We start from the raw sequence: 55,096 nt of genomic DNA on the forward strand, positions 1-55,096 counted from the left end.
ATTTATTTATTTATTTATTGTGAGGAAGATCAGCCCTGAGCTAACATCCATGCCAATCCTCCTCTTTCTGCTGAGGAAGACTGGCCCTGAGCTAACATCCATGCTGATCTTCCTCCACTTTATGTGGGACGCCACCACACCATGGCCTGACAAGTGGTGCATCAGTGTGCACCTGGGATCCGAACCCAGGCTGCCAGCAGTGGAGCATGTGCACTTAACCGCTATGCCACAGGGCCGGCCCCAGTTCTTTTTGGTATGGTCCAATTCTTTGTTGATGTTCTCACTGAGTTCATCCATTCTTTTCCTGAGATCAGTGATCATCTTATGACTTTTTGTTTGAACTCTTTGTCAGGTAGATTGCTCATTTCTGTTTCATTTAGTTCTTTTTCTGGGGTTTTGTCCTGTTTCCTTACTTGGAACATATTCCTTTGCCTCCTCATTTTGCCTCTTTCTCTGTGCTTATATCTATGTACTAGATAGGTCAGCTACATCTCCTGATCTTGGAGAGGTGGCCTTATGTAAGAAATGCCTTATGAGGCCCAACAGTGTGCTTCCCTCTCATCACCAGTTCCAAATGTTCCAGGAGTGACCTCTGTGTGGGCTACATATGTCCTTCTCTTGTGGCAGGGTTGCTCTTGCTGCAGGTGCCCGGGGAGGCTGGGCTGTCCCTCTGGCCAGCTGATTGTATTGCTCAGCTGCATGTGGCTACTATGGACCCTCAGTCACTTTATCTGGTGTAAGGGGCCCCAGCACAGTTAGCTGCAAGGTCTAATAGCACATTCTTCTTGCAGTTTTTCTGTTAAGTGAGTAGGTCCCCAGCGTGGCTGGTTGCTAGGCTCAGGGGCTTACAATTGCTGTAGGACTCTGGCCTACAAGGCTCTTGTTAGCTCTCTCAGGATTGCAGCTGAGTGGGGCTGGCCCCAGGCATGGGAGCACCCAATTTCTTCAGGCTTTGGAAGGTGGGGCTGATCCCCTATGTGGCTATTTGAGAAGCACAAGTCTTCTGCAGCTGACAAGCCCCATTGCCTGTAGAGCCACACACCCCGTCAACACAGTCCTGCCCTGTGTGCGCACCCCAACCCCCTGAAGCAGATCCAGTCACCCCACTGCAGAAGCCCCACGCACTCCACCCCCTCCTTGTGCACACCCTGCCCCACAGAGGTGGACCCACTCACTTGGCTATAGAGGATCCAGGCACTTAGCCTATGCAGGCCCACCAGTTGCCCAAGGGCTTGCTGTCGGGTGGAGCCAGTCCCGAGGGCAGGCTGCCTGCCCTCACTGAGCTAGATTAAATCAGTGCTCTAGTGGGTGGGGCAGACCCTGGGTTAGCAGGCCAGGGGAAGAACCCCAATGGCATCTGCCAGCATCTGTGTCAGCACACTGGTACTAGCTCACAATAATGGCTGCCACCAATGTCTCAGTCCCTGGAGAGGTCTCACCTCTCACCGAGATGCACCCAGAGCCTATCTGGTGAGTCTCTTTTCACCAAAGGACTGTGCACATTTCTTTCTGGTGATTTTAGGTTGCTTTCCGAAATGGGTGAATTTGTGTGTGGGCCCTTTAAGAGCAGGCTTTTTTTCCCCTTATGTCTGATAGCTTTTCTGAGGGTATTCTCCATTGTTGTTAGTAGCCAGCAAAGCCAGATATTATGACACTTGTCTTGGTTGTGCTGGGACCAAAAGATACTTATAGCGGTAACACTCCCCTGCTCAGGTACTCTACTCCTCCAGGGAAGGCTGCATAACTTTGGATTGCTCCTGGGTGTCTGTGAAGCACTGCGGCTTGTTATGGTGGCTTTTTTTCTCTCCAGAAAGGAATTTCTGCCTCTTCCACCTCAGTCAGGACTGTCCTTTGTTGCAGGGGTTCTTTCTACCCAGTTTTCAGTTCTCTCTCAAGGGTAATTGTCCCAAGAGTAACTGTAAATTTGTTGTCTCCATGGGAGGAGGTGAGTTCAGAATCTGCCTACGCCACCATCTTGACACCAATCTCCCTGTTTTTTTTTTAAACTTAATATTCTGTAACATCTTTCCACGTTTTTGAATATTCTTAGTATTCTTATACAGCATCATTTTTAATGGTCATCTCATCTTTGGTTGGTGTGGATTTGCTCTGCTTGATTTAACCAATTGCCAGTTAGAAGACACCAAAATTTTTCTAATTTTTTGCCATTTTTAACAATATAAATACTAGGTAAATTTTTGTGTGTATCCATGATGATCTCCTCAGAAAAAATTCCTAAAAGAAGAATGGCAAGTGTGGAGGTCCTAAGTTTTTGGATTTGAATTGCCCATTCCCTATCTTGGAAGGCTGTAACAGTGTATACTCTTCCACTAGTGTCCATTTTCCCAAGCCCTCACCAGTTCTGGATTATATTAAACACACAAACAAACAAACATCCACCACAACCAAGATACCCAACAACTTTGTAAACTGATTGGTGAAAAAAATGGCATCTCATTTTTAAAAATAGTGTTTCTTTGGTACAGATGTTGAACATTTTTTATTTGACCATATATTTGTGTGTGTTTGTTTGACCTGCCTATTTTTGTTATTGTCCATTTTCTACAAGGTATTTTCTTGTAGAGTTTTGTAAGTGCTGTCTACATAGTAAGGATATTAACCCTTTAATGTATAAGCTGCAAATATTTCCCACCATACATTGTTTGCCTTGTTACTGTTTTTGCATGTGGCTCCCCAGAAGGTTTTATTTTTTAAATAAACTTTTTATTTTGGAGTGACTTTTGGAATAATTTTGATTTACAGAAAAGTTGCCAAGATAGCATGGAGAGTTCTGCATACCTGTTACCCAGCTTGCCCTAATGTTACCATCTTACATAACCACGGTATATTTGTCAAAACAAAGTAATCCCATAAGGTTTTGAAGCTGCCTTGTTCACGTGTGGCAGAGAATCAAGCAACTCTGATAAAATCTTCATCTTCCTGTCATGGGAAATTTGATTTAAAGTTTGGTTGATTGAAATTTGGAGCATATTTTTTTTCACAGACACTATGACTTTGTATATTTTCCAGTCAGAGCACAGAAGTCTATTTAATCCATAATGTTCTGAAATATATCATTAATGGTTTACTAACAGAGCTGTAAAACTCATTTTACTATGAATAATAATGTTTCTACATGTGAAGGCATTCAGAGTTTTGATTGTGAAGTGCTTTGGGGTCTGGTAACTCTACCGAAGGATTTAATTTGAAGTCGTGTCTCCTACAGTTCCCTTTAGTGGCTTACTCTCCCTGCAATTAGGCTACTCACTTTCTGGGGTTAAAGGGCAAAAGTGGGACGTGTGCCTAACATCATCCTTAATAGGAAGTAACATGCCATTCGAGCAATACCTAAAGAGAGCTATCATCTTTCTCTTTCTGAATTACAGCTTCCCTAGGGATAGGTTGATATGGAAGTATTTAGTTTGAAACAGTCTTTTCCTGGAGCTGAGTAGAATTCCCTTGGATAACTGGACAGTGCAGAACGTCAGAGCAGTGCCTGCTCCATCCCTGATCAGCCCTGGAGATTTGTGGGAGTCCCTTCTCCTCTTGGGGCCTCATTTCCTCATCTGGAAAGTAAGGGGGCTTTAATGATCTCTTTCTGGCTGGAGATTTTTGCAGTGATTCTCAAAAACAAGTTTTATTGGGAGTGATGGATATGTTCACGATGTTGATTGTGGTGATAGTTTCACGGGTGTACACATAGGTGAAAATGTATCAAATGGCATATTTTAAATATATACAGTTTATTGTATGTCATGTATACCTCAATACTGCTATCTAAAAAAACAGATTTTATCCAGCCTCTAGAATGATGAAGAGATAGAAGGATGAAGCTCTATTCTAATAAGGATCTGTTTATACAGCAGTCCCCCCTCATCCACAGGTTCGCTTTCTGTGGTTTCGGTTACCCACGGTCAACTGAGGTCCAAAAATATTAAATCAAAAATTCCAGAAGTAAACAATTCATAAATTTTAAGTTGTGCGCCACCATTCTGAGTAGCTTGATGAAATCTCTGAGCCATCCTGGTCTCTCCTGCCTGGGACATAAATCATCCCTTTATCCAGTGTATCTGTGCTGTATACGCTACCCACCTGTTAGTCACTTAGCAGCCACCTTGGTTATCAGATGGACTGTGGTGGTATCACAGTGTTTGTGTTCAAGTAACCATTATTTTACTTAATAATGGCTCAAAGTGCAAGAGTAGCAATGCTGGCAATTCGGATATGCCACAGAGAAGCCATAAAGTGCTTCTTTTATGTGAAAAGGTGAAAGCTTTTGACTTAATACGAAAAGAAAAAAGTCGTATGTTGAGATTGCTAAGATCTACTGTAACTTTTATTACAGTATAGTGTTATAATTGTTCTATTTTGTTATTTGTTATTGTTGTTAATCTCTTACTGTGCCTAATTTATAAATTAAACTTTATCATAGGTATATATGTATAGGAAAACACATAGTATATATAGGGTTAGGTATTATCCGCGGTTTCAGGCATCCACTGGGGGTCTTGGAACACATCACCTGAGGACAAGGGGGGACTACTGTATTGTCAGTGACAGAGAGAAACAACAGTGCTTTCTGGAATTTTCCCTGCAACCTTCTACTAAGGCTTGTGCTTTCTCCTCCTTCAACTTCTTCTATTTATTTTTTTTAATTACTATTTTTATCCATTCCAGGGAATGTCCTTTTCCCTCATCTCAGGGATCATCCTCGAGTTCTCTCTCTTTGGATTGCCCTAGGCTCAGGAGTGAGGGGGTCCAAGCTTCTCTTGGATCCCCGTTGGGGCTCTAGGCTTGGCCTCACAATCCTTTTCAGGAAGAAAAAAAAGCCATCACGTCCCTAACACTTACAGTGAATTTAACTCATTCGGTAGTATTTCTCAGCAAAAATTCCTTTTTGAAAGCATTTTTTAGGGAAGATGAAACAAATTCTTATAGTGGAACTTCACACAGTGTGACAATTGAGTGAGGAAATGTTGGGAGGCTGCTGTAGAGGTAACTGTCTGCCCTCCTTTAACACCCACTGGAAAGTACCCTTTCCCTGGCTCCTCCTCCTACACCTACTCAGGCACCAGTCACTCACCACAGACTTGTGATTCTTCCACTGAAATACCTCTTTGAGCCCATCTCTTGCATTCCCTCTGCCATCACCTAGTCCAGATGCATCATTTTAAATCTGGATTTCTTCAGGAAGCTCCTTACTTGGCTCCCTGCTTAGAGTATCTCTGCCCTGCAACCCATTCTGCAAGATCCATCATTCTCAATGCTGCCTTCATCAACCACTTACCAGCTCAGAAACTTCTGAGGCTCTCCATTTCCCCCTTTCATCAGGTGGAAACTCCTCTGCTTGGACTGAGGGGACCTCTACCATCTCACCCCACCTTCTGACATTTTATCTTTCCTACCATGTCCAGGGTCAAGTCTGCCCGAGTAGGGCATGTTTCCTCCCCAATCCAACCATGCGTTTTCCCAGTTCTCTACCTTTCTCATGTTTCCCTACCACCAGAAATGCAAGCTCTCCTCAGCAACTCCTCTCTGCTCTAAGATTCAGCTTGGGCCCCATCTTTTCCAAGAAGCTTTTACTGATTCTCTGAGAAAATTCATTTCAATTAATATGATGACTGTTTACTCGATAGGTGCTGGGGACATGAAGATGAATTGCGGCCTCTGGCTCTTGGTTTCTCTCTTCTCCCCGACGCCCAAGAGAATGAAACACCAAGTAAATCCAGGAGTTTCTTACACCAGAAACAACATATATATATATATATATATATATATATATATACACACACACACACATATTTCCCCTTCAAGCAGGTACTTGAGAATTCTAACCCAGGGATTTAAAGTGTATGCAGATGAAGAATTTGACACACGGGATAGATGAAATTTCCTTGTGTCTGTTTGTGGTTGATTCTTGCTAGGCTGAGTATAATGTGTGTGAATGACTAAAATGCAATAAAGTATGATTCCTGAAAACAGGTAGGTGTATTTTCTTTTTATGCAAATGAAGAAAAAAGTCAAATTAATGTAGATCTATGTCGATAGACAAGGAAAGATCACCTTTGTTTAAAAAAAAACCTTTGTTTAAAACACAGAATATAGGATATGGTCTAATCTTTGTTTAAGAAAAAGCTCTAAAACATAGAAGTTTGGAAAGATATACACCAAATGGTTTTCTTTGGGTGGAGGAATTATTGGTGATTAAATAAAACACTTCCTTTTTGTCTGAACTTTCTATAACAAGCAATTTCATTGTCATGATCAGAAAGACATTTTCATTTTGGGAAAAAGCACAGAAACAGGGACATCAATGTGGTACAAATTCAGATGGATTACTTTAGAGACAGTCCAAAATTGACTATTAAAAGGCCTTCTGTTTTTTTTTAATATAGGGTGAGGACTGGAAGGGGCCACATCTACAGGGAGGTTCAGCAGATGTGGACAGAGTGATTGCAGTGTTTCAGGGTAAACATTATAAAAATAAACAAATGGGCAAACTAATGGAATGTGATAGACAGGATGCCTGAGTAATTACTATAAATGCTGTGCCCTTTTTTTTGTCAGAGACCCAGAACGGACTTTAACCTCTAGGTCTATTAATTTGGCTTCTATTATTGATCACAGTTAGTGGCACTTTAGGTTGCAAATCATAAATACATGATTTGCCCTTGGTATGCTCTAACCATTTTGTTTTCTTTCCATCAAAGTTTGTTATCTCATCGTAGGAATGGAAAATGTACAGATTGGTGATATCACACAGGTGGGTGTCTACCACCTTGAGAATATGACATGCAGGTGGGATTTTAACCATGTGGGAATTCACTTGAGTTCTTAAATGGATCAGCCTCAGCCATGGTCCCTACAAATAAAGTTCAGGAGTGACACTGAATTCTGGACTCTGGGAAGATCCTTGACCATGAGGTTGATCCTGTTTTTTGGTACCCTTTTTGGGTATATCTACTGTCAACAAACATTTGTGGGGTAAGTTACGCTCTCTGGTACCTGTCTGAATTTTGCTTACGTGATTTACAGAGTCTCTCACTGGACTGTTGCAGAATAAGGGATGTAAACCTTCAGCATTTTCAGAGAAGTTCTCTTAGATTTGGAGAGGGGACAGTGGGAATAACAGGAATGAGTGATCAAAAAAAAGAGATGAATGACACAAAGGAAAAAATAAAAGTGAAAACTGAACACACATACCCTATGTCTCTCTGTCCTTACTCATTTTCCCCTCTGATGGTCAGAATGTATGGATGATAGACATCAACGAAAATAAAGCTGTGTGGCTGTTTGTCTCAGTTCATCTCAGTAAGTGTCTCAGTTACTCTCCCACCACCTCCTGCCTACCTTTCTGGGCTCCATCCTTCCTGTCAGCCCTTGTCCTCCCCATCTTCAGATCTAGCGCCAGGCAGTGGAACCTCATGAAGTGGAGGACCTGGGCTGCTGATTTTAGCTGGACTCCAGCTCTCATGGTTTTGTAAGATTCATCCTTGCTCCAAAGCACTTTGGCTCCAAGATTCTATGAAGGGCTTTAGGCAGCGTTTCTTGAAGACTGTTCCAGGGAACTATAAAGTGCCAAATAAATTCGTCCCCCCAAAATGGGTGGTCAAGTTTATTTACTGGTGTCAAATAAATTTGGGAATCAGAGGGCTAAACAAACTATAGGATTTCTAGGTGGTTTTACTAAATTAGTGTGCATTGTAAATCTATAAGAGGGGATCTAAGTTGCTGCACCTACCCAAATTTTTGATCATCAAACTCCTCCCCACCTTCATTTTTTTTTTTTGCTAAGCAACCCTATTCCCTGGAATGCACACTAGGAAATATTAGCATAATGTATTCTTTTTCTCCATGCCTTCCTGTTTTGTTTTTTTTTTTAAAGGTTTTATTTATTTATTTTTCCCCCAAAGCCCCAGTAGATAGTTGTCTGTCATAGCTGCACATCCTTCTAGTTGCTGTATGTGGGACGCGGCCTCAGCATGGCCGGAGGAGCGGTGCGTCAGTGCGCGCCCAGGATCTGAACCCGGGCCGCCAGCAGCGGAGTGCACGCACTTAACCGCTAAGCCACAGGGCCGGCCCTCCATGCCTTCATGTTTTAAAGGAGGACTCCTGGGAGTCCATGCATTAACCAAAAGGAATGAGACTCAAATTTTTAGACCCTCTGTGGCAGGTAGATACTTGGAGGCAGGAGAGCCTTGAAGATCTCACATTCTTTCACTTATGTATTCCACTAGAGTTCACTGGAAATTGCATAGCGTTTGGTTTCAGAAGACCCGGGTTTGGATCCCTGTATATGGCTCTTTATACCAATCCCTTCCTCACTGCACAAACGGGCAGGGCAGTGACTTGGGAAGTCAACCTACTTGGAGAAAAGTGATAGAGGAGGATCCTCTGTCATCAAGGAAGGGCTGTAAGAATCTAGCTCTACTACCCAACTTTTTGCTAAAGATATGTTTGCTTGTTTTTCAACTTATCTTTCCTGCCAAGGTGTCCTTGATATCCTTTATTTCTCACTCTGTGTGTGTGTGTGTGTGTGTGTGTGTGTAGAGAGAGAGAGAGCGAGAGAGGCACCTCATGACTTTTCTGGGCCCCAATTCTCTAGCCATACCCCAAGTTTGGGCCATATGAATGGGGTTTGGAGATGGAACTCTGATACATTTCAGTTAACAAGAATAAAAAAACACCCTAGGTCTACCCAGACATGGATTCAATTCCTCTTATAAAGACTTACAAGCACCAAACTAATTATTCCTTTTTTTTTTTTTTACTTATTTCTGAAAAACAGGAACAGACAAGTTTTAAAAGCCAACACTTTATGAGCAGCAGATGTTATTTGATAATCATTAACTAAAGGAAAGTTAACTTTAATGTCAAGCTTCCTGCTAGGAGCAGGTACACCTCTTAATTATGTAGATAACATTGCCTTGGGGGAAGTAAAGCCATTCTATCAACTGCTCTTTCTGGGGATGTGGGTCACTATACTATTTATTAGCTTCTCCATTGTCAAAGAGATTATTGACTGCTGCATTAACCTCTTAAATGCAGAGACTAATGAGCAGAAAGCAATGGGAAATGGTGTCCAGGTTTTGCTTTTATGGTCATGTGTGTGGTTAATATTCTTTAGAGACCAAGTTCTTGAGATCATACCAAGGAATAAAAAATAAATAAAACATCTGGTGGAATTGGAGGCTGAAGAACATTTTTAGGTATCTGTCCTAGAGGGGGTTCTGTTTCCAAGAGTGAATACTCCACAGTTAGACACGATTGAGATCTCTTATTTTGGACTGTATCTTGTCTTCCCTGACATAGTGTGGAATGCTAAGTCATGGAGCTGGGATGCAGAAAACCTGTGCTCTAGTGTCAACTATGTGACATTGGGCAAGTCACCTACCTTCCCTGTGTCTCATTTTCCCATTCAGTATAATAAGGATAAATATACCATTCTTCTACCTCACAGGTTTATTGTAAGAATGAAAAGAGAGATCCAATGTGAAAGTTACTTTGAAAAATTGTTGAACACCTTTAATGCATTATTTCCCTCCTAAAATAATCTATAATGTTAATATTCTGTTATGAAATGAATTGGATCACTTGAATGTCAACTGTTAAAAAAACTTCCATAGTTTTAAATAATCTTTACCATTGGCCAGTTTTGTTTTTTTTTTTTTTGTGAGGATGATCAGCCCTGAGCGAACATCCATGCTAATCCTCCTCTTTTTGCTGAGGAAGACCAGCCCTGAGCTAACATCTATCGCCAATCCTCCTCCCTTTTTTTTCCCCCTTTTCTCCCCAAAGCCCCAGGAGATAGCTGTATGTCATAGTTGCACATCCTTCTAGTTGCTGTATGTGGGACACTGCCTCAGCATGGCTGGACAAGCAGTGCGTGGGTATGCGCCCAGGATCCGAACCCCGGGCCACCAGCAGCGAAGCACGCGCACTTAACTGCTAAGCCACAGGGCCGGCCCCTCTGCCAGTTTTAATATCTAGCCATAAGGGGGAAAAACAAATAAGACATACGCCAATGCTCAGATGTTTAAAAAACCCTTCTTGCAATATCGTAGTGATTCCACAATGATTCCAGTCTGGTGGGCTTGAGATACAATAGATATGAATTGATTTCTTGAAATCTATCTGTGCTGAGCTGTCCATTTTCCTGGAATGACCCACTCATTGCTTTGGCCTTTTATCTCTTTCAGCTTGATTTCTGGAAATCACCCACCAACCTAAGGCAGACAGCCCATGTCCGAGTTCCCTTTGTCAGCATCCAGGCAGTCAAAGTTCTCCTGGAGTCCCAGGGAATTGCTTATTCCATCACGATTGAAGACGTTCAGGTAATTATCCCACAGACCATCCTTCTAGAGGCTTGCTGGTCTACATGAACTGAAGGTCCATCCTCTTTTATCTTTGGGAACCCTCTTCCAGGGAGGGACCTGTGGGTGCCATTAGGGTCTTCCTGCTACCTCTGCAGAGTGAGTAGGAAGGCGCTGTCCCTATCCCTTTTGCGTTTGGCACAAGTTGGATGTGGTAATAAAAAATTTAAGGAAAACGGCGAAAAGAGAGTCTCCGGCATGAAATATAAAGTACAAACTGAAGGGTGTTAGTCAAAGTAGGTAAAAGTAAGATGCTATTCATTTAGTTTTCTATTAGAGGTTACCTCAGGCCCTGGGTTCCCAGAAAAAAAGGATAAGCCATAAGACAACCACAGGGCTGACTGTCATCCTCTTTTTGCAGCATCTGGCTGGCTGGAAGTCCCATTAATGCCCCATCCACTTTCAGGGTGCTGCCAGAATCAGGGAAAGGCATGACCCCAAAGCCTATGGGACAGGAAGAGGACGACTGGGGACTGGGGACCTACCATTTCCTTCACAATTGTAGATTCAAATGCATTGGAAGCTAATCATAGGTATAATTGGTTTATCTTAGGTTCTGTCGGACAAAGAGAATGAAGAAATGTTATTTAATCAGAGAAGAGAATGGAATGGTAACTTCAACTCTGAGGCTTATCATACCTTGGAAGAGGTAGGTGTTTCAAAATGACCATCAGGGAAATGGGCCATTCTCTTCTCTGATGACAAGGCCTATACTTCCACCTGGCAATTTAATGGAAATTATTCTCATATTATTTCCTAACTTCTCCGTTTCCCTAGGATTGCACAGCCAGTATCAGTGTCACTGCCTTAAGGCAGGACCTGAAGCCCACCTGCTCATCCCAGCAGTCATCCCATTATTTTGGAGGTGTCCAGGGGCGTCTTAAGTGAGCACACAAACAGCCTCCCATGCTCATACTCTCTACTCAAGGCGCCCTTGCTGATTTCTGACCTGTGCTGCCCATAGAGCCATTTATGAGATATGCTTCATGGCTGCCACTGATGAAGAAATCAGGGAACACCTTGACACCTCTGACTTCCAGCCAAGGGTGGGGTCTCCCAACCTGCCCAGTGCTCTCAGACCTCATGGTAGCAAAGTCTTGTGCAGTCTGCTGTCTTTCCTCCCTTTTGTTGGTGTGAAGAATGCCCCCTTCCTCCACCTGGGTCACACACTGCCATCTGGGCACCTGAGCAGTGCTGCATTTGCCTATCTGTGACAGATTTTCTTGGGGCCCACAGGGGTCTATCTGCATTAACTGATTGGGGGGTGGAGGGCAGTCAGGAGGGAAAAGGGATGGGGTGTTAAGGGGGAGAGGTGGGAGAGTAGGAAAGAGCCAGAGAGGAGGTATCTGGTAGATACTGATTCCCCATACCAGGAATTCTAAAATGCAAAGAACTCGGAAAACAATTCTTCCCCCCTAATGTATTTGGTGGCAAAACCTGACCTGACCTAAACTCATTTTGGGGCAAAATCTGACCTGAACTGAGTTGCTACTCATTTGTTTCACTGCCAGAATTATTAATGTATTTGAATATGGAGCAATGCCACATGTGTAATATACAATATATGCTTCCTACCTTTCTAAAATTACAAGGAAAAAAAAATCTTAATTTTAAATATGTATGGCCCCCTAAGAGTTTCAGATAAGAGATTGTGGACCAGTACAAGGGTGAGGGAGAAAAGGGAGTAAAGAAAATAAGATGCACGCGCCCTCTCTTTCTCCTTTGCCGGGCCTCACAAATTGGTGTCTGCGTCCCACGGAGAGCAAATGCTAGCAACAGCTGGAGAAGCTGTTTTCATGCCGTTGACTCTCCAGGCCACGCCCAGACATGTCTCAATCCCAGCAATGGACACAGCTTGGGTGTCCCAGCCGCGCAGAATTTCAATCAGCCTTGCACATAGGCGCCCGACTAACTGGTGATGGAGGTGCATCTGAGGCATGCCCCCGGTTGCCGGGCCTGAACTAGCCCTGCTGCGTTTTGCAGCGTCTATCTCTAAATCCGCCTTTTTTTTGGTGTCATCACCACCTGTGTTCCTTCCGCTAGTCAGGGAGAGAATCTTCCTGGCTGGGAAGTTCCACCTGAGAGCTGGGCTGAGGACAGCCACAGGCAAGCCGGAGAAGTGCCATTTTGTTTTAAGCATAAAACTGGAAAGAGCCGGCTCCGCTGCTGCAAAATGGCTTCCCCCTTTCCAGCCCCTGCAGATGCCCAGTGACTCATCACGTTTCAGCTTTGATTCAAACGTCCCCAATCCTGCAGCATCTGCCACGCGGCCCTCTCCACTTTGTCCTGAGGGAATGGAAATGGAGGAGAAAGAAAGTGACTAATGGATGCATCAGATTATTCATTTGCAGATGTCTATTTGTTCTTTGTAAACATTTAAGATTTCCCAAGAATTGGATCACCTCGTTGCTGAGCACCCTGGTCTAGTGAGCAAAGTGAATATTGGCCATTCTTTCGAAAACTGGCCCCTGAACGTGCTCAAGGTACACAGGTGCAGCTGTTGTTTTTCCTCCCGATGCTTCTAGAATCCCGCTCTTCCCAGGCCGACTGTCAGTCCCGGCTCTGCCGGAAGAGCGCTTCATTTTTTTCCCATTCCTAACCGGTCTTTGCTGGTTTTCAGTATCCACCTCCCCACTGCGCCCACCCCCCCTTTCTTTTTCTTTCTCCTGCGCAATCTGACGCAGGTCTGCAGGAGTGAATTAATGCTCTCATCTTGATAGATTCGCTCTCAGGGTACCGGCTGCGAAGGCGCCAATAGGAGCAAAGGAAGGGGGAGGTGGTGCTGGCCCCGGTGAGGAGGGGGATGGGAGAAGTAGGGGGCGATGCGGGAGGTGGTGCAGGCCGCAGGGTGAGGAGGGTGGGGGAGGTGGCGTGGGCCCCAGAGTTGGGGGGGGCCGATGCGGGAGGTGGTGCGGGCCCCAAGATTGGGGGGGGGTTGGGGGAGGTGTTCTGTAGTTAATCAAGGTAGGAGTTCTCTTTTTTTCATCTTTTCTTTCTTCTTTTTTTCTTTTAACCAAGAGATTAAAAAAAGAAAAAAAGCTCCAAGTACTTGCCTGAGCCGCGCTTAAAAAAAAGAAGAGTTCTTGCAGTGTGCAGAAGGAAGCCGGACAGCTAAACCAAACCGCAAAGGCAAATGCCCAGAAAGGAAGGTAGTTTTTAGGTGCTAGCTGAAAAAGGGTAGGGTTTTATTCCAACCTGTAACGTCTAACAGTCTTAGTGCTGATAATTTCAAGCTTTTTCACCTTGCCCTGAAAAAAGACGAGTGAAAATTATTTCCCCGGATTTCCTAGAAAGAGTTTGTTAAGAAAAAAAAAAAGGAGCGATAATGTCACAACTCCCTGCTAAATTTGGAAGCGTTATGGCTGAGAACCAGCAGACTCATTGGGACAGATGGATTTCTCCAGAGCGTTTTTCCCAAAGCAGGCCTGGGAGGAGTGGTTTGCCTACTTTATGACACTGGGGTACATTTGCTAATATTTACTACTTTGTCCTTGGGTTTTTTTTTTTTTTTAATTTCCTCTTTCCTGTTTCTCCTACAACTGGGTCAGGAAACCCCAGATTCTTCTCCCCCTTGGATTTTCCTGGTCTTCCCTTCTCCAGGGTGGTTTGGTGGTTGAGAATGTTATGTTTTTTTGCAAGTTCCCTGCTTTTTACATTTGAGCTCTGTGAAGGAAAAGGCACAAAACACTTTCAACTAAAACTTTCAAAACCCTGTGAAATGTAATTTTTTGCAAGGATTTGCATTTCTCATTTACCTTATCTGCTATGTTTAGAATGCTACACAGAGGTAGAAGCTGATAGTGCAAAAATAATCTTTTCCTCCCCATTTACTGATCCAAGTGGCAAAGCCACTGTTCCAAATAAAACTGAGTCACTTAGATCATAAAATTTAAACTCTGGAAAGCACCTCCAGAGCCTACCATCCTTTTTTATGGACTCAAAAGGTTATCACAAGCATTTTTACTACAAAAATAACACAATCATTGCATAAAATTAGAAAATAGAGAAACAAACTGAAAAAAGAAGAAAAAGGAAAAAATCCATATAATTCTAATTCCACAACTATGGGATAATGTATATTAACATTTTGTTGTATATCTTTCTCTTTCTTTCTCTCTTTTCTTTTCCTCCCGTTCTCCCTTTTTGTCATATGTTTGTGTGTACATATATATACATACACATGAACTAGCCTTTTTAAAAAATAAAAATGGCATCATACTATTCTGTAACCTGTTTTTTAAAATTTACAGCATATGATAAACATATTTTCATGTCATTACATTATCTGCAACAAGCTTTTACAAACTTCAAAGGAGAAAAAGTCTGTCCCCCTCTTGTTAGCCTGCATTTAAGCTTACATCAAAAGGAAGGGATGAAAAAATCACTTTAGATGAGAAGAGTTAATCGGCAGCATCACTGTCTACACCTCCTCCTTCTCTCTCAGTCACATGAAGTACATCTAAAGAGGGACAGATGAGACCCCAGGGAAAAGATAGGGGTGGAGGGTCCTGCAGCAGTGGAGCCGTTCCCATTTCCATGCTTGTTTTGCAGCTCAGCACTGGAGGAGACAAGCCAGCCATCTGGCTAGACACCGGAATGCATGCTCGAGAGTGGGTTACACAAGCTGTTGCACTGTGGACAGCAAATAAGGTCATTTTGGCTGAAATTCCTTGTCTTTCTGGTGTGAGGCCGCACCTAACCACACACAGTTCCTGTGATCCTAACGGCTGATGCTAGCAGCCCAAGCCCTTCTTTTGGCACACAGGCAGGAAAAAGACCCATTCCACCTTTTTTTGGTATTGCCCCATCCAGCATCCTGGCACTCTTCTCGGGGGCCGGCCACTGTGTGCTCTCTTAAAAGACAGCGAGGTAGAAGAAATTCAGAAGGTGGTGAGTTTGGACCCTGGGAGTCAAGTTTCAACATAAGAACAGACTAGAGAAAAATTGCTTTGGTGCCTGGTACTCTGAGGGCTAGAAATCTACAAAATCTATAAAAATCTATGAAATCTATAAAATTTTGAAAGAGGCTCACCTGGAAAATATAAACAGGTGATGGAAGAGTTTACTTTGACCTACAGATCCAAAGTGGAAGTAGTTAAGGGTTTGGGGTTATTCTGAAAATTTTCCAAATATGATTTTGAAGTCAGGGTGTAGCAATACGTCTCTTCCACATGTTTGTTGGAATTAGAGTCAGGACACTGGGCTGGGTGTGACCTAGTCTAGTAGTTCTTAAGTAATTCAAAAATGACATGCTATAAATCAGAATGTTAATTCATGAGCAAAGGAAATCAATCCACATCAGATCATTCAAGCATGTGCAACCACGTGCATATCGACTGATACATTTTTCCGTTCAATTAAAATGCGGTTACCTTTAGGGTATTATGAAATGGATATTTAACAGTTGAATAATAATGCCTTAGGATGGCTGAGCACAGGAAATGAATAAATTTTAATCCACCAGAAACTTCAACTCTACTGCAATTGATCACAAGTAGAAATTTAATTCACCAAATGGAGTTTAACTTCTCTGTCTCTTTAGAAAAGTCTCTGAATATTTAAGTAATCGGATGTTGGTCATGACTACTTTTGGAAAGCTAGCCTGTGTGGTGATTAAGGAAAACTGAAAAAAATTTCTTTGGTCCATAGATCCCTATAAGCCACATAGACTATTGCCCACCATTGCAAAATGCCCCACCAGAATTAATAAGAATTCTGCTTTTGAGAGAGAATGGATAAATGATAGCTGTGGTTTTTTTTTTTTTTTTAAATATAAGTAAATTATTCTGACTGGAAATAAAAGTATAGACTCTGGCATATTAAACACATTAATATTGCAGGAGATCGGACAGGAGTCCTAAGAGACTATCAATGACCAGCACTGATATCTAGTTCATGTTTAGAAAAAACACATTGCCTTAATATTCTATCCTGTGGTCCCTGACGAAAAAGGAGTATGAACTTGACGTACATGTTGTTGTCTCTGCTCAGATTGCTTCTGATTATGGAAATGGTCCATCCATCACTTCCATTTTGGACATGGTGGATATCTTCCTGCTGCCAGTCACAAACCCTGATGGATATGTGTTCTCTCAAACTAAAGGAACCCGGGACTTGTTCTCTTCTTCAACAAGGATCTAAGGAGATGTGTAGGAACTTCAAAAACAAAATAAAAGTAATCTTTCTGTTCTTGATTTACTCTAAACAGAATGCCTGATTTCTCAGTAGTGGCCCTGTATTGAGGCATATGGTGGAGTTTATAATCACTTCTTGTTCTAGCACACGATGTCTGTACCTATTGCCTCGGTCAGAGCCCATTTCAGCTGTTAGGCTGGGCTATTAGAGCTCAGTGTTCACTGTGAGTTACCTAGGAGATTTGTTCCAATTATCTCTGTTTTTGTGGTAGGACTGATAGAAAAGAGGAGGTGGATGTTACCTGCTGGCAGTTAGATTGCAGTAGGATTTAGGTACGCAGTACAATGCCTCTAGCATTTTACTTACAACCTGTAGAAGAAATCCTCTGTAATATCACTAAAAGGAGTGATGTTGTCTTTTTTTTCTTTAAAATCTCACTACAAAACACTGTTATGGCGACAGTGACCCCATGTATAGTCAGAATGAATCAAAGCTTTGAGTTTGTTTTTGGAGAGAGCTGACTACGATAGTGTTTTTCAACGTGTGTTCAAAAGGGACTCGTACAAATACTAGTACTCATCTTGTGAGATACCCTATGAATAAAGGGTTCCACGATCAAGTTTGGGAAATACCGCCCACAGTATTGCTTTCTTGGAGGTTCATAAAAAACATTAAGGCATTAAAAGACTCTTGGAAGTTCTGAAGTAAATTAGCCAATTTAGTCCTATATTTTCCCAAAACATTCTATCACAGAACCTTTGCTCCCCACTTTTTGTTTTGTTTTTTGTTGTTGTTGTCAACATTTAACAGAACTAGTGTTCTGGGGCCGGCCCGGTGGCGCAAGCGGTTAAGCGCATGTGCTCCGCTGCGGCCCAGGTTCGCAGGTTCGGATCCCGGGCGCGCACAGACGCACCGCTTGTCAAGCCATGCTGTGGTGGCATCCTGTATAAAGTGGAGGAAGATGGGCACGGATGTTAGCCCAGGGCCAATCTTCCTCAAGAAGAAAGGGGAGGATTGGCATCAGATGTTAGCTCAGGGCTAGTCCTCCTCACAAAAACAAAACAAAACAAAACTAGTGTTCTAAGGAATGTGGTTTGGCAGGTATTTGTTTGAGGAGGCAGGAGACTATCTACCTCTTGCCTCGGTGAGACAACCAAGAAGCTCCAAGCAGAACCCCTTATGAGGACTATTCGACACCTCCTCGGGCAAGGGAAATTAGTGCAATTCCAAAGGGGCCTTCCTGGGAGAGAGCAAGGGAGATTAACAGCATTCTAAAGAGACTTTCTCATCAGGCTGAATGACTGTCTTTCTCTTTTCTGTATTCTCTCTTGGTTGAATTTTAAAGAATCGTGTGTGGCACAAGACCCGGTCCAAGGTATCTGGCAGCCCCTGTGTCGGTGTTGATCTGAACCGGAACTGGGACGCAGGTTTTAGAGGTGAGCGCAGGGACTTGCCCCCAGAGATGCTCAGATGTTGTCTGGCCAGCTAGCTATTTTGCATGGCTCTGCTGCAGTACTATCAGCCTGCTAAGCCCGTTCAGGATTGAAGCCATTGAAAAACCCGTTTGAAAAACACTTAACTAAATTCCCTTCACAGGCGCGCAGTGCTGTCACAGAGCTCTGAACAGCATTTAATATATTTTGTCTCACATCTTGGTTTTCCCACAAGCCGTAGCCCCAGCTCGGCTGCTGAGCTTCCAGAGCAAGACTGCACACAATGGCGGGAGGCCTCAGGAAGCCCTGAACTAACCACTAGAGGGGGTAAGGATCTATTCAGAGAAGAAGCATTACATCATCTATGGATGCTTCGAGAAAGAAAACTAAAAAGAAGTACAAATAGGATTAAAAAATTGCTTTTCAAAATAGAGTCAAAGAGAAAATATTAGCTTGCTGCTCTGGCTTTGCTGATTTGCGGCTCTGATTTTTCAGAGTTCAGTGGTAGGCTGGTTGGGGGCTCCTTTCTGCTTTCAGGCACCAGTTAAAACCTCTTGTGTTTCTCTAATCACAGGATTGGAATTTGTTTGGTTTTTCCTCATTAGGTGTGGTAACAGTGAGGTTAGAAACTGTCTTTATCACTCTAGTATTCCTAACACCTAGCACGGTGTCTGGAACACAGAAGGCAATCGTTAATATTTGTAAGACAAATGAATTAATGAGAGTCATTGAGCCAAGAAAGGACATACTTGGGAATTTTGACAAGATATGGATGAGTGGCAACTTCATTCATTGCTTTTACAATGGGTTTTATTTTTTTAGTGTAGGAAAAAAAATCAAAGCATCAGATCTTAAATATTGAACAATGCCCAGCAATTCAATGTCAGTTTTTTCCTGAAATATTGTTCTTATTAAATAATCTTAAAATAAGGTGACAGGTTGTATTTATACTTTGTCCATATCATTTAGAGACCCTGGGCAGTCCCAGCCCCCAACTGTCCCCTCAGAGTTTCTCTAGCATTCAGAGCCCTGGTCAGGCCACAGTAGACCTACCTTAGTGGTCAAGAGTAACTCTAGTTGCTGAGAAAATCAAAGCCAAAGGTGGCCTTGTTGTCAAATGTAGTTGTGATTTCCTCACCGCAGAAAGGGTGTTAGAGGTTCCTTTCATTTGTAGGTTTATGGCTTAAAAGTACAGATGCATAGACTCTTCCACTCTTGGGCTCTAAGAATTGGAAGAGATCCCAGAAAATGAGCTTGCTCAACTCCCACCCAGTGCAGGAATTCCATCTATAATATTAAATCTAGCTTTTCTTCCAACATCTCCCACAGAGAAGAGATGATCTAATTTGATAGCTCTTTCTGCCATATAGAGGAGCCATATTTTTAAAGAAGAGATATGTGTGCAGAATCACTTCAGTTAGGCTTCCCCAACTATGCCCTTAAGTATTGACTCCATCTAACACCGTGACAATCTTGCTCTGATTTCCAGAGGAGGAACTTAGTGATGCGTGGTAACCGCCCCCATACAGTGTCTCCTTAAAGCTCTCTGTTCTCACTGGGCTTCTTCTGCATCCCATCAGGACCTGGAGTCAGCAACAACCCCTGCTCCGATTCATACCACAGACCCAGTGCCAACTCTGAAGTTGAAGTGAAATCCATAGTGGACTTTATCAAGAGGCAAGGAAACTTCAAGGCCTTCATTACCTTTCATAGCTATTCCCAGCTGCTAATATTCCCGTATGGGTATGCATGTACCAAGTCAGATAACTTTAATGAGCTGGTAAATTTCTGAAACTTCATTTCAGCTCAGCCACAGCATCCATTGGGTGGACAAGAAAGTTTCGTCATAAAGCTAGGTACTGAGATGGGAGTGTACTAGTGACAGGTTACAAAGATATACATATACATAACATGTCCAGCCACTGAGAAGATTGTGATGCAGGCAAAAGTTTGAAAGACTGGTTATGGACTTCCTGAAATTAAGTTTTCTTGGGAAATAGAATTCATGAAATTATTATTGCCCTAATCTATATGAGCAGGAACCTGATTTGACCATAAATTCCCAGGATGTGCTTTATGTTGCTTAGGAAATAACCACTTGGATTTGGACCTGAGGCTCTTGGTTCTGTAGTCAGATGCTCTATGCTAAGCAATGCGGTCTCCCAGCTCCTTAATACCTTCCTGGTGCCTTCAGCTCTGTGACCTGCTGTCATGATGCACTGGTATGATATTTGGTGTAAGACACTCACTTTCCTAACTTGATACCTTCCATCATCTTTCCTATTTCAGGAATGAGCAAACTGGTGGCAGCCTTAAGTCGGATAGTGACATCTCAGGGGGCTGCTTACAATTGAGCAAGACCTATCCCAGCTGAAGAGAATGTCCATTTATTTCCAATTTGGCTTTTAGGCTTGGTTTTTGAAACCCATATATTAGAGATAAGTCCTGAGATGGAACCTTTCAGTCACTTTACTTTCAAATAGATGATTGTCGGTAGCCCCCAGCAGAAATGGAATAGATTATTCCAATTCAGGTGTATCTTTCATCTCATCAGTTGTATTTTAGGCCTGTAGGGCAATTTTCAGGGTTTTGATGGTGGATATTACCACTCAAGGTCGAATGGGGGGAACAAGAATATCAGGGTTGGAAGAACCTAACTTTTAGTAGACCTAGATAACCTTAAATTATCCAACCTGGTGCTCAGATCTCTGCCAGATAGTCATCCGGCCTATGATTGGACAGATTCTTGCCTCCAAAAGAGCCTATTGCATGTTGGGGCAGGTTTGACTTGTTTGAGTTCTTCCTTATAGAGAGCCAAAACTTACTCCTATGGTTTTTACCTACCAGTCCTGGTGTATCGTCTTACTCCAAAGAGCAAATTTATTTCCCCTTGAGAGGGAAAATCCATTAATTACTTGAAGACCAGTAGCCTGCTTCTCTTAGGTTTTTCCTTATCCCCACTGAACACCCCCAGTTCCTTCAAGCACGCATAATATGGTCCCAAGTTCCCTCACCATTCTGGTTGCTATTTTCCAAGGCATGCTTTAGTTTGTCTGTGTTCTTCAAGGGGTGCTCCCAGAAGTGAATGTAAAACTTGTATTGTGGGTTAACCAGCACAGAGCAGAGCGTGACCATGACTGCCCTCATCCAGACTGTGCACTTCTGCTTATGCAGTTGAGGGTCACATTAGTTTTTTGGCAGTTGTTCTGGGCCGTTGACTCATATTGGGCTCATTGACAACTGAAACCCCCAGGCTCTCTGAGGATTCTACCGAGCCAGGTTTCCCCCCATCTGGTAATTGTACAGTTGTTTTCCTGGACCCAAGTTCAAGATCTTACATTTATCCCTAGCAAGGACAGTAAAGCCTCAATCAGTCAAAATTGGAACCCTCAAATAATGGAAAATATTTTGCTGAGCTCTGCTTCTTGGAAAAAGAGACAATCATAAGGAAATAAGCCAATGTAGGGATCTAGTAAAAAAAAAAAATGAATTTCCCGGGTACATCCTGGGGTCAGTACACACTCTCTTTAGCCCCTTACTCCTACCTTATTTCCAGCCACATCCCTGAACAAGGAGAGCTGGGAGCAAAATAATGACCCTGGGGTATTTATTGCAAATACCTGGGTGATCAAATAAGCACTGAGGGTCTTCATGTTATATTTTCAAAGCCAACAGAAGTGAACTTGTGCTTATTTCTCAGTGAAAATGGTTGAAATAAGGAGGGTGTTGTGCTTAAGTCTCAACTAACCAGAGAGTCCAATTAATCAGACTATCTCATTCTGCATCTATTCTCCCAAGAGACGAATATTATCCATCCACCTTTCCTTGGTTTTCTCATTCTAGAATGAAGTGGCCCAAAAGGCTGCTCAACCTGTGAGAAGCCTGCATGGCACCAAGTATCAAGTGGGACCTATCTGCTCAGTCATCTGTAAGTATCTAATGTGTTTTACAAATGACCCACTAACATGGCAGGCACTATGTGACTTTGGGCCAAAGCCTTTAAGTGCCCCGATGTGAAAGGCATGGAACCTTCACGCAGGGAACCCAGCCTTACCCAATTTCCCTCAGTAAGGCTAGATCTCCTCCATGAGATACCTACTATGTGATACCTAGAACAAAGAATTTCCTAAATATTTGAGTTGTGTGCTCTCCCCTCTGCTTGTCCCGATCCTTACAGTTCACTCTCATTAAGTGCAATCTCTTTGCCTGAAAATGGGCCTTTAACAAGACCTGGTCCTAAGTCATACACTTTTATTAATTTTTCCTTTCCCAGCTAAGAAAGGCTTATACTCTGAGTAATCCCATGGACTGTGCGTGGGGACAGAATAGATGCGACTCTTTTTTTTTTTTTTTAAAGATTTTATTTATTTATTTTTTCCCCCCAAAGCCCCAGTAGATAGTTGTGTGTCATAGCTGCACATCCTTCTAGTTGCTGTATGTGGGACGCGGCCTCAGCATGGCCGGAGAAGCAGTGCGTCGGTGTGAGCCCGGGATCCGAACGCGGGTCGCCAGCAGTGGAGCGCGCTCACTTAACCACTAAGCCACGGGGCTGGCCCTAGATGCGACTCTTTAAGAGGACCCAGATGATTCAGTGGATAGACTCTTTTGCAGCCGTTTGTCCATGCAGAGTTTGGGGAGACAAAGAGGAAGACAAGTCGGGGACACTGGCAGTGTCAGGAATAAGTCTGGGGAGTCTGCTGTCAGACTTTCTGAGACTCCCCTCTCCCACAGTGGATCGGGATGAAAACAAGAGATGACTTCAGTGCTGTGGGAAATCCTAGTGCACCCTCATGCAGATTCTGAGTCCCTTAGAGGAATCCCCCCACTTCTTTATGGACAGAGACAGAAACTCAGGACCCCATAGTTGAATGCCCAGGAGTTCCGTAGTGCTTCCATGCCTGAGGATCCTTTGGAAACAAATGCCTCTTATAGGCACCCACTCTGTTCAGCACACTTTTATTAAGCATCTACAATGTGCTGATCATTATGCCAAGTACTGGAGATGTAATGAACGCACTGTTCAAACACAGAGAACTCACTGTTTAATATGGGAGATGAACAGAAAGACAAATGAACTTTAGTATGATATGTGCAATAGTAGGCTATACATAGTACAAAAGTATTCAAAAGTTGGGGGGACTTGGCAGTGGCACAGTCAGGAAAAGCTTCATATAGGAAGAGGGCAGGATTTTGAAGATTGGTCACCAGAAAGCTAGAGAAAGGGAAAATGGGGCATTCTGGTTAGTTAACAGTACATGCAAAGATGTAGGAGCATGAAACTGCATGATGGGCTCTGGGAACTACAGGAGGTTTTGGACTACTGGAATGAAAGTGGTAAGAAGGGGAGTGGGGGAGTTCGGGTTTTTGTGTGCCATGTTAAGGAGTTTAGGTTTTAACCCAAAGGATTCTGGAAGCCATTGGAGAGTTTTCAGCAGGGCAGTGAATACGTTAAGGCACTGTATTTAGACAAAATGCATCAGCAGGATGGAGTGATGGTGGACTGGAAGTACGAACATCCCACAGGGAGAGTAGGAAGGGTTCAAGTGAGAGATGATGGCCTAAACTGGAACATTGCCAGGGAGGACGGAAGGGAGGTAAAAGCAAAGCCTTTTGTCATTTATTGCATGTGGAGTGTTTCTCACTGAAGGTCATTGAATGGTGCCATTAATTGAGGGAGTGATCCAGGAAGGTGAAAGAGGGGTGGGGTTGAAAAAATAATGAGTTCAGTTCTGGTCATATTGAAGTTGAGATAATTGGAACGTATGCAAGTAGAGATGTCCTGTAGGCTTTGGGATACGTGGCCCTTTGAACTCATCCTCCCTTGATTTCTTCATCTATGAAATGGGTTGTCCAGAGGCTCAAAAGATAAAATGTAGAATAAAAGTGTTCACTAACTCTAAGGCACAAGTAAATGTTGCTTGTTAGTTTCCTGGTGAACTACTCTCCTCCAGATACCTCTGATCCTTAATGTGGTCCAACTTTTTTCATAGGATCCTCGTCATTTATTGATAATGATAGTTATAATCACAACCGACATGTTTCGAATGCCTACTCTACATTCATTATCCCAGCTCCTTCATTTAATCTCTCAGAACTTCAGTTTCTTCATCTGTAAAGTGGGAATAATACTAGTATCTACCTCATTACCCAGGTGGGGATTAAAATGAAGCAATTTAGCATAGAGCCTAATACATTTAGTAAGCACTCAACAAATGTTGGAATCATAAACATTATATTATCCCATTTAATTCTCAGTACTCTGTGAAATAAGTAGTAGTATTATCCCTATTTGATGGATGAAACATTTGGGACTTGGAGAGGTAAGCAACCTGCCTTCGGTCACCTAACTAATGATTTGCAGAATCAGGATTCAATCTGAAGTATTCTGTCTACTATGGACCTCCTAGTGGGATCAGCTGTGTTGTGTAGCCACACCAAAGGTGTAAGTTAGTAATTTTGGTCCCTAGGAAGATTCAGTTTAAGTCAGCAAACCATTTGGTGTTTGTTATTTACCAGGCACTACCGTAGCTGCTGTGGGTGAAGGCAAAAACACAAGCCACAGGAGTTCATAGTGTTAATTCACAATATTAACCACTAGTCCTACTCCTTCCTGGTACAACTTCCCTAGTCTTCCCCTTTGCCCAGCTCCGTTCTTAGGAACTAGGTGACTTCTCCATCTCTGCCCCAGCGATCTCCTCCATTTGACCACTACCTGCCCTCCCTGGGAGGGGCCTCAGAGCTGGTCCATTGCTCAGCTCTTCTGAGTCATGATTGCCTACAAGTCTTTGTAGGCTAATGCTACCCTCCTTCATCATCTGTCACGTCAGTGGCCACGTGTTATACAGGTGCACGTTACTCTATTGGTTTAACCCAACACTTATAGGTGCTGGGCATGTTATTTGACATCAGAACAAAGCCTGCTTCACCCTTATACTGAAAGTCCCCTGAGGGCAGGGACCAAATCTCTTACTCTATTTGTAATCCCTCCTCTCCCACCAGAGAAAACAATATCTACACCTGGCACTTGTCTAAAGAAGGAAGTGATGTGGCCTCCCTAAGGTGCAGAAGATGCCGATTAGGAGAGCAGGCAGGATTCCAAATGGGTGAGTGAAGCCAGAGGATCCTAAGGACACCAAAGGAAGGCTAAGTATAGTGTCCATTTGAATAACACGTTTTGCTTTTCAAATTAATCTTGTATTTTTTCATCAGCACGACCCCCTACTAACCCATCCCTGCTCTCAAGGTCCATGCAGATAGGGGCCTAACTTATCCTTGATAATGGTGGAACTTAATCTAGAGGTTATATAGCTGTGAGAGGCCAGTGGGAATAGCACAACCAGACTTTTTTCACATTTACCCTTCAGACCAAGCCGGTGGAGGAAGCATTGACTAGTCTTATGACTTTGGCATCAAATACTCATTTGCCTTTGAACTAAGAGGCACAGGTCGATATGGCTTCCTCTTGCTGGCCAATTAGATCTTGCCTACAGCTGAAGAAACCTGGCTTGGCTTGAAGACAATCTTGGAGCATGTGTGAGACCACTCCTATTAGGGCTCTGAGCAACAAATACCATTAAAAGTTCTTTGGGTTGAAGCAAAGTTAGGTTGTGATTATTTCTTTTTCTAATTTTGATCTAGGAGCATTATGTTTTCAATTTTTGTTGCCCTAAAACACAGCAAGCCACTGAGTTGTACCCCTTCATCATTTTTTTTTACTCCATCCTTAGCAAAATGCTCCCAACATCCTTTAAAATTTTTTTTAAAAACTGTGATAAAATATACGTATCATAAAATTTACCATTTTAACTATTTTTAAGTGTATAATTCAGTGGCATTAAGTAAATTCACAGTGTTGTGCACTCATCACCACCATCCATCTCCAGAACTTTTTCATCATCCCAAACTGAAACTGTACCCATTAAACACTAACTCCCCATTCTCCCTCCCTCCAGCCCCTGGTAACCCCTGTGCTACTTTCTGTCTCTATGCATTTGCCTATTCTAGGTGCCACATATAAATGGAATCATATAGTACTTGTATTTTTGTGACTGGCTTATTTTCCTTAGCATAATGTTTTCAGTATTCTTCCATGTTGTGGCATGTGTCAGCTCCTTCACCTTAATAGAGTAGCATTTAAGAGCTAGAAGGGGACTTTTGAGTTCATTTATTCAATAAATCCTAATTAAGCAACTACATTGTGCCAAGCATTGTGCTAGGTGCTGTATCCTCTGGTTCCATTGTTGCCTTTTGCTTCTCCATTTCTGGTATGCTGCATTAGAAAAACTGGTGGGGACCCAAACCAGTGACACTGCTTCCTCCTAGGTGTCCCATCAAGGCTGGGTCTCAGATTCCATATAATTTCTCTGTAGACATTCACTTCTATTAGGGATTTAGATTTTGTTGATGGTTTTCCCTGGGAGAAAAGGGTGGGAAGTGAATTTTAGCTTGCCTAGAATTCCAGGTACTTGATTCTTTAGTTTACATTTCTTGCAGATTCAGATCTCAGCTTTTCTTGTTACTAATTTCAAAGCTGAATTCTATCTTGGTGAAGTAGAGCCCAACCTTTGTGATGGACCAGAGTGGGCATAGGAGTTCAGTTTCAGCGTTGGAAGCGCAAAAGAGCTCTGATAGAGGCCCCCACCTCCACAACTCCTGACAAAGACTCTCCTTGACCAAACCTTAGACAGGTTTCTCTGAGCCCTCTTTTTGACTAGGCCTTGTCTTTGGGCCCTGTCTAAATCAGGCTTGGCAAAGAATCCTGCTAAGTCATCCCCTAATTCTTGATATCTGATCAAGTTCGTCATCCTCCACTTTTTATGTCTATATCCTTGGCCTGACTTTAGCAAGAATCCAGTTAGGCCAGTTAAGCAAGAAACTTCCCTATCCTTGATGCCTCCTCTTGGCAGTTTTCTATCTGCTGACCCCTCACTGTGCTGTCTTTACTGTATTCAGAGTTGAACACAATTATGTACTCTCTCTTGTTGCATGACTCCTATTGTGATAATCCTGAATGAAGTCTTCCTTACAGTTTAATGTGTCTGAATAATTTTTCTTTAACACTCCCACCTATGACTCTTGGTTGTATCCACTCCCCTTGAGCAAGTGCAGAAAGAATGTAGACCATAAGGACAGTGGAATGGGGGAGGCTTGTAGGATTTGGGGCTCCCAGGACAGACTCAAGGCCTCAGAGTCCCTGAAGAAGTCGTGGAGATCATGAGTGTCTTCCATTTATTCTGTTGTGGCTTGGTGGACAGGACAGCAGATTCAGAGTCTAGCAAATGTAAGAAAGTATTATTATTAATAATATCATTAAGCCTTACCTTTAGCTCAGACACCAAGGAAAACAGATAATTTATTCAGACTAACGTATTCTTCTTATACCATTTACCTCATGTATTTCTACTTTCTTAGTGGAGTCATGGGAATTAGGTGTCAGATTCAAAACAGAGGCCACAAACTCTCATCATTATGACCTGCCCTGGTGAAATTCTCTGAGAGGGCTTGTGAAGTGTGTGGCCTTAGAGTTGGCTTGTGGTTTCTTTGATAGTCTTCACTTTTTTTAACTCTAGAGGTAACTCCATCCCATGTTTACAGTCTGGCCTCTCCTATCCTGGGACTTTCCTATTTACTCAAAAAACGCTATTTAAATACCAAGTGATGAGCAATATGGCACCCTTGGCACAGACTTTTCCAGCATGAAGAGCAAGTTCCTGACCTTGTAAGTCAAGAGGCTTGGGCTTTATCACTCAAAAGGAATGGAAGAGGCATAGGCAGGCACCCACCTGACGTACCGTCAGAATTGCAAGGGTGCTTGGGAATCACATTAGCATTTTTGAGGACGTGAGTCTACCTCAGACTCTTTATAAATACAGCTTGACTCAGCCACTCTATGACTGACAACCTTGGGACATGAAGTGGATACTGTTCTTTGGCGCCTTTATTGGGCCCAGCGTCTGCGGCCGAGAAAAGTTTTTTGGGTAAGTTCCTTTTGGACTTACTATTATTATCACTTGGTTAGTTCAGAGGTATGGGAGCCAAATGGATTTGGAATATGAATGGCTGATTATACCTCAAGCAGTACGGCACTGGGAAAGAAGACCCAGGCTCCTGTGCCGGCTCTGCTCCTGTGTCATCCTGGACCAGTTACTTCTTTCTCAGGCTCAATTTTATCTGTGGAATCAGGACTAGATGGCCTCCACAGTCCTGCCCCAGCTCCCTAATCTCCTGCCAATTCTATTTATTCCTAGTTCTTATTTGTATGGTCAGTTCCATGTATCTCCTACTTTCTTACTCCCGTATTGTGAATTACCAAGAATTACCAGAAATTGTTTTTAATTTCTGCCATGCTTAAGGGAGAACCTGGGTCTTAGGCTTTTTGGTTTCACTTCTCTGTTACCAGTGAAAGCTTAGTAGAGCTGGTGCTTTCTTGTCAGCATCTAGGACATGGCGATGTGATGGGTCTTGTGTAGCTGCAGCATTGTATTGACATGCAAGGACACACGTGTACACTGTGTGTGTGTGTGTGTGTGTGTGTGCACGCGCACACATGCTCAACCCACTCCACACTGAATGCTTTGAGGTTTGCAAAGGAGAGGACATTTGGGAGGTAGGAGAGATGAAAGGATGCCGTGGTACCCTGCTAGAAGATTGAATTCTAATAACTCATTATTACATAATACTTTGCTATTTGCAAAGTGCTTTTATGTGCATTATCTTTTGGATCACACAACAACCCTGACAGGCAGGGGTGTTATTTTCCTCAATTTAAACATGAAAAATTCAGCCTTAGAAAGGTTAAGGAACCTGCCCAAGGCCACTTAGCTGGTAAGCAGGGGAGCTGGAAGTCTGAATACAAAACCCATGCCCTTTTGCTGTAACACAAGTTAATCTCCAGATAGAATCCTATATCTCACTGATCCATCTATATCTGTTAGTTTACTCTCTATTATACTATCTGGCTAAAGGGACTTTGGGGTTGTTTATTGAGGTAATTACTTATATGAGATTGAGTAATTTTTATGGTGATGAGTTGTGTTCACACCTGGTCTCTACTGCCAAATAGCTCAGAGGGGTTAGGTGTAGCAGGTGGCCTGGGAAGGAGATTTTTCCACAGGCAGCTCAGCAGTAGGTGTGTAATAACTACACTTGCTGCCGTGTGCGCTGACGCATGGAGCCATCAGGCTCCCACTGCAGCTATTCACGTGGCTGAAAAATCTTTATTTCTCAGAGTACAGACTTCTACAATACAGTGGACACCTGAGTCGAGACAGCTGGGCTGGACCCTGAAGTGCTCATCACAGGGGCTTGTGCCTAAAGGGCTGTGTGCCTGAGTTAATTGCAGATGGTTTTAACTAAGTGTCATCCTCATCTCCAAATCAGTTCTTTCTTTTTTTTTTTTTTTAATTTTTTATTTATTTATTTGTCCCCCAAAGCCCCAGTAGATAGTTGTATGTCATAGCTGCACATCCTTCTAGTTGCTGTATGTGGGACATGGCCTCAGCATGGCCGGAGAAGCAGTGCGTCTGTGCTCGCCCGGCATCCGAACCTGGGCCGCCAGTAGCGGAGCACGCGCACTTAACCACTAAGCCACGGGGCCGGCCCTCCAAATCAGTTCTTAACCCCATAGTAGGGAACCCAGCGAAGGTGATGGAATCCTCCCTGGGGTACATAGACATGTCCCAAACACCCAGCTTGGTGAACATTTAGAGCAAGGGGAAGCTGGCCTCTGGTCATTCAAGTGGGTGGGAAATCAGGACACAGGTTGGATTGGAGTGGGTATGGAGCTGATGGGGATGAAGATCATGGTTGTCCCCCACAGTCTCCATTCCTCCCACCCAACTCACCTACCTCCCCAGGCTCTCTCACTCTGCTGGTGTCTTCTGCCCTGGTCTTCAGTGATATTAAGGATGGGATGGTGGCCAGGATGCCTAGAGGTGCGGGGCAGGCAGAGAACAGGAAGTAGTTGCAGAACAGGTTGTAGCATCGGCAGTAGCTGGCAGGCATTTAAGAGTTCTGAGAAACCATCTCTCAGTACTCATGGTAGCTGCTAAGCCTGGTTGGGGAGGCAGGTGAAAAAGGCACAAAGAACAGGCCACCTGGCTGCCTGCATGGCAAAAGGGGGAGGAATAGAAGCTCAGCACCAAGGTGACTGTTGACTGTCCAGAGGTGGGACAAGTGTGGGAGTGAGTGAGAGGGGATCACAACCATTGCATTCGCAGCAGCTGAACAGCCCTGGGTATTGGAGGGGGCCAGAATTAAGAAGAGCTGCAAGAACAGCTGTGCTGAGTGGGAGGGGTGAACGTGGCAGCCTGCAAATCTCACCATATCTCCCCTCCCAGGCCAGTCTTCCATCTTCAGAAAGAGCTTAAGGTCTTTGAATGAATTTCCAGATGGTGGAGATAGGTCGTGTTCAGCCACCCAGACTCTCAGGGCCTGGAGAAGGCATTTTCCAAATAGAGACAAGGACAATGAGGGCAAGAAGAAGGTTGCCCTTCACCTGGCACCCACTTATGTTCTTTCTGCTTCCAGGTATTGGTGGACTTAACGTTCATTAGAATAATGTTAGACAGCCTCCTCACCCCTAATTTTTAGCACCATCTGAAGACTGTTTCTAACTTTGCCTCCTCTGGTTAGGGAAAACCTCATGGGTGATGGGAGTTGGTCCTAAAGCCTAGGTGGGAGATTGTTAGGCAGATAAGGAAAAGGGCTGGTTGTCCAGGCAGAGGGAATAGCACGTGCAAAGGCATAGAAGAGCAAAGTATACGGTGGATTTGGGATTTCACCGAGGCTGGAGCCAAGAGGGTATAAGAGAGGTAGATGGAGAAGGGCCCTGCTCTGTACCAGCCCTTCTACCCTGTCTCTGCACACTACAGATATGTCTTGAACCTCTGTAGCTGGGCTAGTTAAGGCATGATGAAGTGGGCTGTGGATTTTTTTTTTTTTAAGATTTTATTTCCCCCCAAAGCCCCAGTACATAGTTGTATGTCACAGCTGCACATCCTTCTAGTTGCTGTATGTGGGACGCGGCCTCAGCATGGCCGGAGAAGTGGTGCGTCGGTGCGCGCCCAGGATCCGAACCCGGGCCGCCAGCAGTAGAGCGCGCGCACTTAACCGCTAAGCCACGGGGCCGGCCCTGGGCTGTGGATTTAATCACCATCAGGGCCAGTTAGATCCACTGTGTTCCATTGTCGTGGACTGTGCCCAGGAGTATGGAAGTTCTGTTGTGAAGTTATCACCTCGGGAAAAGTAAAACACATGCTCTGGGTGAATGTGTAACATGATTTTCATACTCCTAAGAGCTCCGTCTTCTTATGTTCTGCTTTTTTTTCTCTTCCCGTTCCTTTTTCCTCCCCTCCTTTTTTGTGATTGCTCTAATCAGTGCTATATTTTACAAATACCTAATTTTGCCAGTAGAGATGTCAGTGCTTTCTAGAACATCCATTTTTAAGACATCCCTTTTTCTGGAGTGTTATGGGGGGATGGGTTGTGACAGAGCATGAGTTTGGTAGCTGGGCCCTGGTACTCAGCCAGGAGTGAGGATTTCCCTTCTGTATTAAACCTGTCCCTTTTTTGCGAGGCTGCCTGCCCAGTGTCAGGGAAGTGGTGGTTTGACTCCCCATCTTCCCAGGGCTGCAGTCTGACTCCTAGCAAGCCTGTTGGGTTCAGGCTGAGACCTGCCCAGTCAGCGGCTTCTCCTTTACAGCCTCAGCGGCTCCCCTGAGATGCAGTAAGCAGCCCACCTTCCACAACCCTGTGGGGACCGGTGAGTCGGGAGAAAGTGAGCCTTGGTCACTGGCATTTCCTCCAGACCTGCCATTTGCAATGGAAGCAACTCTACAGTGCACCTTGCCTCCTTGGGGCTGGACTAGACCCCCCAGAGATCCTCTAGAACCTCCCAGAACAAAGTTAAACCCTGAGAGTCCATCCGGATTGAGCCGGTTTTCTGATGGGGAGATGCTGATCTGCCATGTGAGGCTGCACGTTTAGCTCCCTGTGACAGGACCATTTTCTCTGTCAACAGGTCCTTCAGCCCACAGCCCTCTCCAGCAGCTCTTCTCGTATTCATTGTGTCAAAAGGATGACGCATGTGACAGCGTCGAGTGCAGATTCATTCGGGCTGTCACCTAGCAACGGCCTAATGGCTCCCCTGGCTCCCTGAGCCGGCTGAGAACACAAAGGCAGCTTTTCAGGCTCGGCCTTCTCCCACCCACACACAGGACTTCAGGGGGCCTCTACCCCTGCTGCTGCGGCTTCCAGCTAAATGGCGTATATGAAACAAGTGCAGAACAAACAACAAAGGGGGCTCGGGACTGGCCGGCTCCCTTCTGGGCCCTCTCAGGGCCCCCTTGGGAGGATTGAATCCCAAGTTCAGCCCCAACACCCTGGTCCAGGTTGTAATTCACATTTGTACAGGGTTCTGGAACTGGAAAGGAATGAGAAGGCACCCAGACTCTCTCATCTTTGCTAAGAGGAAAATAGCTAACCCTCCAAGGATGGAAGGTCTGTTCTGTTTTCCAGCTCTTTCCAACATGGACGTTCAGCCAGAGTTTCAGTCCTAGCCCCTGACAGTGAAGAAGTGCTTCTTTATGTCTTGAGTTAGCTTTGCATGTAACTCAGGAACATTCCTTTCTGCAAAATATATATGTTTTTCATTATAAAGTAATATGACCACATTACAGAAAACAGATACAAGGGGAAAAAAAAGTAAGTCATCTATAATCCCACGACCCGAACATAAGCATTGTCAGCATTTGCTATATTTCCGTTGTCTGTTTTTCTTCCAATGCATCTGTTTTTTCCATACTTGTAATCATGGCATACATACAATTTTGTGTCCTGCTCTTTCACTTAATATTTCCCTTAAAGTTATACCATAAGCACTTTTTCATATTTGCCATGTAGCCTTATTTTTAATGGCTATACATTGTAACCAAAGACTAGACCATTTCCTCTCCTTCAGTCCAGTGATGTCTGGGATAGAAGGCTTGGGGTTTATTTGCCAGCTGAAAGCTCACCATTATCTTTTGCATTTTTTTTTCTTTAGGGACTAAGTTTTTAGGATTAATGTCAGAAATGGAGACGAGAGCAGCAAACTAAGTCAGCTGTTGAATTCAGACAACTTTAAGGTACCTGGTTCTTCTTAGTCCTCTTGAGTATCTCTGACTTTGGTGGGAGAAGACTCTTGCACCACCAGCATTATTATTCCTGAAGCGTTTCTGTGTCTAATCTGTGTTAGTCAACATGCCTTTACACAACTGAGAGGGTTGATGGGGGAGAGGTGCTGTAGATCGTAGCAGTGCTGTCTTGGGAGATCGCAGGCCTCAGCAGTGGGGTCCATCCTTCTATCTGCCATTGACTAATTACTTCTTGGTCTTTGCCAGGTGTTGCCTGCTGGGCTGGCCTCACCAGACACAGTTGTTAAATGGGCAGAGTTTGCCCTTGGACAGAGCCTGGCCCCTCAGGGAGCACCCTGGCTTTTGGCAGTGGTTCCGAAGAATGAGCTCCTTGTGCCTTTTACCTGAACTGTCCTTTAACCTGGTTTTATTTCTGTTCTCTTCAGCTCAACGTCTGGAAATCTCCCTCCACCTTCAGTCATCCTGTGGATGTCCTGGTCCCATCTGTCAGTCTGCAGCCAGTCAAATCCTTCCTGAAGTCCCAGGGCTTAGAGTACTCAGTGACAATTGAAGACCTGCAGGTGGGTAGGCCAAGGTCCCTCACTGGTCTTGCATAGGACCAAGCAGCCAGAGTGGATGTGAGACATTTTCAAGTTCTGGTCTTATCCTTCTCCATTTTTACAGATGAAGACATTGAGGTATATAGAAGTAAAGTGCAGTGAGTTGTTAGAAGAACATGTTGTAGTAGAGAGGGCATACATGGATTAGGGAACCAGACAGATCTGGATCCAAATCTTGATTTTGCTAACTACTAGCTGTGTGACTTTGGACCAGCTATTAACCTCTTGAACCTCTGTTTCTTCACTAGTAAAATGGTAATAGTGATACCTATTTCATATGATTTATTGAGAAGATTAAGTCATTAAATATATGTAAAATGTCTAACTGCTTGGTACATCATAGATGCCCCATAAATATTAAGTCTCTTTTCCTTATTTGAAGTCAGGAGGGAAGAACAGAGTGGGCAGGGAGGTGGAGGGTGTTGGAGATCAGTCATAAAAAGCATCCTTTGAAAAAGGGGGATTGTCACCAACAGACCCCAGCAGAGGGAACATCATCACCCAAGCCAAACACCAGCCTCACGACCTGTATTTGAACAGCAGGACAGTGTCTGGCTCGTGTTCTCTCCTTTACCGAGGTGGGTTGTGGACTAATTGGTGATTTGGCCCGGGAGTTTCCTGATGGCGTGAGCAGCTGTGCGCTTATTAATCATCCTCGCATGTCACAGACATCTGCCAGGAACCTTTAAAGTATGAGTGGTTATAAGAATTTCTTTGTTTCTGAATGGTTTCCCAAGTTGTGTATTTCAGAGGCACTGGATACCAGATGTGGGCTGATGTATAGAGAATTCATAGTATAGAATAACCAAATAGCACATATGTTGTTTCCAGGGAGTCAGTGGGCTTTGAATGGGGTGATGTATGTTGGGTGCCAAGAAATAAGATTTTATAGATATGAAGAAGAAATCTGACCCCCTTTTACACCTTGACATTTGTGCTGTTTGATATGTGTGCCCAGGGTGCTGCCATCTTGGCCAGCCCATGTGCCACGATATGGCAGAAACAACATGAACCTCCATCTCCAATGGATCACTTCACAGTGTTGCCATGTCTGTTTTAGGCCCTTTTAGATAACGAAGATGAAGAAATGCGACACAATGAAGGGCAAGAACGGAGCAATAATAACTTCAACTATGGAGCCTACCATTCCCTGGAAGCTGTAGGTGTTTCAAAGCACGTTAAGGTCAAGGTCATGGGCCTCCTGGGTTTGGTAACCTGTTTCCTTACTTTCAGGAGGTATTAGTCCTTGGCACAATATCCCTTTACTGAGGGGTAAAATGTGTACACTTCAGTTCCTTTCTAATTCTTGAGTTGTTTAACTTCCGTCAGCCCCTAGAGCATAGTGGAATGCAAACTGAACGTTATCTCCCATGTGCATCCTTCTTTTCTTCAGCAACCCCTTAAAGGAAACCGTGAAATAATTGCAATCATTTCCAGTCCTTGTAATTCAACTGTGTTATACCCCACCATAATCCCTGTATTTTATTCAGCCAGGTTAAAATGTTTTGTATTCCAGGTAAGTAGACAAGTGGTTATTTCCAAGGTTAACGAAGTATTTCCACTCATTTATCATGACTACTTATAATGTGTATTTGTCCATAATGAATTTTGGTGCTGTGTTTAGTTAGAAACCACTTTATACAGATGATTAACTTTCAAGGTAAGCCAACCCTTCAAATGAAAAACTTGGAGCAGAATAATTTAATATGATATTGGAACCTGAGAAATCAAGAGGAACTATAGAATGGAACCACATCACATACTATGCAATTCTCATATGTCCCTCAATGTCTTCTTCATTAGTCTGGAAACTCTCTGCTAGCTCGGGAACACATGCTGAATCTAAATTGATATTCTTTTTCCTATACCTGAATACATGTTGTTCTTTATATCCAAAGATGGTATTCCTGGCATGCTTTTCATGAGGCGTATACTTTGAGTTGTTTTTCTTCTAGATGAGGGATTATTTCAAAGGTTGACCAACTATTTCTACTTCTTTCCCACGATTGTCAGTAGCTTTGTTTATTGTGTACACTTCCAACCACAATGCCCCTTGATCCCTCTTGTGACCAATGACATACATCTGCAAAACAGCTGGATAAAGTTAGGAGTTCAGTCCAGGGCGACGGATGAAAGCAGAGCTCAGGGCCCACACAGGGATCAAACCCATGACGTTAGCCTCACTAACATGGGGCACTCCCTAGCTGTGCTAACCAGTTGCAAATGTCACCCAAGACCCCAGAAACTCCATCCCGTCACCTGCCTGTTGTGGGAGCCTCACTTTCTCTTCCACTTGCTTTTGTTCTCTTGACTCTAGGTGCAATTTTCATGTGGTTTACAGCTCCCTCTTGTTCCCTGAGAGGGCTTCGCTGTGAATTAGTGTACTGTCTCCCTCCTGGCTTGATCATATTCAGTTCTTTCTAAAAACAGCTTTTAAGAGCTCGTATCCTACAACCACTGAGGCCTTCTTAGGTCTCTAGCGGGAATTTCGTGTGTCTCTTCAGTGGGAGTTTCAGACCCTTTGTGTGTGTTGTTGTGGTTGCTGTTATTTTTGTTAGTTTCTCCAATGAGTGTTCCCCTGATGTTAGCAGTGTGAATTTGGACCCCCCCATCTGGACACAGCTTGGGGTTTTAACTTTTCCTGGGTGACTCTCTTTTCCCTCATAGCTTAGGGCAGGCTTCTGGCTTTTGCTCCACTTTCTAGGTCAGAGGGTAGAGTTTCTAGGCCCTTTTCGTGGCTGAAATTGCTGATTCCCAGCTCTCAAGTTCCAGCTCCTTGCCCCCATCTGGGTCCTGTGCTCTCTACTCCCACTCCTGGTTTGCTGTAAACCCTCAGCACCTCAGGCAGCAGATATCTGGTCCCGGGGCTATATCTTCTGCCCTCCCCTCTGCCAGCTAGTTCCCTCTTTATTTCTGACACCTGCAATTTCTCCTTTTTTGGCCTTTAAACTTGATCGTGAATCATCTTCATTGTATTTTATCTGGCTTGCCTATATATCTGGGGGTGGTTTCTTGCTTCCGCTCAATCTGCCGTATTGACTGCAAGTCTGATAAACCCTGCAAGCTTGATTTTATTCTATATTGATTGCACATTTTCTTCCTCTGTAAGGCTCCGCCTTTCAATTTTAAGGTCTAAATATAAATTTATTTCCTTCTTTTGACCCTCGTAAAGTTTGAGCAACTAAGATGGATAAAATCTATTTAATTCTTTTTTTTTTTTTTTATCGAAAGCAAATGGAAGCGTTGGTAGCCATGATTTACATCTCTTCACTTGTTCTCTAAAAGCCTTTAGAGGAATTATCTCCCAGGTGGGGTGCCTGTAGTGCAGGGTATAAACAAGATGGTCCACCAGGATGGAGGAAGAAACTATTACACCTTCTATTTATATTTCTACATATGTTTATGTTTTTTATTAGCGTAACCATTTTTATTTCTATATTTTGTTTTATAATGTACATAATAGATTTACATAGTAGTATATATATGCATAGTGCATGCTTTTTTCTTTTTTTTTTTTTTTTTACTGATGGAGAAAGTAATCAAAAGAGTTTGGAGAGCAATGCTTTTAAGAACCATGGCTGAATGGGGCCATCGCTGATTAGCCAGTCTAGTATAGTGCACAGGGCCACATTGTTGGAACAATGTCTGCCCAAGTCTCTCTACTCCAGTCTAATGGACTCTAATTTTGTGGACAAATAAAATGTGAAATTAGTAGAAATGGACTCTTAGACAGTTCCTCAAGCATAAGCATTCCTCTGATAATATTGTCAACCCTAAGGTTAGGGAGCTGGAAGAAATCATTAAGATCAACAAGATAAAGTTCACAGATACCCACCCAGAGGTGAAAAATTTAAAAAATGCCCCCAAGTTTACTTTTTTATGTTTCAGATTTACCATGAGATGGACAACATTGCCGGAGAGTTTCCTGACTTGGCGTGCAGGGTGAAGATTGGGCATTCGTTTGAAAACCAGTCATGTATGTACGGAAGGTGAGGCCCCATGCTCTTTGAAGGGCCTGCCTGGACTGAGGCACCTGGTTCCTTGTGTCCCGGACCCCACCCTCACACCTCTGAAGGAGGCAGCTTTTTAGGACCTTCTTGACTTCAGGGAGGAGAGTGAGGTGGGGGAGACATCTACCTGGGTTTGAATTTGGTCTGACAGAGAGTCCCCAGCTTTTGCCTAAAATGGAGGGAGTTAGAAGGAGCATGTTCCGTTCCAAGTTTTGACTGAAAGGCAGGATCAAGAGGAAGTGGGGAGGTGGTTAGTATTCCAGAAAACTCTCAGATGGGCCACAGTCTTTTGTCTTCATTCCCACCTTCTGTAAAAATCAAGACAAATTGGGATAGGCCTACGAATTCTATTCTGCTTTTAGGGGTACTTATTGGAAAAGCAATCTAGGAAGCTAATTTTAGGGTTGATGTAATTTTAAGCCCAGCCTATGATCCTTGGCTGCACAAAGCCTAATTTCCAGATATTTCTAACAGATTCAGGTCTATATTGGCAAAGGAGGTAGAGAATTTATGGCAGTGACATAAATTACATAAATAATCCAGCTGAATGAATAAAAAAGAATTTGGAGATATGAACCATGGAACAACTGATGGTGCTAAGAACTTGTCAAACCTTCAACCTCATCTAAGCCCTGAAGAGCCCAGGCTTACAGCAGTGGTTAAATTACCAGCAGGAGGAGACCTGCACTGAGCTGGCTGCTCTAAAATAATCTACATAAATTTAGATTATTTGCCAATCTGATGGAGACCCTGGCTTTATTAGCACCAAGCTCTGACCCAAGGGGGCCCCACACTAAAAGGCAGGAGCCAGAATTCATTTAATGCCATTTACAAAGAGCTCTAGTGAACCCCTCTACCTCATTTTAAAACTGAATTCCTTTATTGCATCAACTAGAACAGGCTGGTTTATGCACTCTTGTGTCTCTCTCTGTTGGGATACCATTTGAGGTCCTTCAAGAGACATAATATTATCTCTAATCACACTGGCACTATAATTCACAATAGCAATTGTTTCCCCTTCCCATTTACTTCCAACCCTGGAGCAGCTCTAGCTGCCCGGGCTGTGGCTGGGCCCCACCAGCCAACCAGTTAAGCTCCCTGGTCACGGATAAACCAGATAAATAGATGGTGCCCTCAGGAACATTTGGTCTCTGAATTATCTTAAATGGATTAAATGAATAGGGGCGTGTTGGGGAGAAGAGAGGTGAGTGGAGACTCGGGCAGTAGGGTCATATTCTGGTCTCTTTTTCCTTCCACAGTTCAGCACTGTAGAAGGCAGGCGGCGGCTGGCCATTTGGCTGAACGCAGGCATCCATTCCCGGGAGTGGATCTCACCGGCTACGGCCATCTGGACTGCAAGGAAGGTCATGTCACCTGGTATTAGCTGAGAATTCTAGTGTGCTCAGGGTGCCCCTGCTGTGTCCCATGAGACTGGGCCTGGGGGATGAGGTGGGAAGGCGCTCTGCATAGATACAGTGGTCTGGGGGCCTTTTCAGATCAGAGGAGCAAAAGGTCAGAGCCCCTTGATCAAGCCACTGTGGCTAAATGACAAAGTGCATTCACGGCGGTAAGCAAACTAATGAGCCGCAGAGGCAGCCCTGAAACACTGACCCATAGTCAGCCCTGCAGAAAGGGAGCAGAGCCTTCTCAGCAGGAAAACTCAGATGAGCTTGCCTTCAGTCCCTTCCAAGTCCCCCAGGCCCTCAGGGACCTCATGATGTCTCCATGTCCCTTTGGAAAGCCTGCTTTAAGCCAGTGCTGGGAGAGGAGGGGTGGTGCATGTGGAGGATCCATCTTCCCTACCCCTAGCATGGGGGCGCAGATTCCTAATAACTGTTATGATGTGTGGCTCTCCCTTCCCTGTCCCGTGCCCTGGAAGGAATGAATAAGCCAGGCAGCCCAGGACTCATTGCAGTTGCTGTCATCATGCAGCCCTGTTTCCAGGTTTTGAAGTGCTCTGAGGGCTTTGCAGAGAGCTTTGTTTGTGAGGGTGGCAGGGAGGCTGCAGAGGGTGGATGCTATTCTAGGAGCTGGGCATCTGGGGAAGATACACAGGCTTAGACCTAGCAACCCAGCCTGCGATGGCCGAGCTGAGAAGCTCGTTGTTGTCTCTGCTTAGGTTGTATCTGATTATGGGAAAGATCCAGCCATCACCTCCATCTTGGAGAAGATGGATATTTTCTTGTTGCCTGTGGCCAATCCTGATGGATATTTATACATGCAAATTGAAGTGAGTAATATCAAGTGGGCGGGGCTTGATGTTAAGACTTGTTTGTTGAATTCCTTGCTTTGTCACTAAATAGTTGTATGACCTTGGAGAAAACTTCCACAAATGTGCATGCTGTGAGCTTCCTTGGGGTCTCATTTTCCAATCATTCCCTGAGCTGAGAATCACCAGGGAATATTTTTTCCTAGAGAGAATAGTCTAATGAACTCCCTATGTTGGATCTTCAACAATTATCAATACTCCACCAATCTTCTTTTTATTTCTTTTCCTCCCACACATTTTTTTCCTGATGTATTTTAAAGCAAATCCCAGACATCAGGTTATTTCACCCAAAACTTCTTTAGTATGCATCTCTAGCTGATGATAATTAAAACAAACAAACAAACAATACACTGTTAAAAAATTAATGGAAGTTCTTTTTTTTTTTTTTAAAGATTTTATTTATTTTATTTTTCCCAAAGCCCCAGTGGATAGTTGTGTGTCGTAGCTGCACATCCTTCTAGTTGTTGTATGTGGGACTCGGCCTCAGGATGAACGGAGAAGTGGTGCCTCGACGCGCACCCGGGATCCGAACCCGGGCCACCAGCATCGCAGCGCGCGCACTTAACCACCAAGCCACAGGGCCGGCCCTGGAAGTTCTTTAATATCATCTAATACCCTCAATTATCTTTAAAATGTCTTTTGCGTCAATTTGTCGAAATCAGGATCCACATAAGGTCTACCCCTGCATTTGGTTATTCTGGCTCTGCGGGCTTTTTCATTCTACAACATTTACCCCACCCCGCTCCCCCCACCACCACACACATATCTTTTGAAAATGTCCTACACTTGTTGGAGAAACCAAGTAAATTGTCCTGCAGAACTTCTCACATTCTGAATTTGGCTAATGGCTTCTTGGTTGTGCGCCATTTAATTTGTTCCCTTATCCTTCGTGTTTCCTATTCACTGATGGTCAGATCTAGAGGCTTGATTGGATTCAGGTTAACTTTTTAGGCAAGAATAAAATCGTTGCTGTGCGCTTCCTATCGCATCAGCGATCATTCGGGCACGTGATGGTCATTTGTCCCACTTTAACCGAAGCCAGAAATTACTCAGTGGGTTCAGGTGATATCAGCCTGGTTCTTGCATCATAAAGTTCTCATCAGGGCGTTTTGGAGGAGTCCCTCTCTCAGAGCCAGGAGGGCTGAGCCTCGTCCCTCTGGGGCATGAGAGGAGACTGCTCAGTCAGTGAGGCCTGGAGCCCCGATGATCCACCAGGCAGAACGGCAAGCAGCTTGCCCCGTCCATGGTGCCCATCTCCATCATAGGCCCCCAAAGAAAACCTTCACCTCTCCTGTGCTCTAACCCGTGTCTGGATGCTTGTTCGTTCCTTGGTGGATTTTTCAGAACCAATTTTGGAGGAAGACACGATCCCTAAATTCTGGAAGCTCCTGCATTGGCGCTGATCCAAATAGAAATTGGAACTCTAGTTTTGCAGGTAGGTTGGGGAAGACAGTTTTCAAATCCTGCTACCCCTGGGTAGCCTGGTCCACAGGGCTCTGAGCTGGCGGTGAGGGAGCCTCTTTCCAGGCTGGCTCCATTGCTGATTCACTGAGAGACTTGGGTGAATCCTTTACGCTCTCCATGTCTCATTTAAAAAAAAAATTTTTTTTTGTAATTTTGAAAGAGAATGACTCTGCAATTCCTGTCTTCCTGAGAGAATGCTAATATTTTAAAAACCATTCTGGTCTTAGATATACAAATCCACAGCTTTTCTTTATACCCTGGCCACCCCAGCTTCTCCTGGGTGAGTGACTGTGTGGGTGGAAGGGCTCCTGGTGGCAACTTAGAAGAGAGCTATCAGCACTGTTACCCTGACAGGCAAGATAGTGGTGTGAGGATTAAACTCCAGCAGTTTACCCTGAGATGTATAAATAGGAACCTCAGCCCTTTGATATGATGGAAAGAGAATGAGAATTAGGAGCCCTGGGTTCTGAGTTCCAGCTGTTTAAAAATCATCCCCACAATAGTGCCAACCATGTGCCGGGTACTTACCCATGTATTATCTTATTCTTGTTATCTTATTCTTCTTACCTAGTGAGTGAATTTTATTATCTGAAATGAGACAATTGAAGCTCAGAGACAATCTCAAAAGCGTATGGTTAAGAGTTAGGATCTAAACTCACCTTGCCATTCCAAATCCAAATAGTTCTCTTTCACTGTTCTACAGCTGTACTGATGTTTTGTTTTTAATGTACTTCTTTTACTTGCATAGAAATACCACACAAACCATTGGGGGAAAAATAATGTGACTGTGGGAAAGGAGCTGATACAAATGTGGAACCGAGGGGATCAAAGTTAATTCAGATATTCTCACAACTGGGGTGGTTTCACACACACACCAGATCCCTCAGGGAGCCATATTGTGAAGTAATACAGAAGGCAGTATTTCTCAATACCTGTCAAAATATCAAGAGATTTTAGCCACAACAATAGATTATTTCTGGCAGTGCCTGGCCATTAAGATCTGAACCAAGAGAATGAGTTGACACCAGAATAAATGGAGTCATTTTCATTATTAATTGGTACTCATAGTAATTATCTAGAATATTTATTAATTACTACTCATTGTCAAGTATGATATTAATTATTTATGACAACTGTTAGTGATGCAATACAAGGTCAACTCTATCCATTTAAAGGAGTCCTACCAGTTTTCTTCCTCAGCTGTGGCAGATCCAGCACCCTGACCTCCCACTTCTATATCCTCCCTGCAATTATATACACACCATGGATCAGGTTCTTGGGGGCATCTAGCAGTGGCCTGCCCATTGTCAGTACCTTCTGCCCCTCCTCTGGGTTGAGTGTTTTCTTGTCCTATGGGTTAATGTTCTGCTTGGGCTGCCCCCTACAGGAGAGGGAACCAGTGACAACCCTTGCTCTGAAGTGTACCATGGACCCCATGCCAATTCGGAAGTGGAGGTGAAATCGGTGGTAGATTTCATCCAAGAACACGGGAATTTCAAATGCTTCATCGACCTGCATAGCTACTCACAGCTGCTAATGTATCAGTATGGGTATACGGTCAACAAGGCCTCAGATGCTGAGGAGCTGGTGAGTGATGGGCTGCCTTCCCCCCAGCCCAGGGCCTGCTTTACCCTTGGGTGCTGCATGGTGGTGGTTCTACAGCTTTATATAGAAAGTCTAGAAGCCTGGGCTTGTTTCTTTAAGGGCCCAGTCTTCTCTCTCTGCCCTTTGGGAAGTGCCATCAGGCCTACTGGGGACAGGAAGAAGTAATATACCTTATTTCTGTGCTTACTGTGAGTTCCAAGAACCACAGCTGACCCCTGCCCATCCTTCTCACTTGTTTTTCTGACCAAAATGTACTGCAGACCCACTGCTTGCCAAGAACTGTGGGTGGCATTGTGGTGGGCAAGGGGGAGGTGCTCCTCACTCTGGTTAAGGTAGAGTTTAAGTAGGGTATAGGCCACAGTCCAGGGGTGCTCTGTGTCACTTACAGTGACTCACCCCAGGATGTGAACAGGCACTGAAGGTGGACTGACTGGAGCAGGGCTGGCATCAGCAGGGGGACTGTAGGCCTCTCCTTCTGTGCTGGTCGGCTTGAATGTGCCCTTCTGCCCAGGGTCACAGCTAGCCCATAAACCTCCCAGCTGGTGCAGGGCTCCTGGCTAGGTGTGGACTAGATTCTGATCTCAAGCAGGCACTCCGCATAGGGCACATTCGTATGTAGTGGACCTGTCTCCACCTCTACTCTGGGAACACGCAACTCTTAGAAGGTTTTCTCTTGAATGTACTTGACCTTCCCTCATGTTTATGAATATGACATACCTTTCCTTCAGGATAGGTGAAGATGATGGTGTCTTTACTAGATTCCCAATGGGTTGGTGAGCAGCCCTCTGATTTTTGGAGAGCTTAAATACAGCTCCTCCAATTTGGGTGTATAATACACACACTTTCAGAGTGCTTATCCTTCTTCTTCCACTCTCTCTTTACCTCCTTCCCCAAACTGGAAGTGAAGAAGTGGGGACGTAGTGGGAGAAGGAGTTGGAAGAACTGTGACATTTCCCTCAATTTATAGTCAGGCCTTGGATCTGGTTGGATGGGAAAGAAGACCAGAAGAGAAAATCGAAGGAGGGGTGGAGAGTCTTTCAAACCAGAACAGCTGAGGAATGTCAGGCTGCAGGATCCATTCCTTCTCACTCTGCTGATTTCCTCTCCTAGAACGAGGTGGCAAGGCATGCAGCCAAAGCTCTTGCTTCCCTGTCGGGCACTGTCTACCGAGTGGGTCCTACCTGCACCACTGTCTGTAAGTACTCATTGTATTTATTGGTTATTTAGAAAATGCTTTGAGAGGAAATTTGCAATGGAGCAGGAGAAGAGCTGCAAGTTGGACTGACTGTTTTTCTCGTTAGTAATAGACTGAATTTATGTCAAGCCTGTGTGATAGTAGCTGTTGCAGGCGGTCACCTTCATCAGCATCATCCCCACTATCATCTGTTTATCATGTGTCCATGATGAGTCAAGTCCTGTCAGCATGGTAGAGTCTGTGTTCCTTATCTTCCATTAAAGATCTTGATGTAGTTTATCAAAAATTCCTCAAGTCTGCCATTCCATTTTCAAAGGAAATCCACCTTTGTATTGGCAGATTGAAGTGGGGGTAGAGGAGACTCCCCCACCTTCATAGTAGAGATGAACAAGCTTTGGCGCAAGGCTGGGTGCTGGGTTAGGGGGTCCTCCCAACAATGGTTAGCATCAAGCCAAAAAAAAAAAACAAAACCAAAACTCTACCAAAACCCAAAACCTGAAGATAGTCTTGAGGCTCATTACCCACAATCTCAACCTCATTTTGAGGAAATACCTTTGTTTTGGTTTCTCACTGAAGTGTTTCATCTGAACAATTCATTCTATTCCTGCTGAGATCCTTCTAGTTCCCTTACTCTGCTCTTTAAATTTAAAGATCCCACTGAAGAGTATGATCTATCTCCAGGACCCTAGCTAAAATGGAAAATGTAAATACAAACATGGGAAGCACAGCTCTGACCCCTTTTAAGCTAATGCTCTTCTTTTTCCTTCTAGTGCCTCCACTGTAAATAGTTTTCCAACAATTTGTCCACCCTCAGAGCCCCTGCAAACGTGCTGATATTTCTTTCCTCTTCCATACTGTAACTCACTCTCCCATCTTACCTGCTTCGCCCTCGACTAGCTGTTCCCTTCAGTCTTCCTCTTGTGGGAAGATCCTCCATCCCACGTCTTGGATCCTCCTGTGTACTCGGATCTCAGCACCCTTGTCTGTGGTTCTGCCACCATGCTGCATAAAGCAGTTAGCGTGCTGTTGGTGTTTGTGTTGCTAAGTGCGGCAACAATCCGTTAATTATTCATGGTTTATTATTATTAGTGTTGTTAGATGGGAATTCCTCAGAGAACAAACACATCAGGAGAGTTTCTCCACCCTCTGCTTCATTAGTCAGAACTGAGTCTGGGGCCAAAGAGAGTTAAAGAGACTTGGTAGGAGCCCTCCAACCCAGGGGGTCCTCTCAAAACATCTTTGTGTGTCACCTGGGTTCTGGATTTTGGGTCAAACACCAGTTTAAAGGATGGCCTTGTCTTCCCACATCAAATGCATTCTTCTCCCCAGCATAAGCGGTACCAAAATCAAGAGATACTCATCAGATTCCTCCAACAAAAGAGGAGGAAGGCTCTCCTCAGGATTGTCCAGGAGTTGTAAAATTTCCTACCTCAGGGCCAGCCCCGTGGCCTAGTGGTTAAGGTCGGCATGCTCCGCTTCAGCAGCCTGGGTTCGGTTCCTGGGCATGGACCTGCACCACTCGTCGGCAACCATGCTGTGGCAGTGACCCACATACAAAATAGAGGAAGATTGGCACAGATGTTAGCTCAGGGCGAATCTTCCTCAAGCAAAAAGAGGAGGAATGGCAACAGATATTAGCTCAGGAAGAATCTTCCTCAGCAAAAAAAAAAAAAAAATTTCCTACTTCTTTTAAGAGCCTATCTTCTGTATTCTTTATAGGCTTCGTCTGCCCTCCTTGCTTTCTAAAAATGTGATCAATTTTTGTATAATAACTCTCTAACTCCATGGGTTATGGCATGTGCTACATAAATAGTTGAAATTTATCCCTTCAAGTGCTGGACCTTTTCTTAGATTAACCATTTTAGATGAAACTCATTCTAAAATGGATTTCACACTTTCATGCCTTCTTAAACAGAGCATGTAGAAGAGATTTAAGCTCCTTTCTTCATGACTGAGTGGCCTTCTGAATTTCACTTGTTATATCCTGAAGACCTACTGTGCCCTATTGGACTGTTCCATCCCTGTGCTAAACAGCCCTGGCCTGTGTTGCTTCTTTAATTGTTGTATCTGCTTTTTAGAGTTTTCATGTCTCCTTCCTATGATCAGACTGTATGGCTTTCGGGCCAACTGCCTCTAGCAGCCCTTTCCCCTCCTCTTCACTGATTCTGATCTACTAAGGGTTTGGGAACAAGTTCTTTGGGGTTGTTTGGTTCGTGGATAGATCCTGAGTGTGAAGGGTGTTCATGACAGCATTGTTTACAGTCACAAAAGACTCGTAAGCACCTAAATGTCCATCAGTAGAGTGCTGAATAAAAACACATTTGGTACATTCATACAATGAAACAGTATACAGCTCTTAAATGAATGAGGTGGATCTATATGTGCTAATAGGCAATAATCTTCAAATGTTAAGTGTGTAGAACAGTGTTAATAGTATGTTCCCATTTGTGTTAAAAAAAAAAAAAAGAGTAGATAGGCTTTGAGCAGGGACCCAAATAAAGTGAAGTTCTTGAACTCGATCACTTTGACTGTTCAGCAGAAGCCTGCTTACCTCCTTCCTGAATTTTAAATGTGTTCTGAAATACTTGAGCTGGCCACGTAAATAACCTCTAGCAACCTCTGGAGCCATTGTCTGGTTTTTATTCAGCATTTTCTCAGGATAGAGAAAGGCTATGGGAACCACACAAGGATTTCAGAGACTGTAGGAGAGCCAGTTCCACATGCCCAGGGAGCGTGTAATCTCAGTGGAAGCAGCATCTCTAGAAAAGTCACAATGGTATCATGAGAAACAACCATTAGGAACAATGGAAAAACAAAAGGACCCATATTTTCGTTCAACAGACATGTAGTATACCAAATGGACCGGAAGTAGGTTGAAGAAAGCATGGGCTTTATCATTAGATGGACCTGGGTTTAAATTCTAGCCTTGCCATTTTCCGTTTATGGTTCCTTGGATAGATGACCCATTCTGAGCCTGGATTTCCTCATCTGTAAAACAAAGACAATAAATACCTACTTGGGTTTTTAAAGATTAAGTGAGATCATAAATATAAAGTTTCCAGTATAATGACTGGCTCAGGGTAGATGTTCAATAAATTCAATAATTTTATTATTCAATATCATCTACACTTTGCACTTTTAGCCAATTTCTGCTCTGGTAGAGTTTGACTGGGAAGAAGCAGAAAAACAGGCTTCTTGCCTTTTTCCAGCCTTTTGGCAAAGGGAAGTCCCAAAGGCTGAGCCTGTTTCTCTCTGTGTGTCAGTTATCTTTTGCTATGTAAAACGTTATCCTAAAACTTAGCAGCTTAAAACAATAAACGTTCATTTTCTTACACTGTTTCTGTGGGTCAGGAATTCAGGAGCAGCTCAGCTGGGTGGCTCTAGCTCAGGGTCTCTCATGAGGTTGCAGTCAGGGTGTCTTCCAGGGCTACAGTCATCTAAAGGCTTGACTGGGCTAGAAGATCTGCTGCTATCGTGGCTCCCTCAGGTGCTTGGTGAGTGAGTGCTGATTATTGGCAGGAGCCCTCAGTTCTTCACCACGTGGACCTCTTTATAAGGCTACTTGAGTGTCCTTACAACATGGCCACTGGCTTTCCCCAGAGCGAGTGATCCAAGAGAGAGCAAGGCAGAAGCCACAATATCTTTTATGACCTAGCGTTGGAGGTGACACACCTTCATTTCTGCAGTCTCCTGTTAGTTACACAGGTCAGGTGAGCCCTATTCAATGTACGAGGGCACTAGACAAGGACATGAATCCCAGGAGACAAAGATCATTGGGATATCTTGGAGGCTGCCTACATTCTGTCTCTGTAGAGATTGGTTTTGAGTGACCTGCAGGAGTCTACACAGTGAGTTAGTGACAAGATGGGAATGAGGATTTAAAATCTCTTGATTTGAGACTAGTGAAGACCCTCATGGTGCAGGAAAGCCCGAGACACATGGATCAGGCCATTGTTTATGTGTTATAGGCCTGATGATGTTCAGAAAGAATTCTGGATCCTAAGGAACCACAGGCAGGCAGAGCTCCTGGCCCCTTCCTGTCTAACCCTGAAAGGAATTAGTCTTCAAAGGTGTTTTCTCTTCTGACTTACAGATCCAGCTAGCGGGAGCAGTACTGACTGGGCGTATGATAATGGCATCAAGTATGCATTCACTTTTGAGTTGAAAGGTACTGGGCACTATGGCTTCCTCCTGCCAGCCAACCAGATCATCCCCACTGCAGAGGAGACGTGGCTGGGGCTGAAGACCATCATGGAGCACGTGCGGGACAACCTCTACTAGAGGAGGAAACCCAATCTGTCTACATTTATTTATCCTGTGTATGCGCACACGCTGAGGCTGTATTAAGGGAGCTCATTCCTTCCCATGTAAGTCAGAGCCCTCTGGCTTTGTAGCCAGCACAGGTCAGCCCCTCTCCAGCCCCTCTCCAGCCCCTCTCCCTGAAGTTCGTGCATTCCTGTGGGGCACCTGAGAGAAGCGCTTCTGTCACCCCGCTGCTTTCCGGTCCTGCTGTTTCACTGAGCATTTTATATACTTTCCTTCCACACAGCTGGTTGGGCAGGCCACAATGGGGATCACCTTTACCGGGTGGCATGTGTCTACCTCATTTTTAGCACAAAAGGACATCTGAGATGGTTCTCTAGCCTCATCCAATCTAGCCAGCTGGTGACCTTGCTCTTGTAGGGGTCCCGAGGGAGGTGCTGTGGGAGACAAGGCTTATCTTTTAGATGGGTCTCAAAGATGACACAGAACTTCCTTTAATTTATCTTACTCCTTCTTGAACATATTTTTCTTTGAAAAATAAATCCTGTAGAGTCATAGTATAGGTCATTCCCTTTTTTTTCCTTTTTGTTTGTTTGTTTTTGGTCTGAATACAAAGTAGAGGATCACTTCTCATCCCTGGGCAAAACTTCCCAGATACTACAGTTCTGCTCACCTTCTTCCCTGTATTATTCAGTGTAACTGGGATCCCAGAGAGGATCTGTGTGGTTATAGGTACTGCTCACCCAGAAACCCCGGGTGAAGTGGTGATCTAATGGTAGGATTGCTAAATTATCCCCATCTCTCCTAGTAGGTTCACCTCCACTTTGCCTTTTGAACTTACTTCAAAGATCTTGCCCTCACCCTACAGGTCCTAAATCACTCCTCTGGCCTGGATAATCTCACTGTCCGGGCACATTCCTGTTTGTGTTCTGGTGTACCCTGTGTTTCCTTCTCCGGGTTTTTTTGTTTTTTGTTTTTTGGTCTTTAAAGTCACTTTCTTCTATTTTACACCCTGGACCGTGAGTACCCAGGTGGAGCAAGGATTCATCAGTCAGGTTCCTCTTGTTCCATTCCTCCTCAGCATGTACCATCTGCCCTTTTTTTTTTTCTTTTTTCAAACATGTCTGTAAATCTTTTCCTCCTGCATAGGATTTGTGCAGCATCTGGTGTGTGCTCATAAGCCAATAAATATTCAGTATGAGTCTCATGATCATCTCCTATTGTTTGCCTTCACCTGAGTGGAACCAAGCCATGGGTTTGAATATGCACCTCTTTATAGTGTCAAAAGTCAATTTTGATCCCCATCTGTATTGCATGACATGTAGAAAGGTCTTCTCCATCAGGCCAAGGGGTCTCCAGGGCAGTGTTACCTTGGTGATTTCACTCTGGTCCTGGGTCTAGTTCTTAGTTTTTCAGCAGCTTGATGTTCTCAGTGTCCGTGTTGATTAGACTCGGGGATGCTGACTCACGCCTACAGAGCTCAGATGAGGCAGATGATAAAATCAGAATACGAATTTATTAATTTACATCATGGCATGTAACTGTTTAGTGGATTGGATCCTCACGTCGGCCCTAACAGTACATTTTCTCCCTGTAGGCAAGAAACATGGGAAGCCAAATTATAATCAGAAGGTTGTTTAGTGAGCGGGGCATCAGAGCAAGGAAAGTTAATTACAGTCTATGATTAGAATTTTTAATGGTATCCAGCTCTAATAGCATGATATATCCAATTCTATAACCAGAACACACCTGCCAGCCAGCCAGCTGGTCACTTGTGCTGGCTAGTCAGGACTGCCTTGACCAGACAGTGCCTCTGTAGGCATGTCAGTGCTTGCCTCTGTGACTCGCCTGTAACCTGGCTCTATTTGTGGACCTCCCCGCCCCCCCGCCACCCCCAGCATTGAGATTGTCCTTTAGATTCCTTAAGGGCAAGAATTCTTAAATAAGACATCAAAAGCCATGAAAAGAATACCTGTGACTATAATAAAATTAAGAGCTCTGTTTATTAAAAGACACCATAAAGTGAGAAAACAAGTTACAAACTAGAAGATATTCACAATATTTATAATACACACAACAGACAAAGGACATGTAAAGAACTCCTACAGATCCATAAGAAAAGGACAAATAACCTGATAGAAAAATGGACAAAAGATATGAGCAAGCATTTCACATAAGAGGAAACAGATATATCTGATAAACATATGAAGAGGTGATTACCGATCTTGGACATACAAATCAAGACCACAATGAGATGCCATTTTATACTCATTCAGTTTACAAAAATCAGAAAGCTGGAGAGGAGGTGGATGATAGGATCTCATACATTATTGGCAGGTATGTGAATTAGTAAAACCACTTTGGAAAATAGTTTGGCATTATCGTCTAAAGTTCATACCTTATGATCCAGCTATTCCACCCCAGGCATAAACCCAAGAAATATTTGCACATATATGACAGGAGACATATATGAGAATGTTCACAGCAGCAGTGTTCATAATAGCAAAAATCTAAAAACAACTCATAAGTCCATCAGTGAGAGAATGGGTGAATAAAATATATTTTCACACACTGAAATATTATACAGTCAAAACAAAATTTAGTATGATTTCATTTCTAGAAAGTTCCAAACAATGGAAAAAATATATATACATATATATGTGTGTGTGAAGAAGACATACAAAATTTGATAAAACTGTATAAAAATAGAAGCAAGATGTAGCAGACATGCCCAGCCCCCCTTTTCCTGGTTAAGTGCACTGATCTCTAGCTGCTAGGATTGTTGGCTGCCAACAGCTCAAGGCTCCATCCCTCTCTGAACAATTGCCCTTACCCAAATGGGGGCTGCCTCACCTGGGAGGCTATGCACCTGCTTTTCCTATATCACCTCCCCTAACGTGAGCCCATGACGACTGACTTGGGGGAGTACAAACAGCTAGTCTTTTGCCTCAAGGTGGGGTCAACACTGTGGTGCAATGTGTGCTCCAGAGTTCTGAATCCAGTTTCCAGCTGATTCCACATCCTTCCTTAGCTTTTTTCCCCTGCCCCACCCTGGTTCCCAAACTCCCCTTCTCCTGAGAACTCCCTCAATAAATCACCTTAAACAAGAATCCTATCTCAGGCTGTGCTTCTAGGGAAATGGACTTATGACAAGAGGAAATGAAGAACCTGGGATTCTGAATGATGATTACTTCAGATGGGGAGAGGCAGGGGGAGGGGATGGGTGTCAGGGCCCTATGGTTAGATGAAGGACCCTAGCTTTTGTTTTAGATTCTATTTTTTCAGGTGCTTATTACATGATTTTTTAAAAAGCTAATTAAATAGCTAAATAAGTAATAAAAGTGGGCCATGCATGAATCAATGATGAAAATGCCATTAGTCAAGGATTATGATTAATCTGTTTTTATGGACCTGAAATCCAATTTTAAAAATGTTTCTGATACAGATTTTAACACAAGGTTTTACTGTACAACATGCATTTATTGAGTGTCTAGCGTGTACCAGGGACAGTTTTAGATACTGGCAACACAACAGCAAATGAGAAGACAAAAATCCCTTCTTGCATGGAATTTCATTGTAGTTGGAGAGACAGAAAGTACTCAAGTAAACAATTTAATTTAATTTGGATCATGAGAGCTGTCATAAATAAAAGAAAATTGGTTGCTGTAAGGAGAGTGATAGGCGATGGTGGGGCCTCTAGTTTGGGAAAGTTAGAGAAGGTGGCGTTTGGGCTTGTATTATACTATTCTTAACTTTCTTCTTTATATTCTTTTTATACTCCCCCAAACCATGTGAAAAAGGTGGGCTAGATGTTATTATCCACATTTTATGGATGGAAAATCTCAAGAGTAGTATGTTTCTCGCCTAAGACAAATAATTAATATGTTCTGTTCTCTAAGCGAAGGCCCCGCTGAAAAAGAGAAAACCTGAGCCATAAACATTCATGGACATGATTTAAATTTCTGAAACACGTTTAAGTTCAAAAGGCTTTCGCACCCCATCAAATCAATCTCCATGGCATTTTCCACTGTCAAGGATGCCAGTGAGGATGGCAAAGGGATAATCCATTGATAACGGAAAAAAGTATTTTGAGTTCTCTTTTTTGCAGTATTGGGGAGGGGATTCGCTGAGCCATCTCCAGGTCTTACACTCAGTCCTGTTGGGGTCCAAAAGAAGACCTTTGTGAAGTAGCTGACAGAGTGAGGGATACAGTCCATGCTGTGGATGGGATTAGCTGTCCCATGGGCTGCCTACTTGAAACCAGAGCCGCTCATTGAACTGCATCCACCTGGGGACTGAAGAGCAGACCACAACCACTCTGTCTTCTCGATTACAGATGGGGAGGAGGAGTGGAATAGCCCAACGCCTTCTCTCAGCCGTGTGACCTTGGGCCATAATGTAACCTCTGGAGCTCCAGTTTCCTCATCTTTAAAATGAGAATGATGATAGTATTTAGAATGGCTTATCAAGAGAGTTCAGTAAACTTATGTATTAAAGTACTCTGCACCTTACCTGGCAGTAGAAGCACTCAGTGTGTGTTAGCTTGAATTATTATTCTCAACAAGTGGTGGAAATTCATTTATAAATCAGGTCATTGGCATTTTCCCTAATTGGGAGCCTTATTTTCTTTAGACTTTTCTTGAAAGTTAATGAAAAAGATCTCAACAGTTCACAGAAAATCACTAGTTGGATGTTAAGTCATTTTTGGTATTTAGTGTTTTAGTATTCTGTATCCAGCATTGGGGCTCTTTCTCTGAGAGCTTTCCCACGTTAAATAGATACTGATGCCCTTTTACTGGATTAACACAAAGGATCTTTGCCTGAAACCTTCACAGGTCCAGCTTCTAAGTACAATTTTGTCAAATATGACGGGGTCACCTTTGATTTTTACAGGTGCTGGGAAGGTCCTGCTATAAGTCTATTTTGGGTGAAGTTGAGGTTATGTTCCAGCTCTGGAATGTCCTATGTAGATTACATTTCTTTTATGTCACTATATTAAGACTGACTATGCAGAATCATTTTTTTAAATTATTATCATCATCATCATCCTTATCTTTCTGTTTGATGAATTCTGGAATTTTGCCAAACCAGACAGCTTGTAAAATAAATTCTCTCTACTATTTGTATTGAGCCTTAAATCATGAACACCAGCTGTTTCTTGTAGTTGAAGTAAAGCTCCAGGTGTACTGGGGCATCCAGAGAGCACAGGCAGTTTTTCCTCCTCGAGAATATATAGGTACTGTGGCGCAGCTGGGCAACTTGTCCCTTTAATTCAGAAAGTGAATCTCATAGTTTTTGGTATCTCCTGCAAGGCCGAGCTCAGCAGCCAGTAAATATTTGTTTATTTGATTTGCTGCAGGGCAGCAAGTTTACAATCGCGTAAGCCATACTCTCAACAAGTTAGGGCAGCTGGAGGAGAGCACTTTTTCCAACCAATATTATCAGTGGAATTCTGGAAAATAGATTGGAATGTGTGTCCCTAAGTTCTAAGAGAGACAGAGTATAAATTAAACCTTCAGAGATAAGGAAGACTTGGTATTGGTTAAATTGCTTGCATTTTGGTAATAATTTGTAGTTTTAAAATGCTTTTACAGATATTGGATAATTAAATTACTACAACCACCTGGTGATATATGCAGGATGGGTATTACTATCTCTGTTTAACTGATGAAGCATTGAAGTCTTAAAGAAGTGAAGTAACATGCCCAACACACACAGATGGAAATGATGAAGCAGATCCTCAGGACCAGCTCTGCAGATTGTTGCTGAGAAAGCAAAGAGGACACCGTTTTGTTGACTTTCTTTTTGAATTTAAATACCTTTAAAATGCACAGAGTTCATTCAGTTCCTCTGGTCTCACAGCCCTGTATTATCTGCCTGGCTCCTGAAACCTTTGAGCTTCCAGTTTTGCAGTGATGAGAGAGAATTTAGGGAGGAAACAGAAGCCAGGTCTTCCTCTCTGGCTGCCATTGCTGGCTGATGGTGACCACGATTGAGGGGCATTGTGTAGTAGTTCCTATGGGTCTGCCCACCTTGTGCCTGCGCCAGAGAGTGTCATACAGGGAGAATTTGAAGTAATGTTTTAATTATTATAAAACATCCTGAATGGACGAAAGACACTATTTCCATCCTTTAGGGACTTTATGCCCTTTCAAAGGGATTAGACAACGCGGAGAACCACCTACCCCCATCTTTCGCTATTAGCCTCTCGAAACCTTCGATGACAAAATGTCCTCTTCTCTCAACAAGCAAATAGATATATTCTGTTTGAGTATTTAAACAACTTGGCCTAAACTTAGAAAACCATTAACTCAGGTTTTGGGCTTATAATTCTCTCAAGGGCAGAGCCAAGGTTTTGTTTATTTTGGATCCCCAGCACCTAAGCACATAATGGTGTGTCATCATGGTGCATCATGCTGGCGTTGAATGAATACTTGTGGTGTCAGTTTCACATCTGATCCAGAAGAAGCCCAGTGTCTTCTTTCCACTTAGTTAACTGGCTGAGGCAGTCTCCCTTCCTCAGCTCTGCATACCTTGCCCTGGCACTGTTCTTTTCTGACGGATGTGAGAAACACAGAGGCCAGGGAAAGCAACGACCTTCTCCAGTTTCATCAAA

The 55,096-nt window shown here is 43.6% G+C and overlaps 2 protein-coding genes across 2 annotated transcripts; both read left to right on the forward strand.

Annotated features, from left to right (window-relative positions):
* Positions 1 to 6,919: 6,919 nt before the first annotated feature.
* CPA2 (carboxypeptidase A2) lies at positions 6,920 to 25,493 on the forward strand. The gene is given in 11 exon segments (XM_087435598.1): positions 6,920 to 6,984; positions 9,128 to 9,209; positions 10,200 to 10,334; positions 10,927 to 11,022; positions 12,755 to 12,856; positions 14,925 to 15,023; positions 16,365 to 16,471; positions 17,850 to 17,944; positions 19,522 to 19,721; positions 21,785 to 21,869; positions 25,306 to 25,493. Coding segments are annotated over 11 exon segments (1,254 nt in total).
* A 2,357-nt stretch (positions 25,494 to 27,850) lies between these two features.
* CPA4 (carboxypeptidase A4) lies at positions 27,851 to 48,750 on the forward strand. The gene is given in 12 exon segments (XM_004418682.3): positions 27,851 to 27,918; positions 32,985 to 33,066; positions 33,501 to 33,635; positions 34,735 to 34,833; positions 37,563 to 37,644; positions 37,647 to 37,663; positions 38,944 to 39,048; positions 39,804 to 39,914; positions 41,298 to 41,388; positions 42,805 to 43,004; positions 44,133 to 44,217; positions 48,311 to 48,750. Coding segments are annotated over 12 exon segments (1,263 nt in total). The 3' UTR covers positions 48,499 to 48,750.
* The last annotated feature ends 6,346 nt before the right edge of the window (positions 48,751 to 55,096 follow it).

Source organism: Ceratotherium simum, chromosome 1, assembly GCF_057802395.1.
Source record: "Ceratotherium simum simum isolate JZ-2026a chromosome 1, ASM5780239v1, whole genome shotgun sequence".
Lineage (NCBI taxonomy): Eukaryota > Metazoa > Chordata > Mammalia > Perissodactyla > Rhinocerotidae > Ceratotherium > Ceratotherium simum.